Source organism: Molossus molossus, unplaced genomic scaffold (genome assembly GCF_014108415.1).
Source record: "Molossus molossus isolate mMolMol1 unplaced genomic scaffold, mMolMol1.p scaffold_m16_p_5, whole genome shotgun sequence".
NCBI classification, from domain to species: domain Eukaryota; kingdom Metazoa; phylum Chordata; class Mammalia; order Chiroptera; family Molossidae; genus Molossus; species Molossus molossus.
In genome coordinates, this window is record NW_023425388.1 from 3571605 (window position 1) to 3631318 (window position 59714).

A 59714-nucleotide genomic window follows, 5' to 3' on the forward strand; every position below is an offset into this window, starting at 1 on the left:
TATCTTTGGATTCTTTTTCCTGACTCCACTGGTTAGAAACTGACCTAAAATCCGTAGGAGTCACCACAAAAAGACAAATAACCCAACTCAAAAAGTAACCTAGGGATTTGAAGAGACATTTCTCCAAGAGGAGACACAAAGAGCTAATAAGGACATTAAAAGTCATCATGGTGCCTGGCCAGTTTGGCTCAGTGGTTAGAGCGTCAGCCTGCAGACCAAAAAGTCGTGGGTTCAGTTCCTGTCAAGGGCACGTACCTCAGTTGCGGTTCTGTCCCTGGCCCTGGTTGGGGTTGTGCGGGAGGCAGCCAGTCCATGTGTCTCTCTCTCGTCGATGTCTCTCTCTCTCTCCCCCTCCCCTGCTCCCTCCCAGTCTACCTGAAGATAAATGGAAAAGTATCCTCGAGTGAGGATAAAAAAAGTCATCGAGGACAGTGGGATAGAAAAGGGGTGGATGGCCCTGGCCAGTTTGGCTCAGCGGTTAGAGCGTCCACCTGCGGTCCGGAGAGACCCGGGTTCGGTTCCTGCTAAGGGCGCGTACCTCGGTTGCGGTTTGTCCCCGGCCCTGGTTGGGTTGTGCGGGTGGCAGCCACTTGATGTGTCTCTTTTACGTCAATGTTTCTCTCTCTCTCTTCCTCTTCCTCCCACTCTATCTGAACAAAAAATGGAAAGGTGTCCTCGGGTGAGGATAAAAAAATAATAATAATAATAAAAAAAAAAAAAGAAAAGAAAAGGGGTGGATGTTGGTGAGGGTGTGGTAGAATCAGCCTCCCTACGCCCCTGAAGGGAACACACAGTGGCGGGGTCCGTGTGGAAGACCCTTTGGTGATTTTCAATAAGTGGAACCTAGAATTACCACCTGACCCAACAATTCCTCTCCTGGGTATATACCCCTTCAAACAGAAGCACATGCCCAAATGTTCATGGTACTTTTTCCAAAATAGCCAAAAGGTCTGAGATGTCCATCGCAGGTGAGCGGAACAACCAGATGTGTCTATTGACACAATGGGATGTCACTTGGCCATGGAACACATGGAAATAACTGATAACGTCACAACGTGGATGACCATCGAAAACATCATGGCAAGTGAAGAAAGCCAGACCAAAAGACCACATAGTGTACGACCACATCCATGTATTTAAATACCCAGAATGGGCGAGCCCATAGACACAGAAGCAGGTCAGAGGTCGCCAGGGGCTGGCCGCAGGGAGAAATCAGGGTGCAGGGTTTCCGTCAGGGGTGGTGAAAAGCTCCGGGACCAGCCCTGGCCGTTTGGCTCCGTAGTTAGAGCATCGGCCCCAGGACTGAAGAGTCTTGGGTTTGATTCCCAGTCAAGGGCCTGCCGTGCCTGGGCTGCGGGTTCGATCCCCGTCCCCTGTCTGGCTCGTGCGGGAGGCAACCCATTGATGTGTCTCGCTCACATCGATGTCTCTCTCTCTCCCTCCCTTCCATTCTATCTAAAAATCAATGGAAAAAAAGAATAAAATGCTCTGGGACGAGACAGTGGTGGTGGCTTCACACTGTGGGGCAGGCTGCACACTTCAAAATAGTAAATTGTATGTTCTGTGTATTTTACGACAATTTAAAAAAATCAATAGGAGGGATGTCACAGCTGAACTGTATCCCCCATGTCAGTAACAGCCGTCCTCCACGGCACGTCCCCCACGGCACGTCCTCCACGGCACATCCCCCACGGCATGTCCTCCTCAGCACATCCTCCACGGCACGCCCTCCACAAGGCGTTCTGTGCAGACCCTCAGCGACCCTCGTGGGGGCGGCATCGCACACCTTTTGGGTGAGGAGGCAGACGGACAGAGCTCAAGTGACATCCGAATCCCAGGCAGCGCGACTCCAGAAACCAAGCAGCAGCAAGGCAAGAGGGAGGGAGGGGAGCTCCGGGGACAGCCCTCGACTTGAGGCAGCGGAAGCTCCTCCCCGGTGTCGCCGGTGTCCCGTCCTTGTGCTGAGCAGCAGGAGACACTGTTATAATTGCTTCAAGCTTGTACGGAAAAGCAGGGCTGGGAAGGGGAATCTGGGAGACACCGTCCCAAAGCCCACTGCAGCAGGCCCAAGGTCACGAGGACCAGCGTCCACGAGAAATGGTTGGAGTTACTTGGAGCCTGAATGAGGGGCCTTCTCCTCCGTGGAGAATGTGGGCCTGACCCCAGGAGAAGTCACTTCTCCAACATGTCCCTGTCCTAGAGGCGGGAGTCTCCCACAGGAGCATGTCTTGCAGGCCAGCTGAGAAAGGGTGATGGACAGACGGACATGGCAGGGGCCCAGTTGTCTCCAGAAAGGACCTCATGGTGGCGGCCAGCTCCTCCTGCTACTGCAGAGCGGTGGCAAAAACCACCGTCGAAGGACAAGCCTCACGTGCAGGTGCGATGAGCAGAAAGATATGCCCTTAGCACTGGTTGTGCCAGTCACGGGCCACCATGCACAGGTGTCCAGTGGAGTCACGTCCAGTGTTCCCCTCCCCCAGCATCCCCGCCAGGACCCGCTCTCCGGAGAGCAGTAATGAGGACTCTGATTGGTCAGGAACGGGCATCCAAGCCACAGTCCTCTTGTAAGACATCCCTTGAGCCCTGTCTTTGCGGACACTTTCTGATGAGATTGTAACTCTCGTCTCTTCTGAGTTCCGAAAATAGAAGTGGCAAGTCCTTTAGGGCTCCCCCCACCTCCTGATCTGGAGTGGCCTCCTGGGGTTCCGTGCTGAGAAGGGTCCGGAGGCCATGTGCTGAGCAGCAGTGGACGGTAACCCCTGCGTAGCCATGGCGGACACCCAAGTCCAGGGTGAGGGCTGACTCCTGCATCGTGGGCAGCAGACGCCGGTCGATGCCGGCTGAGCTGGGCGTTGGGATAAGTGTTCCCATTATCGGAGGTATTCATGTACCGTGCTACAAGGGCCTCCGGGCCCTGGAAAACCTCCGGGGGTGGGGCCACTACCTTCCTTCCCAGAAACCAAGAGCAAGGACCCACACTGCCCCGGAAGGACCTCCGTCTTCCCGTGCCTCGTCCCGAGGAGGTCTGCCCGTGCCCCTCTTTCCCCAAGGAGCGGAGACTGCTGGCCGGGGGGCCTCTCCCCAGCCCTTCGGGGCCCTTGTCCCCAGGGCAGCTGCAGCCACGCTGTTTGTTGCTTCTCATGGAAGGATGAAGCTTCTCGGAGCCCAAGCTAAACATTGGCTGCAGCGGAACATCCAGTTTTTTTATTTACGAGGCCCGGGAGAAATGAACCCCGAAGCCAGCGGCCCACCTGCCAATTATTACAGTTAATTCTGTGCAGCCTGCACTCAGGAGCCGAGACAGAGGGTTCTGTTTGCCGCGGGGGGTGCACGGGGCGGGCGGGTGGGACTGTGGCCACGGGCTGTGAATGCCCCTGTGTGTGCCCAGCTGCTCCTGGCCGCCGCGGTGCCCTCCCTCGCACCGTGAGTCCGGCGGCCAAGTGTGACTGCAGCGGGGCCTCCTGCCCGGGACGCTAGGTCGGCGTCGGGGACGCTGACTGTCAGGAACTTCTCTACCCCTGTGGCCACCATAGCCACCGCTTCCCCCGCTGGAGAGCCCGTGTTCATGTTCTCCAGAGGACATTCAGCTTAGCACTGGGGGCTTAGCCGTGGCCGTTTCTGCTCGGATCCACTGCTTTTCATGACCCTGCAGAGTCGGGTGGGGAAGGCACCCTCTGTTCCCCTGGAGCACCTTCGTGGGGGGCCGGCGTTCAGTTCCAGCCTGGTCGTGCCTCAAGGTGACCTGGATGCCGCCTGCTCCAGGCTCTGTCTCCAGGCCTCCTTTGCTTGGCTAATCAGTTCATCCACCTACGAGTTCATTCGCTCCTGTTGAGCCAGGCGACGGGGTGGGCATCGGGGGGAGCGTGAAGACGCATGTCCTGCTCCCCCACGCGAGTCGTGGTGACGAGGGCTCGGAGGGGATGCCGGGTGCCACACCCCCCGCCAGGGGATAAACGCGCTCTGCCCCTCCGTAGGTAAACGGTGCGGACGTGTGACGAGGGGACGTAAGCAGGACTGGGGGGATGCTGTCGAAGTTGTTCCTAACTTCCTGGCATTTAACCGAGCGTAACCTCGGCTCCTGCTCTTGGCCTGTGGCTCCTGGACGTTGTCTTCCCAGGTCACAGAAAGACAAGCCATTTCCAACCTGAATGCCCATGCTGACCATGCCATGGCCGGGGGTGGTATAAAGATGGTGAGACCCAGACCCTGGTTCCAGGGAGCTCGCCTGTGGGTGACGGATTGAGAGGTGAGCGCCCAGAGACCTCACCCGCGGAGAACTGGGGAATGTTGGCGAGGAAGCGGTGAAGGGTCTGGTGGGGAAAGGCCATTCCAGCCACGAGGCCCAGGGTCCAGAGCTGGGAGCGCAGCAAGTTCACGATCAGGTTCGGGGGATGTTTTATTGGCCTGTACGTCTCCTGGCTCTAGGACATTCGAACCTCGTTACAGACCCAGGCCGTGGGTGGCTGGCTGATTGGAACCACATGTTGGAATAAGTCTTCCCTGAAGGTTCAGGACGGGGACTGCACTCCAGAAACTGCTGGGCGAGGGGCTTCCTGGGCTGGCACAGTGTGGTGCTGGGCCCTCAGATGAGCAGCTCCGTCCTCTGTGACGAGGGAAACAGAGGACACCCGGGTGTGCCTTCTGCAGTTCTCCCGTGCATCTCCGATGTGCCTACCGTGGGACATTTCGGGGCCAGAAAACTAGTCTAAAACTTCATACCTGCCTGGGGTCCCAGGGGGATCCTGTACCCTGCCCTCCCCTCCAGCCTCAGCCGCAGCCAATGTCTCCTCACTGTGGCCCGGCTCCCAGTAGCCACCTTAATCACACGGTATAAGCATCTATTTTAGTTACATAAACAGAGTTGTCTACATTTGGATTCCGGGGCTGGCTGCAAGAATCCGTAAACAGCACGGTGGACGCGTTTCGCAGGCAGTTGCCAGGACGTGCTCCATCCTCCGCCTGCTGTCCAGTTCTCCCTTTTATAGAGAGCCTGGCCGGGACAGAGACAGAACTTATTTGGGAATAGAGCGAAATCTCCCGGGCAAATTCCTCTCCCCCGTTCCTGCAACCACGACCTTCTCTTTTGAGATTTTGAGGTCTGGTGCAAAATTGAGACTGCTGCTGAGTTATGAGTCCTAAATACCAGCTCCTCATACATATAAACCTCACAGAAAACAAATCTGTGGGCAGATTTGAACCCCAGGCGGGTGACAAGGAATTTTGAAGTTTGAGGTAGGTTTTGAAAACAGTTGGCCACTGCTGTCCCTATCCGAGCCAAGACCCAGGGGTGATATCATGAGCTCCCCTTTGCTACTCCGTCCTCAGAGCTTTCTTTAGCTTCAAGCGGGGGCTTGTGGGGTTCTAGACTGGAGAGGTACTCGGACCCACAGGGAAGTGGCGGGCTCGGGGGGGGCAGGGGTGTTCACTCTCTTCTTTCATTTAATCACCGTTAATGAAGCATCGAGTTGAATTGGAGGCTGGGTTCAGCACTGTGGGCCTGAGACAATGTTTAACACAGATTGTCGGCAGCAAAACCTGCCGTGCGTGGTGGGAACTCGAAGCGCCATTGAGATGGATTTGGGATCGCAGAGGGAGTGGAGTTTACTTCCTACGTCTGCTGAGCCAGTGACTGAATGAATGATGGGTCGGGGGCTGGGAAGGAAGTTGAGTCTTCGTCTTAAATGTATTGCAAGTTAACTTTCACTCCACTTAAATCCCAGGGAGTTCTGGGGGCACAGGATGGAAAAGCAATTCCCAGGCAAACGAGTACAAATGGCCACCCTACTTGGAGCCTCCAAGGAAGAACTTCAAAGAACTGGGAAAATAAAAGTTTCTATAAAGGAGATGTCCGGACTGGGCAAACGAGAGAGCGGGGGGCCATGCAGCAGCCCCCCCGCTCAGGCTCTAGCCTGGGAAAACAAAGGAGCAGACCCTCGACCCTCCGAGCAAGAAACAGGGAGATCAGTGGGGAATGAGAACTGGGCCTCCTCAAGCAAAACAACGGGGTGTGGGTTCCCAAACCATCCAGACCAGCTCAATAGTAAACAAAACTCCAGATGCATCTCCACAGAGGACCGCAAAGTGCCCTGGCTTGTGTCACTCAGGTCGCCGCAAGGGTGGGGAGCAGTTATCTGGGTTTCAGGGGCATCTATTTATAGAAACGTCGAGGTTAGAATGGCAGCCACTGCACACAACTGGTGTTTAGTAAAACGGGTCTATATTCCACCGAGCTGTCGTGTTTCTTTACGCTGAAAAGTGTAACCTTCTTAGCCCTAAGGGCAGCTGTTAAAATGCAGGGACTTGATTTTTAAGAAAGCCAAGATGTCTTCTATTTTAATAAAGAGCTTAACGTGCCGGAAACGCTACCGCCGAGTTGGACGCCTGCACCCTGACGAGAACCAGCCCAGCTTCTGGGAGCAGTCTGGCCGCGCTGCGGAAAAGCTCAGCGTTGGCGCCACCTGGTGTCAGCTACCCAGGTTTCAGGTATAAAACCCAGAAAGAGGTGCGTTGCTCACGTAAGCTCAGAAAACAGGAAGGTCACGTTAATCACCAAAGATGATAGTTTACGCATTTTGTACTGTGAGCGGTCGTGCCAAAGAGCAACCGAGAGCCGGGTCTTGTACTCTGACACGTGTGAGTCTGAGGTTATGACATTTAGAGCCACTGTGTCTCATCGGTCAGGTGGGGCTCATCGTGGCAAGCTTGCAGGCTGCAGGTTGGCATACACGCCAGAGGCCTCACACACGGCCAGGCACACAGTAGGTGCTCAGTGAACGGGAGTAGCTGAGCCCGCAGCAGCGCTGTTGACGTTACTGATGGGCAGGGCAAACCTGTAACTTCAGGTTGGACTTGAACTCTGGTGCTGTCAGTACGTTCCCGAGAGAAGACGACATGGGGGTGCAAGGAGAGCCCAGTGAGAATCTGAAAGCACAGCTGGAGCTGGTGGCTCCCAGGTCAGCAGAGCTCAAGGTCACATTTCCTGGGCAAGGTCATATTTCCCGGGTTGAACAAGGCTCTTAGGTGCTGCTCAGATTGACAAGTGTCCAGAGACGTCACAGGGAGGATGGGCTCTGCCTGAGAGAGCAGACGGGGAGGGTTGATGAAGGGGGAATGATGCTCAGGGCCTTCTTAGCACCTCGGGTCCTCCCTGTGCAGAATCGATGGGCTGGACCAGATGCTCTCCAAGGCCTCGTGCGGTTCCAAAGTCCTAGCGTCCTGGGGTTAAGAACCATGGGCACAGCACCAGGCTCTGCTGGCGACACCTGCGGAAACGCGACTTTCCACCTGCTGCTGGTCGGAATGTAAAGGGCCCAGCCATTCTGGAAACCTAACTTACCGATTTCTTATCCAGTGAAACTTACATCCGCCACAGGGCTCAGCAACTGCCCTCTTGAGTTTATCCCAGAAAACAAAAATGTATGTTTACGCCAACCCTGTATGTGAACATTCATAGCAGCTCCATCCACAAGGGCAGAAACCTACAAACAGCTCTAGTGGGGAGAGGCTGGGCCTCTGCAGAGTAAAGTCCCGAGTGGGAAAAGCCAGTCTCGAAGGCATATATCCTGTGGCGTCCCGTCTACAGAACATTCCCACGGGGACAGGTTTCTAGAGAGGGCGACGGGGCACAGGGGTCGGAGAAGGTGCCAGGTGAAGGGCTGCGAGGGGGTCCTTAGTGACGGGTGACTGTGCCGGCGGTTCCACTAATCTATGCGTCAGATGAAATTGCATCAAACTACACACACACACACACACACACACACACGTGCACGCGTGCAGGTCACAACAGGATCTGAATACGTTCCGTGACCTACTCAACATTTTCGTGAGAAAGCCCATGTCCTGGTTTTGATTGTTTTTACTGCAGTTCTGTATGATGTCACCAGCGGGGGACGCTGGGGGAAGGTACATGGGACTCAACATATCTGCAACTTCCTCTGAGTCTAAAATGATTTCAGAATAAAAATAAAAGAAATGTAGAGAACGGTTGTATCCATCCCTCCCTGAGATACATATTAAAAGGGAAATAAGCCCTGGCCGGTCTGGCTCAGCTGTTAGAGCGTCGGCCTGCGGTACAGAGAGACCCGGGTTCTGTTCCCGCTAAGGGCGCGTACCTCGGTTGCAGTTTGTCCCCGGCCCTGGTTGGTCGTGCGGGTGGCAGCCACTCGATGTGTCCCTTCACATCGATGTTTCTCTCTCGCTCTTCCTCTCTCTCCCTCCCACTCTACCTGAACAAAAAATGGAAAAATGTCCTCGGGTGAGGATAAAAAAATAAATAAATAGAAAGGAAATAAGCCCAAAGCCTTGCTCCGGGCTGGTGGCGGTGAGGGCTCGAACCCAGAGCCCGGAGGCCCCTGTCACCCTGGACCCAGAGTGGACCACTCTGCTCCGCGTGGCTTTGGAGCCAGGCGCCCTCGACAGCGCTGTGGGGACACAGGGCGGGCGTTTTGAACACCGCAGCCTGAGGTCTAGTTTCCCTTCTCCGGCCCTAGCAGAGAGGAGCCCCGTATAAACACCCTTCCCGGTCAGGCTTGAAGGATCCAAGGGGCCATCCAGGCTTCAGAGGGGACGGCAGGATCCCGGCCACCCGTCCTCTGGCCCCTCGGGCAGCTGTGCTCTCGCCTGAAGCCACTTCTTCCATCTGCACAGCTGCTGGCTCTGGGGCACGGCTGCAGACAGACCCCTCGGATGTCACCTTGCTGGTCGGAGTTGATGCCTGCGGGTCAGAACCTCCTCGTTTCCCGCCCCAGCACCCAGCTGTCGGTTCTCTCAACTTGGCCGTTAGGTGGCTCACGTAACCGGGTCGTGCAGTCTTCGTCCTTCTGTTACCGGCTTACTTCCCTCAGCATAGAGCCCCCCAGGTTCATCGGTGGTGTCGCATGTCACAGAATCTCCTTTTTAAAGGCTGGGTAGTATTCTATCGCACGTGTGCCCCCACGTCCTCCATCGCCCACCCTGCGGCGGCCACGCCGGGGTTTCCACCTGGGCCCCGGAGCGAGCGGCGTGAACACGGGCCCGACAGCTCTTCAGACCCAGCGCTCAGTCCGCTGTGAAGTGCCCGGGACGGGGTCCTGGCCGTGGGGCCGTCCTCGTTTTACCTTCTTTTGAGGAACCTCCATACTGTTTTCCATAGTGACCCCCATTTTGCATTTCCACCAACAGCGAGCAAGAATGCCAATTTCTCCACATCTTTGCCATCGCAGGACGTTTTATCTTTCCTTTTTTCTTCCCTTCCTTCTTTTTTCTGTTTTTTGTTTTGTTTTTGTGTTTTTTTTTTAATATAATAGCCGTCCTGGTAGGTGTGAAGCAAAACACCCTCTACAGCTGCTGCTAGTTTGGACCAGGAGTGGCCTGCGGGGGTTCTCCAGGACCAGGTGAGCGGCCAGTTTGCTCTAAATGTTCAAGGAGAAGAGAGTCTTACGAACAATGTTTTAGGGGAACAGGTGCTGGGGTTTGGCAGATGCCCCCAACTAAGGCGGACCAGGAGCGTCAGGAGGGCGGGGGACAGGAGGGCTGGGAGTCCGCGGTGACCGGCCGGGGAGCACTGGTTCCCAGGTGCGGGGGACGCTTCCTGCCCCGGACGCTCTCCATCCGGCCTCTGTCTTTGCGTCAGACACCAGAGCTGCAGAGCAAACCCGCCCAGGCGACCATCGGCCCAAACCGAGGGCTCGGGAGTAAGGAGAGCTTGTGCCCGGGGTGAAACCCGGGAAGTCGCACTGGGGCGCGGAACAGGCGGGCCTGATTCTGGGCAAAAGCGAGAAGCAGACCAAGTTTGCTTGTGGGACCCGCCCCTCCTCCCCTGTCTGGGCTGGTGGCTTTCCTACCAGACCCCACGGCTCCCACAGCGCGGGGGACGAGCCCCGTGGCTCTCCCGCCTGGCCCTCCCTCGGGCTCCGCCTCCCTCTGGCCTCCCCGCCCACGTCTGCCCCGCACACCTGTGGCCGCACCTGGGATTCCACTCTGCTGTGATCACTTCCTGGTGTGACGGGAGCGTGTTCTTCACTCCAGGATGAGACACCAGGAAGCAGCCTCCCGGACACCACGGAGGGCACAGGACACCCCTGAGCTCCGTGTCGCTGTCATCGTCCACTCACAGGGACGAGAGACAAAGCCCTGCCCTCAGGCCCATGACAACTGCCATCCGTACTTTGGGCCTCACCGAAGGAACACGGACCATGGTGCAGCCAAGGTGTCCCCGGTTTTACGCCGCAAAATAGGCCCCCCGCTTCTTGGTGACGAGGTTCTCAGCCCCCGAGGCATGAAGCCAGCAAAGCTGGGGAGCCCCCTGGGCGCAGGCTCCCCTGAAGAGGAGAAATTTCAGCAGAGCCTGGTTTGCGCCATCGCTAAAGTGGCGTCGCCAAGGCCTCTGACAAGCTCGCTGCTTTTGTTGCCAAACAGAAGAAGCTCCGTGTTTGGCGAGTCCGTGGAGAAGCCTTATTTAATGGAAATGGTTGAGCTCATTTGTGGCTCAGAGGAGACAATCCCAGGGGCTCCTCAGATGACGCCACCCACCCGGGACTGTTGTCAGCTCTCTGAGACGCTGGCAGCTGGAGGAACAGCCAGTGCGTGCTGTGTGCCCCGATCCCCGGCTGTTCACGTGTGTGCCCCGATCCCCGGCTGGTCATGTGTGTGCCCCGATCCCCGGCTGTTCACATGTGTGCCCCGATCCCCGGCTGGTCATGTGTGTGCCCCGATCTCCGGCTGGTCATGTGTGCGCCCCGATCCCTGGCTGTTCAGGACCGCGGGCTCTCGCTCAGACCATCCGAGACCACTTCCCAGTTTCCGAGCCCTGCTGGGAAAATTCAGATGCTGTTAAACTTGACATGGTGAAAAGTGTTTTTCCCAAGCATCTCTTTCCCAGGAAGAGTAACCTTGGGACTTTGTAAATACATGGGGTTATTTCATCAGCGCCAGAATCTAGAACCACCTCCTTTTCCATGAATTTGGGGAGCACTGTTCAACCAGACCCAGAGAGAGCAACGCAGGCAGCGTTTCTGCCGTCACGGAGCTCAAGTTCGAGTTAGGGACAGAGGGGGGAACCCATGAAACAAGACAACTTTAGCCCTGGAAGGTGCCTCAGGCAGGGGTGCAGCCTGCACTCGGACTTCATTCACCCTCTAGTCTAAGCGAGGGGCGGCCCTGCACAACCCGGACAGGGAGCCCGGGGTGGGCCTGCGTTGCAGGCTGGGTCACGGGAGAAAGGCCTGTCTGAGAAGATACTAGTTGGAGGGAAGAAGCAGCTGTGCTAGAGCTGCAGGAGCATCCCGGCAGAGGGAGCATCCCGGCGGAGGGAGCATCCCGGCGGAAGGAGCATCCCGGCAGAGGGAGCATCCCGGCAGAGGGAGCATCCCGGCGGAAGGAGCATCCCGGCAGAGGGAGCAGCCGCGGCGAAGACGCTGTGGCAGGCTGAGGAGCGGCCCCTCAAGGAAGGGCGGCTGTGATCAAATGAGGAATTCTGGGACGATCTGGGCAGGCCAAGTGCCGTCACAAAGGTCCTTACGAGGGGAAGGCGAGAGGGTCCGAGTGGCCGGCTGGGGAAAGCGGAGATCGGAGGGATGCAAGGAGGGACCACCAGCCAAGGGGTTCAGGTGTCTCCCGACGCTGGAAAAGCCAGGAAACAGATTGTCCTCGGAGCCTCCAGAGGGAATGAGCCCTGCTCACACCTTGAATTTAGCCCAGTGAGACCCACTGTGGACTTCTGACCTTCAAACCTCTGAGATAGTAAATGTGTATCGTTTCCAGGCACTGAGGTCCCAGTAATTTGTTACAGTAACAACGGGAAACAGTACAGATGCGGAGGCAGAAACAGAAGCGCAGAGCAGCAGGATGGAGCTGTGAGGAGGGGAGGGATCTAGGAGCGGCCCTGGGCTACGTCCTCTGTGGCTGGCGGGCTGCCCTGCGGAGGCTGGATTTTGTTCTGCAGGTGATGGGAGACCCGCGGGGAGCTTCCGGCAGGGGCTCGCGTGCTCGGACGCACGGCGCTGAGCGATCACGCTGCTTGCCCTCCGCGTGGAGGGACGGGGACAAAGGGTGGGAAGCTGGAGGGCAGGGAGCATGTCGACAGGGCTGTGTTCTGAGGTGTCAAGTTAACACAGACCAGCAGAGCGGTAAGAGCAAAGCCGACCTCAGTGTTCGCTGAGCAGAGGAGACTAGTTCACAGGGCCCGGGCAGAAGTGAGAGGGACCAGGCTTCGAGCCACGAGGAGAGAACAGAGCAGGGAAGGGTTCTGGGAGCAGGGGTCTGGTTGGCTCATTAGAGGGAGTGCGACTCTTCTCTGCCGTCGGCCAGGGTACGTTCGTGACACAGACGCCGAGATGCGGTTTTCAAAGAGGCTGGGCGGGTCACTGTGGTCCCGGTGGGTCCCACAGCAGCGGGAAAATCGTGCACCACCCTCAGGACTTGCAGAGGATCGTCCTTGATGAGAGGAGTCAACAGCATTTGATGATGGATTGGATGTGGACAGTGAGGAAAAGGGGGGAATTAAAGCTACTTCTTAGGTTCTGGCTTAAGAAACTGGAAGGGTGGTAGTGACTGACTACAGAGAAGGAGCATATTTCATGGAGAACTAAGAATCCTGTTGAGACCACGGAGGGCAAGATGCCCGTCAGACATCCAGGTGGAACTGTCAGGTGAGCATCTGCACACCTGAGTCTGAAGGTCAGAGAAGAGTAGTGGGCCGGAGATTTAAAGTGACACCTACAGAAATGAGGATTTTGAAGAAGTGAACTTTATTGTGGAACAGTTCACATGAAATGACACGCACCCATTTTCAGTGTACAGTTCGATGAGTTTTGAGAAATGTGTACACCCAGGTAACCACCACCATAATCAAAGTATAAGAAGATTCAGTTACTCAGAAAATTCTCTCTCAAACCCCCCTCTTGCCCCCAAGAAATGGCTGAGCTACTTTCCCTCATTATAGAGATTGATTACTTTTATCCTGTCTGGAATTTCTAGAAAAGGAATGATGCAGGTTAATTTCTTCTGCGTCTGACTTTTTTGGTCAGATGCTTTTGAGATTCATCTATGTCGTTGCATTTATTGTCAGTGTTTTCCTTTGTATGTCGAGGAATACTCCGTTGGATAGCGGCACCACAATTTGTTTACCTACTCATCTGTTGAATGCTATTTAAGTTATGTATAAGTCTGTGTGAACATACTTTTTTCAATTATCTTGGGTAAATACCTCGAAGTGCTATTGTTGGGGGCCTATTGTCTAAGAAACAGCCAAACTGTTTCTGTCATTTTTTTTTAATTGTTTTCTCTATTTTTTTGTTTATTATTATTTTTCTTTATTGATATTAGAGAGAGAGAGAGAGAGAGAGAGAGGAAGGAAGAAGGAGATATAGAAACATCAATGAGAGAACATCGATTGGCCACCTCCTGTGTGCCCCCCACTGGGAATCAGGCCCACAACCTGGGCATCAAACCGGGAATCAAACCGGCAACCTCTTGGTGCAGGGTCAATGCTCAACCACTGAGCCACACCAGCTGCCAAAGTGTTTCAAGTGCTGTACTATTTTGCATTCCCGCCAGCGGCGTAGGAGTGCTTCCTCCTCCTTGCCGACACTTGGTGGTGTCAGTCTTTACAATTTAGCGAATCTAGTAGGTGTAGTAGTATCTCGTCGTGGTTGCAAGTTCTATTTCCCTAATGAATGATGATGCTGAGCCATTGAGGGGGATGGGAAGAGGTTCAAAGCTAGCTAAGTAAATGGGGGGGGGACCTTATTATTCACTCCATGAAAAAGAAAAACTCGTATAGGAGAGAGGTAATTACAGCTCACCACATGGGTCATCAAAGAGCGACATTTCTTTCCTCATAACGGCGCCAACTCCGAAGCTGGATTTAACCCTGGACTGTGGTGCAATCATGCTGGAGTCTGCGGCAGAGCAAGGAGGGTACAGGGTTACCTGTGAGGACAGGAGGTCAACAGACAAAGACCATGAAGATGTCTCCTGGCAGACTCAGCCTGAGGCAGAGAGGCAGCAACCCTCTGGAGATCTCCAGCGACCACCCCTCCCCCTGCATTCCCGCACCTGCCCCTAGCAGGTGTGCTCCCCTGAAGGGTCCTGCTGGCTGGTTGCTTTGTATCCTCAGCAGGGCCCGAGGAACAACAGCTTGAAAGGCAGGCTCAATTCTGAACAGTCTTCTCCTTTGGAGGAATTTGGGGCTTTGTCAGGACCGGATAGCCAACTGAATCACATCCCAGTTCAGATCCAAAGCAGACTCCGCTTCCTGGGTTTTGAAAGGTGTCCAGGTGTAGGCAGACGAGCTCTGTGAGCCTGGGCTTCCCTTTGGTCTCCAAAGAGAACGTTGGCCACTGCATCCCCTGCGTTCCGGGCGGGTACCATCTCCCCCTCCCGTTGGGGACAGTGCACAGTGAACCTGTCGGGAGCCTTCTGCAGAGGCCAAGGGGCCTGTCGGGGGAACACGAAACAGCGCTGTCCCCTTCCGCTTGCCTGCCCAGCCCATAGCTGAGCCTTGGGTCACTCTGCTCCTGCACCCGTCTGATTCCAGCCGTGTGACTGTGTGCCAGGCATGGGGAAGAGCCATCTAAAGACAAGCCACCAAGTGTGAGTGGCAGCACCCAATGCAATATGCAGGTGGTGTGTCAGAATCGTACACGTGAAACCTACACAATCTTATTAACCAGTGTCACCCCCAATAAATGGAATTTTAAAAGAATTATGAAATGGGAAGAAATCAAAATAAGCCAGGCAGGAGTCCCCCTTGTCCAGGTGCGAGACCTCTCTTCTCCCTGGTGAGGTCTCGCCCAGACCCCTCTCCCTGCCGTGTGCTTGTGCGGATTCCTCTTCAAAGTAACAGCAGCAGCTGACCCGTAGAGGGCACTCACTCTTGCCATGTGCCAGGTTCTGTCCGCGGCGCATTATATCCGCTACCTCATTTAATTTTGAGGACGACCCACGAGGTAGGCACGCGTGTTCTCTCCATCTCACAGAGGAAGGACCCACATTTCAGGAACGCTGAGTCACCGGCCCGCGTGGTTGTCAGCCTCAAACCCACGCGCTCAGCCTCCAGGATCTAATACCTTCCAGTTCTGCCTCTACTTACCTACGTGTACACTTGTGCCCGCTTGGATTCTAGTCTTCTTCGCAGGAGGGGAAGAGCCAAGGCTGCTTTGGGAGTGAGGCGATGGGCCTCTGTTCCCTGTTTCCACCAGCAGGTGGCACAGTCTCCCCAGCAGATTTCCGGAGAGCCCTCTGAGTGACCGATTCAGCCCAATTGGACCATCAGACCGCTCCTTTCTGGTTGGGTTTGCGTGTTCTTGTTTGGGGAAGGGCGATCTGCCAGGCCAGATGGGGTCACGAGGAGTTGCTGCAGAGTGACAGAGACCCTTGTATGCGTTCTGATAATGCCCAATACGTTAACCCCCACAATTTGTAGACAATTCGAAATCCCATTCATCCTCCTCTTGCCCCCTCCCACCCGCCGTGGACTTCAAACCACGCTGTTCAAAGCACCGTTTAACGAGAAAGTCCAACTGTTAAGCCAAGTTCCCTTTGCATGGCTCCGTCCCAGAGCAGCGGCCCCTCTGACCTTCAGGTGGTTTTGCTGGCGTGGACTGTCTACAGCCGCGTTCTGGATTCTATTCCAACCCTGGCTCTTCCTCCACTCACCCTGACCTCTCGACCCCTGGCAACGATGACATGACACCGGCACAAGGGTTTGAGAAGAGCCTGGCACATGATCAGCCTCCTAAGTGTCGCCCTCATTAAGCCCCACCCTGCCCAGTGGCAAGGACCCCACTCTGCTAGAGAAGGCTCTTTAGGTAAATAGAGTTTTTCAGCTCTTTTGAGGTCTTTGGAAATTGTCCCAGACAGGACTGTTTCAACAGTCTTTGGCTTATGAGGAGGTGGTCGGAATAGGGGCGCTTGCCTCCGATCCTACGGGCCTCCTTGTTGAACCCCCACCCCCCAGAGAGGGCCACAGCCACCTCGGTCTCTGGGACACGCTCGCCCTGCCCGGGTTCCTCGGGGAACAGCGCTGTGTGCTGACTCCTCCTGGAGGGGGTGGTTCCCTGTGCCCAGGCATTGTCCTGGCTGGAGCTGGCGTCACAAGACCCGGAGAGGGAACTTGTGCAATTGTGCCCAGTGCCATGCTCCAGGCGGGCACACCCCATCGGGCACCGAGGTTATTTCCCAGCTGCCACTCAGTATTTAACTTTCCGCATAAGATTAGATTAAACATTGGGGTTCAAAAAAGCCTAGGGTTGTGGCCGCAGTTGGCAAGGGCTCAGGGAAGGTGCCCGGCGGCCGAGGTCTGCTGCAGTCCTCGAGCCCGCGTCCCAGCAGCACCGTCCAGAGCCCGGCTCTGCAGCAAGGGTCCCGCGCCCTTCACAGGTACGCTTCTGCCACAGACACTTGCTTTGCTTTGCTTTTTTTTTGGAGGAATTAAGTAACAAATCTATTTTCCTTTGCCGGAAAATAATAAAAGGAAATATTTTTTATAATTCCTGGCTCTCTCGCTCGCTCGCTTTCTTGCTCCTCTCCCTCCTCGTTTGGTAGTCTTTTCCTCGTTTCTTCAGTGATTGCTTTTGGATGAACATTTTGAAAGTTTTTTTACAGGAGTTTCATGGGAAATGTAGGTAATCTTATCTTTTTCTATTCTTTATATGCAAATAAAAGACTGTTACCTTCTGTGGGCCTGGATGATGCTAACAACATCCCATCTTTCAGGGGAAGAGCACTTCGGGTTTGGGGGTCAAGTGGGTGTCACTCATGGCGACAGATTGCTCTCGTACTGAAGGGCACACACCGTGACAGGCACGGCTGGAGACAGACCGAAGACAGGGAACAGGTAGCTCATCGGTGTACCTGAGCTCCAACCACGGCTTGGTCTCGTTTGTCCAGGTTAGCTGACCATCCCCAGCAGAGGAAAACAGGGAGTTATTAGAATGTGTGGCCTCTGCTGGGACAGGGCGGGTGCTGGGCACTTGCCTGGCTGATTTGCGTTTCTTGTCTTAGCACTGTGGCCAGCGCGCCAGCCCGGTGACCTTGGACAGGGGGTTTAAGCTCGGTGGGCTATAATTATTCCACCTGTTGTATATGATCGCAGTGATCTCTAAGGGCCCACCCTGGGTTAGTTTTAGAGCAAGAACTATTTATTGAAAATATCTGAAAAATAGCCCTGGCCGGTTTGGCTCAGCGGTTAGAGTGTCCGTCTGCGGTCCGGAGAGACCCGGGTTCGGTTCCCGCTAAGGGCACGTACCTCGGTTGCAGTTTGTCCCCGGCCCTGGCTGGTCGTGCGGGTGGCAGCCACGCGATGTGTCCCTTTCACATCGATGTTTCTCTCTCTCTCTCCCTCCCACTCTATCTGTACAAAAAATGGAAAAATGTCCTCGGGTGAGGATAAAAAAATAAAAAATAAAATAAAATACAGTGATACCTCGGTTCTCGAACATAATTCGTTCCAGGAGGACGGTCGAGAACCGAATTGTTCGAGAACCGAAGCAATGAAACCAATAGGAAAGCGGACTCCACAAAGCGTGACTCTCTCTCTGCACTCACACTGATGACGCGAGCAAGGCGCGCTGGGCCGAATGAACGCCATTCGGCTCATCTCGGAAGTTCGAGTTCCAAATATTTGTTCGGATTCCGAGACAAAAGTTTCTCGAATCTCCATTTGGTCGAAAACCAAAAATATAGGTCCACATATACCAGGTTGAACCATACCAAGTTGCCGATATTCGGCCTTTTTAACCTATATACAGGGCAATTTAACGTGGTTTAACAGAACATACAGAATATTTGCCTTCGCATTATTTTTTTTTATTCCTCCCCCGAGGATATTTTTCTATTTATCATCAGATAAAGTTGGAGGGAGGGAGAGAGAGACAGAGAGAAACATCAATGTGATAGATTGCCTCCCGCACGACCCGACCAGGGCCGGGGATGAAACGCAACTGAGGTACGTGCCCTGGACCAGAATCCAACCCGCGACTCACTGGCCCGAGGGCTGACGCTCTAACCACCGCGTCACACGGCCAGGGCTGCCTTCTTGGAAGAGGGTGAGTGCGTGTCCCCAGCACGGTCACCGTCTGGGTTCAAGAGTTATCCCAGTCCCAGCTGTGATCTACTCGCTCATCCGCGCGTGTCCACCAGTGCACTGCTTCCCACACCGGAGCCGGCTGTCCCCTGGCTCGCGGAGCAGACAGCCTCAGCCGCGTCCCAGTCCCTCACCCCGAACGCCACCTTTCAGCCTGGCCAGGGGCCCACCCGTAGACACTAAATCCCCAGGGGCCCTTTCCACTGTGCTTAAGTCTTATCAAAAGGCACCTGCTGGCCCTGGCCGGTTTGGCTCAGCGGTTGGAGCATCGGCCCATGTACCAGAGAGGCCCGGGTTCGGTTCCCGCGAAGGGCACGTACCTCGGTTTCAGTTTGTCCCTGACCTGGGTTGGGGTCGTGTGGGTGGCAGCCACTCCCTGTGTCTTTCTCATGTTGATGTTTCTCTCTCTCTCTCCCTCCCGCTCTATCTGAAGAAAATGCAGAAACAAAATCTCCTTAGCAAGGATAAAAAAAAAAAGACCAAAAAAACAACCCCTCCTGACCTGCTCGGTGGTGGGTAGGTGTCCCTGCTAGGAGAGCTGAACACACAGCCGGCAGTGCCAGCCAGCGGGGCGGTGCCCACGCCTTGGAACAACCCGACTGACCCGTGGTGTTCGGCGCTGAAGGACTGAGGCATTTTATTGCGGAGATTCGGGGATGGGCTTAGGGGGCCCCGGAGTCCCCTGGAACTAAATGGAGAGCTTCGTGTGTGCGTATGCACGCTTTTCAGAGGAAACATAAAATGAGATTGTTTTATTTCAGTTTTCAAGGGATCTGTGAACCCCCCCGCCCCCCGCAAACAAGTTAAAATCCCCGTTGCAGCGGTTTCCAGAGAGTCCCGCAGCGCACAGGGAGGCGCACTCGGTCCTTCACCCGTGTCTGCCGGGACCCAGGGCGATGAGGCCACCCTGCCCCGGGCGCGAGCTGTCCTGGGATCAGGTTCCAGTGACTGGCTCTCTAAACATCCGTTTCCTCTGCCCCACGGAGGAGGTAGCCCCCCTGTCACGGGTCTCCCGCGCCCTGAATGAGCACACCCTCCACCAGCGGGCCTGGCAGCCTGCAGAAGCAGCCCGGAAGGGACTTCCGAGCCAGCCTGGAGGTTGGGGAAAAGCTTGTGGGCGAGGTGTCCCCAGACCTGGGTTTCCAAGACGAGAGAATTCAGCCACTTGTGCGTGGAAGACACTCAGCTCCTCTGCCCTGCGGCAACCGCAGTCTTTCTTCTTCTGCGGGGCAGTGCAGGGACAGTCGTTTAGAAGGCTAATGACCTCAGTGGTCTCTCCTCTCTCCTGGGCCCCTCCCCCTCCCCCTTAGGACTTAAAGGGCCCCACTCCCATTCCCTGGAGGCTCCCTGTCCTGGATGACCTTGGGAAGCACACGGGCACCTGTCCTGTGTCCCAAGTTCTCTCCGAGCCCTGGAGGAACAGGGACTAACTGCACACTAGCCTGGATTTTCACAGGTGGTGAAAAGCGATGAGTTGCTCTGATGAAAATATCCACAGAACGGTGTTGACAGTGAGCACGGCCTGGTCCACTGCCCTTTCCTGCAGCACTGGGACCTATATACTGCCTCCTCTCGGAGGACGTCCTCTGAAGGAACCCACGCGGCCCGGGAAAGAGACACCCGGGCCCAGGAGCCATGACGATGACTCAGGAATCTGCAAAGCCAGCCCCTCTCTGGGGGAACCGGACACAAGGCAGGGCCTCAGGGGGCCCAGTGCACCCGGTCACCGCTTCAAAGGTGCACTGCGGCTCAGGACCCGCCCACACTTAGCACCCACCCGGGGGCTCTTCCGTACCCCACCCCCAAACCGGTACTTTGTAAACTGAGCTCTTGGGTCCCTTTTCAGTCATTTCTGTGGCTTCACAAAGAGAAGTGGGATTCTCTCGAGGGCACAGCAAGGGATCAGGCTGCCAAGGCTACTGGGGATGCTACTGGGAGAGGCGTGGGAAGGGCCGGAGGAGGCAGGGTGGGGAAGGGCCAAGGAGACGGGGAGGGGGGGGCCCTGGCAGGGGACGTGCCCCTGGGCAGCCCCTTGGCCGGACACACCTGACAGCACAGAGGTGGCGGGGTGTTTGCAATGACGAAGCCAGTGCCAACCCCCACATGAGCAGGTTTTGTCTCCTCGGGGGTTACGGAGCTGGTGGTGAAGTCTCGAGCCAAATCAAAACCAGCCTGGCTCCACCTTCTCCCAGCAAACTGCATTATTTAAGGGGAAAGTACGTCTGTAACATTGCTTAGGAAATGCACTTGGCACGTATTTTGGGGCAATCTTATCTATTTGTTAGGTTTGTTTTTGTTTTTCTTTAAATCCTCACCCAAGGATATTTTTCCATTTAGCTTCAGAAAGAGTGTGAAGGAGAGAGAGAGAGAGAGAGAGAGAGGGGAGGGGAGAGAGAGAGAGACATCGATGTGAGAGAGACACGCTGACTGGCTGCCTGTTGTACAACCCTGACCAGGGCCGGGGACAAACCGCAACCGAGGGACATGCCCTTGACCGGAATCGAACCCTCGACCCTTTGGTCTGCGGGCCGACACTCTAACCACGGAGCCACACCGGCCAGGGCTGTTAGAGTTCTTTTCAACGCACCAGGCTTTGAGTGGAGGGGGCGAGAAAGACCTGAGAGTCCTCTGAACAACAGAACCTAAACTATCAGACTGAGAAACACACCGCCTGGTTACAGTGACTCGCAGTGAGGGGAACGTGGGGAAAGTCCCGGGGTGTATTTGAGCCCCTTCCCCAGGGGGAAGATCTGCAACATGCCTTCCATCGGAAGAAGGGAAGGGTGCACCTTAAAGAGAGGAGACGCTGCTTTCAGAGGGCACCCGGCAAGCCCGTGTCTAGTCGTCCAGGCTTCTGTCCGTGGGAGGACCTGCAGGCCCCTGCCGCTCGAGGCTCCTCCCGCCTCCATCGCTCGGTCCCCGGTCCAGCTGCTTGCTCCACGGCCGGACCGCGGCCAGCGCCACTCTCCCAGCCCCGGTGCTGTCCACGCCTGCCACAGCTCTGCGGTGTCCCCTGCTTGCGGCTGTCACGCACAGAAGGGAGGGGAGGGGCAGGGAAGGAGAAGGGCCGAGGTCGTGAGGGCGGAGCGCGGGGGGGGGGTCGGGGCAGGTGAACCCGAAGGAACTAGGACTCGATTTTGAGAACACCGGGAAGGCATCGCCTCACTGTAAAAATCAAGGGAATGCTAGGATGTCATTCCCTCTTTCAAAGAGCACGCTGACTGCTGTGCAGGGCAGAGAGGGTCGATGGGACCTCGAGGAGATGGCGTGGAGGAGGGTTGTGTGGCATCACCCAGGTGAGAGATGCCGGTGGCTGGGCGGTGACCGTGAGGGTGGACAGGAGCTGGCTGAGAAACACAATTGCCATCTCAGGTTGTTTCTTTGTGTCACTCACCTAAAACACTGCTTTCAGATACGAATGTATGTAGTCACCCCACTGGTAGCCTTGGAAAATACCACCTAGACTTAGGATCGGACACAAACGCCAAAGGCCTTCAGTGCACCTTTGCAACCTCCCACCCTACAGTCTCCGAGAGCACGGAGCACGCGTGGGCTAAGGCGTGCTGAGAACACGGAGCACGCGTGGGCTAAGGCGGGCCGAGAGCACGGAGCACACGTGGGCTAAGGCGTGCTGGGAGCACAGAGCACGCGTGGGCTGAGGCGTGCTGAGAGCATGGAGCACACGTGGGCTGAGGCGTGCTGAGAACACGGAGCACACATGGGCTAAGGCGTGCTGGGAGCACGGAGCACGCGTGGGCTAAGGCGTGCTGAGGTCCTGCTCTAGACAAGGCCTTACGCTGACTGTGCGAGGGTACTCACCTGTCTCAAAACAGAGTCATGCAAGCGTATTGATGGAAATTTGACACATGAGAAAGTATAAAGAAAAAATTTTCTTTTCTTTTATCCTCATCTGAGGACAGTTTTCCATTTATCTTCAGATAGGGGGGGAGAGAGAGAAAGAAACGTCGACATGAGAGGGACACATGATCAGGTTGCCTTCTGCACGACCCCAACTAGGGCCAGGACGAACCACAACTGAGGTACACGCCCTTGACGGGAATCGAACCTGTGACTCATTGGTCCTCGGGCTGAAGCTTTAACTGAGCCAAACCGGCCAGGGTGAAAACATTTTCTTTAAGTATACACCTACTATTAACATTTTGAACTATTTATTTCCAGACCTTTTTTCCATTTTGACATGTATGTATACATTTATTTACATATATAAATTGGGATCATACTATGTATAGTTTTATGTCCCCCACTGAATTTTTATCAGATATCGTGCATGCAAAACAATGCCTGGGAAAGTTAGAGAGTAACAAAGTTGCAGAGTCGCTCTCCAGCCGGGGAAGGAGCAATCTCCCTCTCCCCTCTCGCCCCTCCTCCTGTCCCTCACCCAGCCAGATGCAGACAGGATCATGTTTCTAACCTTGTTCATCCGTGTACCGTTGACCTTGCTGCAGGAGGGAAAGATGCCCACTTTGTCCAACCTGACACAGACCCTGGAAGATGCCTTCAGAAGGATTTTCATCACTTACATGGACACTTGGCGCAGGAACATGACAGCGGAGCAAGACGCCCTGCAGGCCAAAGTGGACGCCGAGAACTTCTACTACGTCATCCTGTACCTCATGGTGATGATCGGCATGTTCTCCTTCATCGTCGTGGCCATCCTGGTGAGCACGGTGAAGTCCAAGAGACAGGAGCACTCCAACGACCCCTACCACCAGTACATCGTGGACGACTGGAAGCAGAAGTACAAGAACCAAATTCTGAATCTGGAAGAGTCCAGGGCCACCATCCACGAGAACCCGGGTGCAGCGGGGTTCAAAACGTCCCCTTGAGGAGTGACGTCCGGTGGGAAGCCACACCCGTGCTGAGAGCAAATCCCAACCTACTGCTCGGCACACTCCAAGCTCCTCGCTCTCTGTCAAGACTTCCCGCAGAGCTCCTGGGGCTGGGCCACTGAGTGACATTTCCACCTCAGGGACCAATGCTCGCTCACTGGGTCCCTGCTGAAGACCTCTCTACATCCTGTGCAACGGACATGTCACTGTAACCAGTGTCTGCAGAGGGAATACAGCCGGGTCTGAAGCAAAGCACTTGGGCAATGAGGCTACATTTACAACGCATGAATCTTCTCTCACGAAGCGTTATTCTGTATGTGACAAGTTCAGTTTACCAACAGGATGTATCACCCAGACGCTGAGGTTCAAGATCAGTCCCTTGCCCTGGCCGGTTTAGCTTAGCCATCAGCCGGAGGACCAGAGAATCCCAGGTTTGATTCCCAGTCAAAGGCACATACCTGGGCTGCAAGTCTGATTCCCAGGCCTGGTCGGGGTTGTGCGGGAGGCAACCAGTTGATGTGTCTCTCCCAAGACACATCGATGTTTCTTTGTCCCTTTCTCTCCCTTCCACTCTCTCTAAAAATCAATGGAAAAATATCCTCGGGTGAGGATTAACAACAACAACAACATAAAATGAAACCAAGATCGACCCCTGCTCCCTGGGCTGACAGAGAGCACTCACTGGTTGATTCGTAAACGTGGAGTCTGAAGTGAAGGTGAACGGGCGGTGGGGTGACACATGCGCATTGCTTTCCCAGCCCTGGCCCTGCCAGAGTCCGAGGACGGAGCCTTCCCAGGGGCAGCCAGGCCCCACCAGACAAGCAGAATCTGCATGGCTGACGTCGGCTGAAAACCTAGACAGCAACTGCTTAATATTTCCGACCCCAGGTTCGAGGACTCACAGATTGAGGTCTGGAAGGTGCCTTGGAGACCCTGATTCATGTCAGGCTGTTTCACGTACAGAGGAGCAGTCTGCACTCCACACATCAGGGGGCTTCATTCATTTAACAAGCAACACTTAACCTCTGTCCTCTTGGGTCACTGGCCTGGAGATCAGCAGTCAGAGGTGACGGAGACGCCCTGAGCTGGGGGAAGCCACTCAACAGAGAGGAAGTCAGACACGTAAACACCGTGGTCATAATGTGACAGGGTTACAACACAGACCCACACACAGTGGGCAGAGCTGGAGCAGGGCCAGGAGGGCAGGTCTGACTCAGGTCAGACCTCAGAGGAGCTCGGAGCAGGAGCTCAGGGGTGTGGGGCTACAGCTTCACGAAGCCTCCTGCTCCTCGCTCGCCTTCTCCTCCCCGTCTCCCCATCTCCCCAGCAAGGCAGGACAACAGTGAGCAGGGCCTCAAGTCTCAGGCATTGAGACCAATTCCAAACAAGCAGCCCTTCTTCCAGGCATGCTTGCTTGTAGGACGTGTTACCCCGACTACAGGCTTCTTCTTCAGAGTGAGATTAGCATCAAGCATCTGATTCCTGGTAACGGGCTGTATGTGACCGAGGCAGGAACGTTAGCACAGGGAAGAGGCCCTGGGCTCCACCCCCTCCCTCCCCTTCTAAGTGAAAACACTGCGGATGTGACTTGTGGCTAGACACCTGTCCCCTCGAGGCTCCCCTCCCGGGGTAAGAAATAAAAACCGGTCTCAGCCAGAGTTGGCAGCCATGGTGACCTACGACGAAGTTTTGAAGGCGCTCCGTCCTCTACATCACCAGGCCACCTTCCGGAAAGGACGGACTGAGATGAACTGTGATGATGACCACCTCTCCCCCAGCCTCAGAGACCACGAACCACCTGCCTTCCCTCCCCTTGCCCACAGCTGATGACAACTGCCACCCAGACCCCACTCCCTCCGAGTTTGCCCACTCTCTCCTCCTTGAGTGTGTACTATCACTTTAATAAACCTGCTATGCTTTGCTAAATCTCTCTCCCTCTTGAATACTGTCTTGCGCAGCGACAAGAACCTGGACACTGTCACAGGGTGGAGACCTCCCCGGGCCTCCCCATGAGCCCCCTGGCATCACTACCAGAAGCATTAAATACGGTATGAGAGAAAGTCATTCACAATCCAAGAGCAGATGTGGTGAGTGTGGCTTCTTCCTTCCTCGGATCAGAAACCCAGAGATGCTGCTGCACAGGACATTCGTCCCTCTGTGCCCAGAACGGCAGCTTGGCTGCGCAATCTGGGCCTTGGCTCTGCATCCTGACAGGGACACAAGGTTTCCAGTAGGTGACAAAGATGCTCTCCTTTGACCAAACCCTGGTCAAAACTCTTGTCACACTGAGAGACCTGAACAAACACTAGCAGAGTTTCCAGACGCTCAAGGCAGTGGCCCTAAGATGACCCGGCCCCCTTTATTTAATTAAAAGAATTTTTTTTTTCTTTACTGATTTTTGGAGAGAGAACAAGGGAGAGAGAGATAGGAACATCGATGAGAGAGAACATCGATTAGCATCAATTAGCTAGCTGTCTCCTGCATGCCTGCAACTGGGGATCGGGCCCACAACCTGGGCATGTGCCCTGATCAGGAATCGAACTGGCAACCTCTTGGTGCATGGGTCAACGCTCAACCACTGAGCCACACCAGCCAGGCGACCCAGCCCCCTTTAAAGTGCCTGCCTGACAAAGTTCAACCTGCCAGGTCCTTCCAGCCACAACCTGGTGATAGGCAAACCAGCCTCCTGAGCTCCCTTTTAAAGCAGTTTACTTTAGAAAGCTCACAATGATAAATCTTTTCTCTCTACCTTTGAGGTGTAAAATCTTTTACCACCCAGAACGGTCTGGTCTCTTTGAAATGTCAACACTCAAGGAGGTAAACTCTCCCAGCTTGGGGAGTTAATCTTGCTCGAACTTGCAACACTGCCTCCTTCATAAAGAGAGAAGTTGGTTCTCCTCCAGATAACTGCCTCTTAACAAACCCAAATCAGACTGACCAGTCCCCTGCTCTGTAAATTTCCACTTCCTTAATTGTGCTCAAATGTCCCAGTTCCTTATTCTCCCTTCAAAATACCGGTTACCTCTGTCCCAACCAAAGCTGAGTTTAGTTCACCTGGACGTTCCTCCCTATGGCTAGAGTTACGGAAGCAAGTTTATCCTTCCCACCTTAGCTAGTGCCCAGCTTTATTCTCATTTGAGGCATGAAACAAGTGGGGGGGGGTCTAGGTTCTCCTAATTAAGTACATTTTATCATCACTGAGCATATATGGTACCGACAGAGACAGCTCTCATCCAACTTCACTTTGCGGGAATGGGAGAAATGCAGAATGTTTACAGAACGTGGGGTACACAGTTGTGGAAACCGTCTGCCCCCGTTTGCCACGCCGGCCTCAATCCCCACCCAACTCGGGCTTGCCACTTTCAACCGGAAACTAAAAACGCGGGTTCAAACCACGTTTCCCCGACCCCGTTCGCTTTTCGAGGTCCCCCTGCTCGGTCTCCTGGCGCTGGAAGACCTGCGTCCACCTACTCCTGAGGGTCTGAAGCGACATGAGGAGGAGGCCTGGATACCGGTCAGGCCCCAGCCCGGGCGCCTGCTGGCCGCAGACCTGCACAGGTGAGCCCCGCGGCCTGTGTCTGCACTGCACCTGGGGCGCTGTGAGTGTACCCCGCCCCTGGCAGGCTTGTGATGACGCTTCCACCGCACAAGAGCCTGCAAGTGCCAGGATCCCGGGCCCCCCTCATTCAGGCCGTCACCCGTGTCGGAGGACGTGGGGGCGGCCCGCCCGGCCCCCACCCCACCCCGCCACGGCGCCGCCACGTGTCCTCGCGCCGCGCAGGTTCTGCCCGGGCGTCAGTTTCAACCCAGCGGAGGGGGGCGGGGCCGGGACCTTCCCTCCGTCACCCCAGGTCCGGGCCGGGAGCGCGCGGGCGTGGTCGGGCTCCCGGTGCTCCAGCTGCGCCCGCGGGGATCTGGGAACCCAGCCCCGGGGCACCCACCGCCGTCCCAAAGGAAAACGTGCATTCTGTCACAGATGAATGTTAAACTGGGAAACTGCTGGGGAACCCCGGGGTTCTCCGTCGCAGACCGCAGCGAGGAGCGTCCAGGGCATGCGGCTCCGCTCGGGGCGGAGGGGTCCGCGACGCCCTGCCCCGATCTTCGGCTCAGGTAGGTTCCTAAGGCCGCCCGGGTCCACTGCGCCGGCGCGCGGAGCGGTGCGCCCTCGAAGGCCGCCCGGACCCACTGCGCCGGCGCGCGGAGCGGTGCGCTCACGAAGGCCGCCCGGACCCACTGCGCCGGCGCGCGGAGCGGTGAGCCCACGAAGGCCGCCCGGACCCACTGCGCCGGCGCGCGGAGCGGTGCGCTCACGAAGGCCGCCCGGACCCACTGCGCCCGCGCGGAGCGGTGCGCTCACAAGGCCGCTCGGGTCCACTGCGCCGGCGCGCGGAGCGGTGCGCTCACGGAGGCCGCTCGGGTCCACTGCGCCGGCGCGCGGAGCGGTGCGCTCACGAAGGCCGCTCGGGTCCACTGCGCCGGCGCGCGGAGCGGTGCATTTCGGGACGTGTGGTTTCCCCGCGGCATTGTGGGAGTCCTGGCGTGCATGCCCGCCGGGCGCCGCAGCCCCCGTGGCTTGGAGCTGTAAGTGGGTGACGTCTGAGTCATCGGGATCCTGACCCGAGTCCCGAGGGCTCTTTGGGGGCGCAGCAGTGTCCGGCGGCCGGCCCCGCGTTCGCGCTTTCTCCAGGATGCCCGCCAGTCGGCTTTCGGCTGCACAGCGCCGGCTCCCCGGGTGGGGACTGGAGGGTGACCGTCGCCACGGCCCCCACTCGCGCGCCTACCTGGCTAGGTCGTCCCGGCGCCGCGAAATCCCTAAACCAGGCGCTGGGATGGCGTGTTCAGGCTGGCACGTGGCCCGGGAAGGGCCCGGAGTTGGTACTGGCCGGACAGTGTTGGTCTCCAAGGGCTTTGGGGGACGAGCGATGCTCCTGACGCCCTGTTCTATGCAAGGGTGGGGGCAGCAGTGGCCGCCCCTGGCCCTCATCGTCGGGTATGAGCGGGTCAGGTGTTGTTCCCTAAGTGTCGGGCCGGGGAGGACCCTGGCCGGGTTACAGAGGAGCTGAGACCCAGGCTGTCTGGCCCAGGGAACCCCGCCTGACCCGGGAGTAGGGCCCAGAGGTCGACCACGTGATGCCCAAAGTTCACCTGGGACCCCCTCCTCCCCTCACCTGCTTCAAATGACCGGGTGAAGGGTTGGGGTGAAAAGGGTGGAGACTGGGAAAGAGAACAGCTTCGGAAAGCTGATACTAAGGACACAGCCTGATTAGTGGCCGGCATAAGTTTACAAAAGAGGGAGAGACCAGCCACCCTGAGACTGCTAGGTGAGCCAAGAAAAAAAGTAGAGTGGATGGTACACTGTCCATATCGCTCTAACTGGTCTAACCAAAATCAGCGGGTAGCTTTTCTGTTTCTCGAGAAATCTGGCAAAGGAAAAGAAGAAAAGGATATTTTTGCAGTAAAAGAAATAGAACCGTTTCTATCTAAGCCATTATGTTTGAGTTTCAAGCTAAGACTGAATAGTTCCAGAGGAAGATTAAAATTTCCTGCACTTACTGAGTTTATGCCTCAAAATTGTCCCCATCTTGTTGGCGGTGGCAGTTCACCTCTCAGATGCCAGCTACCTCCTGTGTCTAATTTTGCATCAGGTGTATATATGGCATCAGAGCAGACAGCCTGCTGGTATTTGTAGCATTCTGTTTTCCTTTGCTGAAGTCTTGCAGTGCTACAAACTGGCTGAGTTGGAGCCTGTAATTAAGGGAGATGGGGAAACGTAATTTGGAGGCCGTGGGTGAGAATGAGCCAACTGATCTGCCCTCTGGTCTCCCACCCTCAGCGCACTCCTACCCCTATTTGCAGGTTGACTTTAAATGTTTCTTCCCTAAAGAGCTTGAATTTTATTACTGTAGGTGTGAAGTTAAGGCAGTTGCCCGTATATTTTTACAGCCCGATTCCGTGACATCAGAGAGAATGGTGACTTCCGAATTCCAGAGTTGCAGAATTGTTCTTTGGATTCTGATTTTTAAAATGAGGACACTTTAGTTCAAAGTTGTGAATGACTTGCCCCAGGTCACATGCCCTGCCATTGGTGCCACCAGGAATAGAGTCCAGATGCAGTTCTCCTGATCTTCTGGTTCTTTATACCGGCCTGCTGTCTTGCAGTGACTGCAATTTGCCCTGGATGCCACTTGTTTAAGTTCTTCAGCTTGGCATGCCCATTAGTGGAAGGAGAGGGGTTTGTCATCACCATATGTATGGTGCTTAGTACTTTCATGTGCTGAGCGTGGTGCTTAGTGTTTATAATCTAGTCTGGAAGGAGAATTTACACATGAGGGAGCTGAGGTTTAAGAGGCTAACTGACTTGTCCAAGGTCACACCACTAGTAAACATAGCACAACAGATCCTCCAATAATGTCGTTTTGTGCAATGTTTCATTATAACATTGATGAGATGTAGGAACTTCACTCTTGCTTATGTTAATTAGCTTCTTGTAAAATTGGTTTCGTTTTATGTCGTTTCGCTTTAAGTCCCACACCCAGCTGACAGTGTTATGTGAGGACTTGCTGTCCCTGTTTGCCAGAGGGCCAGCCCACAGGGTGTTCTTTTCAATTTATTTCCTCCTGTAAGTGTTTTGGACCTATTTGTTGTCCTTGACCTTGGGAGTCAAATCTTCCATCAGTTCATTAGGTATGTAGTGGGGAACAGCCATGCTCACCTACTGTTTATACATAACTCAGTCAAAGGAGTTGTAAAAATAAAGTGTACACAGCCTTAAACATTTATTTTCATTTACAGTGTGGCTAATCCCTGAGATTATTAGAGATTATGCCAAGTGGAAATTCTAGCAACAGGTTGTAACATGCTAGGAACGTACTTAAGTACAGCTTAGAACCTGCTGCTCCTTAAAGACAAGCAGAGCGTTGGTACAGGAAGGTAATGTGCACCTCCAATCCGTCAGCACATTTAAACAGCTTATGGTGTGAATTCCTACTGTTTATTGGACTTTGGAAAAGTCATGGGGGAAACTTGGCACTCTTGTGCCAACACCCAGCTTGTTTTTAAGATATTGTGACCTTGAATAGATGAAGTGTTTTTATTTTTATTGATTTTTAGAGATTAAAGGAGAGAGAGAGAGAGAAACATCAATGTGAGAGCAAAACATTGATCAGCTGCCTCCTACACGCCCCCCACTAGGAGTTGAGCCCACACCCAGGCATGTGCCCTGACCAGGAATCGAACTGGCAGCCCTTCAGTGCATAGGACAATGCCCAACCGAGTCTCACCAGCCAGGGCTGAACTTTCTATATTTTGATACTTTTGTAAGTGAAAGTTTTTATAAAACATTTTCCCCGGAGTTCTGAAGTCCTGTGAAACTTTCTGCTGTTTTCTTCATTTTATTTGTAAGTATGTTTAAAGTAAAGCATCCCTGTGACTTTTGAGTGTAGAGCTCTCTGCTTATATCAGGATAAGACTGGAGCCAGACTGGAGGGGTCGAATCCCAGTTCTCTGCTGTGTGACCCTGGGCCTGTTACCTAAACGCTCTGTTTCCTGGTCTCTGAAGTGGAGACAGAACCATTCCTCACTGTGGAAAGACTAAACCAGTGAATGCATCTGATGCCCTTCAGCCTAGCTGGACGCCACCGAGTGAAGCCATGGTTATTATGCCGTCAGCCTCCAAATTTCAGAAACAGTGGGGGCCCTGAGCCCATCGAGTTGATGCCCCTTTTCTTCATTTATAGACAGGCCCAAGGCCCCAAGAGGGAAGTCACCAGAGTGTGTTGTTTCTTCATCCAGAACTCAGGTCTTCTGACTCTTAGGGTATGTGTCACAGTCTCAAAATAGTGACAGACGGGACCTCAGAGCAAATCCTGTGCTCCAGCTGTGTCCCTGCCTCGTCAGTCCTGCCTCACCTTCCCCGGTCTCCCTCACATTGAGACGAGTTCTAGATAGGAACTGCTTTCTTGGGACAACTTTCCCCCTATCATTTAGTCCCTTCCAGATGTTTTTTGAAAACCTGGATTTGCTTAATTAACACTCGGGACCTGAGCAGCAGTCTCATCTGCGGAGCAGCTCTGGTGCAGCCACGAGGTGGGGGAGGGACTGACGAGGACCTGGGCCCGGATGTCCCCAGGTGACTGGAATGGGAGCACGTATCCCCTTCAGGGCAGCTCTGCCCCCTCTGCTTGGGGCTGTGTTCCCGTCCCTGGCAGAGGGCAGCCGAGCTCTTTCTGCTCAACAAGAGCCGAGCCGTCTCAGCTTTGACCGCGGCCACCTGCTCTGGGTCACCTTGTTGGGAACACTTGAGCCTCCTCTGCGGAGCTTGGCCTTGGCTCATGTGCCCTCTCTCTTCATCAGAGAAGTCTCCCTAAGGCGTCTGCTCTGGAAACTCCAGCTGACCGGTGTCCTCTCTTCCCCTGCAGACCAGCGAGGCCTGACTCCCATCTCCTCATGAGCTTGTCGGGATCTGCGCTGCCCGGGAGCGACTTCGCAGTTGGTCCAGCATGAACTGGGAGGTGACTGGTTGTAAATACTGGGGGCTCGGGTTTTTTCTTTCTCCTGATTGTAAAAATTCAGAATAAGAAAAAGTAGATTCAAACAGGCATCATCATAATAGTTAATTTTTATTTTAAGTTAAAACATACAAGTGCGCTCACGCTCACCAGATGTGTGGGAGAGGCCGGGCTTCTCCGAGGTGCCCGCTGACCAGGTCTGCTCACCTCATCGTCTGCGAAGCCCACGCCTTCGAAGTCACTTAGGTTCACATCTTGGTTTCTTTCCAGTGGACTGAGCTCTCACGAAGCTGTCTGCACACAGAATCTTTCCAGATGTTTATGCTCTTCTTCCCTAATGTTTGTTTGTGTTGCCAACAAGTGTGGGTTCTTTCCCAACCCTTGGTTTTCATGGACATGGTCTTACAGAGCCATATTTCATCAGTGTGTTCAAGTAAATTATCCACCATGACGTCAAGGACAGCAAGCCTGGCCGGGAGTGGACAGGACCGGGCCCTGTAAGACAGATTGGGCTGCCGGGAGGACGTTCAAGGGTAGCGCGGAGGAGCCTGCTGGCCAGGTGTCTGCAGGAAAGGAGTGGCCCTGTCCCGTGAGAGCCCGGAGCAGTGGGGTTAGCCGGAGGTTGGTAGCAGCACAGCCACTAAAAACAATGTTATTGTAGATACTTTGAAAAGTAGAAATCGTGCGTCGTCATACCATCCAGAGAGGTACTATGCACAATTTTGGTAGATTTTCACCAAATATGTAAACGTATGTATTTTTTCCAATTATTATTAGCATTTTCTTGTTTGAAACATCCCCTAGGTTTCTATTGCAAGAAGGTCTGGGAGGGTCTGGAAGCAGGATCGGGGAGCTGGGAGAGTACAGACCCCCTGCTTCCCAGCTGCTTGGAGCATGGGGCCGGGGGCTGCAGAAGGGCCGTTGGGACTGTCCTCCAGGAAGAGCCTGGGCACAGTTGAGGAGACAGAGTGGATTCCGTGACGAGGTGGACATGTGGGAATGTTTGTTTCGCGGGACCGGGTCCAGAGCTCACGGGGAGGCTGGGAGGGAGATGAGGCAGCACGAGGATGGAGGGAAGCAGCAGAGAGCAGGTGGGCTGCGGCCCAGGGACACCAGCAGCGCTGTGGCCTCCTCCTGGGAGCTCTCCTGGCCTGGGGGTTGGGCTTGGTTGAAACCATCTGTGTGGCGCTGGCCCGTCCCAGCGATGGTGTGGAAGGTGTGGCCGTTTGCCTCCTTTAAGGCTTGACGCCTGGAGGGTTCACGTGAGGGCTTTGTTAGAGATCAGAGGCGCTCCACCGGATGAAGGCCAGTGCCTGAGGCAGGAACGGAGCCCTGCGACCTTCGCTTTGGCCCTGGTGGTCCCCTTGGCCCTGCTGCCGCCCCTGGGGGTCCCCTGGACCTCGCTGACGCCCCTGGTGGTCCCCTGGACCCCGCTGACGCCCCTGGTGGTCCCCTGAACCCCGCTGACGCCCCTGGTGGTCCCCTCGGCCCTGCTGCCGCCCCTGGGGGTCCCCTGGACCTCGCTGACGCCCCTGGTGGTCCCCTGGACCCCGCTGACGCCCCTGGTGGTCCCCTGGACCCCGCTGACGCCCCTGGTGGTCCCCTCGGCCCTGCTGCCGCCCCTGGGGGTCCCCTTGGCCCCGCTGCCGCCCCTGGGGGTCCCCTCCACCCCGCTGCTGCCCCTCTGCCCTCAGTCCCGACACTTGCCTCCTGCCACGCCTCTCTGGAACCTTCCAGAAGAGAGTGAACACGGAAGCCCTTACCTGTTCTGCTTGTGGTGGTTCCTTCAGGGTCCCAGCCCCGGGTCTGGAGCGTACTGTTCTCAGCCGAGGTTTTACCAAGTAGTTGCAGGTCAACTTGAGTTAAAATTTTAGAGGGAGAAATAAATGTATTCCCCGTAGTAGGATCTCATTATTGCATTTAAATATAATAAGTGATGTTTGGTGGTTTAACCCAATGATTTAATTGGAATGATTCCTACCTAGTCCGCTAGAACATTCATTACTCCACAAAAGTGTCTCTTCATTTTATTTGGGAAGGAATTTTTAATCACACTAAATGCTTACGTCATTCAGATCATACTAATTTTGTTTGCAAAACTAGTATAGGAGCCTGGCCGGTGTGGCTCAGTGGTTGAGCATCGACCCATGCACTAGGAGGTTGCTGGTTTGATTCCCGGTCAGGGCACATGCCCAGGTTGTGGGCCCGATCCCCAATGGGGGCATGCAGGAGGCGGCCAGTCGATGTTCCCTCTCATCGATGTTTCTGTCTCTCTCTTCCTCTCCCTTCCTCTCTCTCTCAAATCAATAAAGAAAAAAATAAAATAAAAAACTAGTATAGGATTTGCTTTGAGATACTGTTAGTCTGTATAGAATCTTATAATCAAAGAGTGATTCAAACCCATAGTTATTCCCAGATTCCATGCTAGCCAATGCACTAAGACTCCCCCCCAGCAGGAAATTACAGGGACAGGAAATAAGTGCCTAATACAATTTTGAGTCGTGTCGTATTACAGTGTTTTTGTATTTACTTTGTCTGCAAGTGCAGTGCTAATGCGTGGGGGCCCAAGAGGAGATCTTGGTGTGCTACAGCTGGAGCATCAGAAGGTCTGGCCCGGCCTCCCTTCGAAGGCGAAGAGGCAGAAGCTCAGAACAGTCAGGGGACCCCAGGCAGAGGCGGTCAGTGGCCGAGCAGAGCTGTCCCCTGGCTCTGGCTCCTTGCACTGGACCACGCCACTGCCTCCGAAGCAGGGCGCCTGGGCAGTCAGGTGGGAAAGACCAGGGTTACAGCTCCGCAGCCACTGGCGGGCCTGCCCCTGAAGCCAGAAGCAAGGGGCATCGGACGGGCAGAGCTCACGCAAGCTTGCCTCGACATGGGACAGGACCTTGTCTGTCCTGGCCTCGTGGCTGTCATGTAGTAGTTGCAGGGGAAACATTTGATGAAGGAACGGACGGTTCTTATCGACGTCAAACGCTGGAACGGCTGCTTTCTTCTCGCAGGTTCTTGACCGCGTGCCCCTGCTGCTGTACATCTTGGCGGCGAAAACATTGATTCTCTGCCTGGCGTTTGCCGGAGCCAAAATATACCAAAGGAAAAGATTGGAAGCAAGACGGCAACAACTGGAAGCTGAAAAGAAGAAGCAGTCGGAGAAGAAAGATAACTGAAGGGAAGCCAAAGGTGCTGGGACTCTGTAAGTTGACATAGAGGGTCAGGGCGGCCGGCTCTGGGGAGTGGGGTGCAGGGCCTGACCCTCGCACCCCGTGCTGCTGAGCTGGGAGCACATGATTAGCTCACACTACCTGCATGGTTCTTCATTGGGAGCAGTGGTGCTTGATGGCTAGGGGGTTACAGGGCACAGAATTTGGAGGAGCACACTTACTAGAAACACCTACTGTTGCACATAAAATTGCAGATGTGGGTGGTGAGGAGGTGGGTCACAGGCCATTTGAAACCCCCACCTGTACCTCAGATTAAGAGACCCTGCTGTCTATCTTCAGGGTAAAGTCTGACTTCTAGGTGGGGCATAGGAATCCCTTTCAGTGTGTCCTTAACCCAGGACACATTTGCCCCTCTGCTGCCACTCCCCGGATCCCTACCAGCCGTTCTTGACCACATGCCCCTCCCTCGGCCTTTGCTTGTTAGTCTCCTGGCCAGAGGGCCCTTCCAGAGGACCTCCTACCAGGCACGAAGTCTTAGGCATCGTCATAGCCCGGCGCCTGTCACACTGCACACATGCCCAGCGCCTGTATGGTGCACACAGGAGGTGCCCGGCGCCCGTCATTGCACACGGGGTGCCCGGCCCCCGTCACTGCACACAGGAGGTGCCCAGAGCACGTGTGCTGAGTTGAGTGATCAGAAAGTTGTTCTTCAACCCCATTACAGGCTGAACGTGTGACGAGGAGCAGCTCCCCTCATTCTGGCTGCTGGTCCAGTTTCTTCATCGATCAAGCCGAGCTCTGTGCTTCTGTAAGAATTAGAGGGCTCAGCTGTGGTGGCAGGGGATTCCAGGACAGTGGTGGCCGGTGACCAGAGCTGCCCGACCGGGGGCTTGTTACAACGCAGATTCCTGGGCTCCAGCCAGCAAGCTATGTCATTAGTCTGCGGTGGTCTGGGCGTTGGTTCTGAGAGCCGTGACCCTCCCGGCGCGGGGGACTGCAGAGCCCAGGGCCCTGGCCCCCGAGGCCCCGCGCTTCTGCCGACATGCGTTCTCTGACGGCATTCTCGGACTGTTGAGGGTGAGCGCACGCTTGTTAACAACAGTTGCGACACTGCGTGGTTACCGCGTGCTAGCGCTTTGCTGAGCATCTCACACCCGGCGGTGCTGTTCCTGCTCCTGACAGACCCCCGAGATCCATTCAGACAACAGATGGCTCCGCTGCGCGTGGTGAAGGTGCAACCTGTGAGGGCTTTGGGCCTCGCCCGGCACGGGCACGGGGCGCTGGCATGGCCCAGGTGGAGAGCTCCGGCCCATCTCAGCCGGCACTCACTGCCCTCGGAGCTGCAGGCCTGTGCCAGGCACGGCAGGGCTGTCATGGAAACTCACCTTTGTAGAGAGATGTTTCATCGGCTGAAACAGGACTAGCAGTGGGTGGGGAAGAGGGAGCACACCCACATTCAAGGAGGGAGGCTGTTTACCCAGGAACGTTGAGTGAGTTGTGGAAACTTGTGATCACACACACTCCTCCCTCCCGGGAAGACCAGAGGCTGCTCCGCGGGGGGTGGGGTGGGGGGGTGCTGACAGCTCAGAGCTGGGGTGGGTCCCCTCCCAGCCTGGTTTTAACAGAAGGGATTTTTCGACGGAAGGGTAATTGTGCTGAAGGTACAGGGACATGGTCCCTTTTCTGAGAAGGAAGGTGCCTTCGTTAACATGAGCTTCAGTGGAGTCGGGTCCGAGGGCTGGATGCTCGCCTCTCAGACGGCTCCTGCTCACCTGCGTCGTCTTCCCGAGACTTCACGTGCACGTCTGCTCCAGCGGACTCCAGCCGAGCAGGAAGAGGAGACTCCTGCTTGCTGAGTGGTGTCAGGACAAATCCCAGCTGTAGCTTTAGCTTTATGTGATCTGTTACGTGCTTTTAAAACAACCAGTCTTTTCTTTAATAAAATACCTTTGAAAGGACGTCTCTGGTCTCTGGAATATGCCAGTGGAGTGTGTGTGTGTGTGTGTGTGTCTCACGCACACACCCTGTACTGTGACAGCACGGGGTTCTGCAAACCCACACCCCATGGCAGGTGCCACCACCGCCCCCAGAGGGCTGAGCTGGGCTGTGGCAGAGGCTTGGGGAGGGAGCCCCGGCTGCTCACCCTCACCCCCCCCTCCACCCGCTGACCCACCCTCCCTACACTCTTCCTCTTCCTCCTCCCACGGCCTTTCCCTGTCTCTACCCAGGTGGGAGGCTGTGCTCTGGGAGGGGGGGTGTGCAGGGGCTGATTCCAAAGCCAGTTTGGACAAAGAAGTGACTGAGGAGGGAACAGTGGGACAGGAGTAGACATGGGTCCCTGGGCTCGTGATGACCATGGACTGTCATTAGCCCTGAACTGCCACTTCGTGGAGGTGGGGGGTCCTTCTGTTCAGAGCTCTGGGGTTAGGTCTCTGCCCCTCACATTCTGACCTAGCACCACCTGCTTGCATCGGTTGTGTGCAAGGGCTCGTCTGACGGAGGTCCAGTGTGCACACTGGTATTCGTAAAGCAGCGAGGTGGAAGGAGAGTGCTCGCCTGGTGGGCAGCAGCCCCGGCTGGACCTTCCTCGGTGGGCAAGGCAGGGCGGCAGCCTCCAGCCCCATGGGCCCACTCCCCTCGGGGCTCTCCAGGGCAGTGCCTGCCGTCATCTCGGGGTCACGAAGGCCCACAGAAGGGAGTGGGGATGTAGCCATTGACGGCGAGGGCCACGGAGGGTGGGTCTCCCATCAGCCAACCGTGGAAGGAGAACAGCGCCACTGACCACATGGATCTGTTCGGGCACCTGTCCACACATGCAGGGTTGCTGTCATCGCCCGCCGTTCATTCCACAGCCCACGACACTCGGCGGCTCCTGTGGAGATTCGCGCAGTACTCACGAGTCCACCCACCGGAGTATTTCCTTCCTAACTCCTTGCGGATGGTCTTAAAGGCCCAGAACTGTGTCCTTGGCTTCAGCTGTGTCTGTTCTGGGGCCTGGTGATAAAAGAGGGGTTTCCCTCAAAGAGCAAGAAGGAAATGGCGTCAGCGGTGTGAGGCCTAAATGTGGACACGCGGCAGGAGCGCCACGATCCCGGGGCGCAGGTCAGCGCCCTCAACCCTCACTGGTGGTTCGTTCGCTGGGCCTCGGGGACGGAAGCAAAGTAACGTGACCAGAGCTAAGCAGCTGGAAAGGAGATTCCAGCTGTCATCGGACCCCAGGGCGAGGGCACCTCCCACTCCTCTGCTGGGACTGTCCAAGCGCCATTCTCCTCCAGTGTGAGCGCCTGACGCAGCTACGGCACACCGACGTGTCCCTCCCGCAGCTACGGCGCACCAACGTGCCCCTCCCGCAGCTACCCTTTGGATCGTCTGCTGCAGGGACGTTCTCTTCCCCTACCCTTGTCACGGTTAAACACGGCCACGGAAGAACTGAACCCTAAACACGTGGTAGTAGACGGTTTGCTGTTCAAACAACAGCTCTGTGGGTTTATCCGATCACCCACAAACCTCCTTTCTTGCTCACTGCACAGGCGCGTCTGCAGGAGGCCTGCCTCCCGCTCTGCCGGTGCGGAGTCGTTTCTGTGCTGCTGTCCCGGTGGCCGTGGCAGTTTGGCCAGAGTCGGTCTGGTTCGATGTCAGGCGGGCCTCACCCACGTGAAGAGAAAGGGCTTCGAGAGCCGAGCCGCACACGGTGGGGAGGCCTCTGGGAGTTTGTTCCTCGTCTGAAATGGGGCGGTGGTGGGCCCTCCCCGACGGCTGTTAGGGTTGGACAAGCCGCTCAGAGTAGACGCAGCGTGGACGATGGCTCTGGGCGTGGGTCCGCGTCTCTGCCTCGGTTTACCCCGTCTGAGAAGTGCAGATGGAAGCAGTTCCTGCATCACAGATGGTGAGGATCAAACGGGAGCATGTGTAGCTGCGCGTACAGCCCCTGATGGACTTGTTTCCAGGGTGACAGCCGGTAGGGGGTACACTGTGGTCGGCTGAATACCGGCTCCAAACATGCTAACCCCTGGGACCCGTGAACGTACCTTCCAGGGAAAAGGGCTCTTTGCAGATGTGATTAAGGATTTTGAGGTGAGGGGGTGATTTTGGATTGTCTAGGGGAGGTGTCTGAACACAATGGCAAAGGTGCCCCTGTGAGGGAGGAAGAGGGAGATTTACACAGAGGAGGAGGAGGCCACGTGGCCAAGGAGACATTGCTCCGAGGCTGCCACAAGCCACGGAACGTGGCGGCCACTGGGAGCTGGAAGAGGCGGGACGGATTATCCAAGAGCCTCGGGAGGGAGCGTGGCCCCGCAGGCACTGATTTTGACTCAGTGAAACTGATCTCAGACATCAGGCCTCTAGAACTGGGCGAGAATCTTTCTGTTGTTTAGGCCACGGGGTGTGTGGCCCCAGGACACCACAGTGCTGGTTGGTGGCCGTCAAGTGGGATGGGCAACTACTAAACTGCCCGGGCCCCTGGTTCCGCGTGGTTGGCTTTGCAGGCGTGTGTCACCCCCAGATAACGCGTGATGACGGAAGGCCACACAGGGTCACCACGGAGTGTCAGATAGCATGGGACCTGTTTTGACCCGACACAGTGCTGCCTAATGACCCAGGGCTTCGGGAGGGACGCAGGGCAGGAAGACACGCGGGGTCCCTGGCGTCTGTGCCTGGCTGCCAGGAACCCGGCCCCAGGCCCGCACGTCGTGGGTCTTCAGGGCCTGGGTAGGCGTGCTCACAGGTTGCTTTGGACACACGCAGTATGACTACCTCTGCTGTGTAAGTACTGTCTGAACACGTATAAACAAGAGTGAACTTGCCCTGGCTGGGTGGCTCAGTTGTCCCACACAACGAAAGGTCACCAGTTAGATTCCTAGTCAGAGCACGTCCCCAGGTTGCAGGTTCAATCCCCCACTGGGGTGCATACGGGAGGTAGCCGATTGATGTCTGTCTCTCTCTCTCCTCCGCCCCCGCCTTCCTCCCTTTCTAAAACCGGTAAGAAAGTATATATATAAATCTATATTTAAAGGAATGAACTTTGTAGTTACTAAAAGGCAGGGCTTTTTCTAGACAAGTGGAAAGCACCACCCTAAATCCTTACAGCCTACGTGAGCAGCAGCCCCGACGTGGACAGGGAGCTGCTGTGGCAGCCTCAGGGGGACCCGGTGACCTGCCGGGGGGTCCTTGGAGTCAGGGTGGGACATGGACTGCCTGAGTGGGCTCTGCAGACCCCGGTCACGCCCCCTTGGACCCTCCAAGTCCCACCCGAAGCACTCATTCATAGCTTTCGGGCCCCTGACTGGGGCCGCCAGCTTGCCCTGCGGTGCCTGGACGGGGTTCCCCTCCTTGGCTGCTGCTCCCCCTGGCCACCGTGCTTTCAGAAGCGGGGGGCAAGGAGCCTGTTGGGCCCCCGTCTGGACACCCCTTCAGCTGGCGTGCTGGCTCCCTGTGGATTGTTTGGGGGTCTGAAACTGGTTGGCACGCTACTTAATTTCAACTTTGGGGGGCCCTGCACATTTGGGGGGTCTCTTTTTCTGGAGACCTAAATTTCAACCACACTATCTTCAGCTTCGCTCACCTTGCTCCCCACCGGCTCCTTTTAGCGGAGTGGCCCCAACCCACCGCTGACCTAGCCCTCGAGTCACCTTAACCAGGCGGAGTCAGGACCCCTCATTTCCAAGAAGCTTTAATGAGCTTGAAGCGCTTTGCCCGCACCCGTAGGAGTCTCGGTCCTCACGGCGCTGTCGGGGTGCTGTCGGGGTGCCGTCGGGGTGCCTGTGGCCACAGCAGTCCGGGTCGAGCCCCCACGAGCCGGGCGGTAGCGACCATGTTTGCAGCACAGTCTCACTGCACGTCGGAGGACTCGCCCTTAAGAAAACTTACCCAGATAGTAGTTTTCCCATCTCCGCACTTTGTTAATGAGCATTCTCCACTTGCTTGGGTTTATCCTTCCCACCCCTCTGCTAATTAAGTCGCTGAACAGCACGAACTGGTAAGAGGAGATGCTGTCGATGGACTGCAGAGAGAACTCCTTCCGGTTGTTGATGATGAACCACTTCAGAGAAGACCAGGCTAAGTCTAGAGGGTTCAGGTAGCTGTACAGGGAAGGCAGGGGCAGCAGCTCATGGCCGCGGGACTTGGCCACCTCCGGGCAACAGGCGATGCTCGTTAAGTTAACGGCCGAGGGGACGTGGGCCCCGGCCTCCGGCTCCTTGTCCTCTGGCTTCATGTTCTCCGGCGGCCTTCTGTCCTTGACCACGATGGCACACTTCCCGTAGGCCTTCTTCACCACGTCGCAGAACTCAAGGAAGAGGCTGCCCTCTGGTCTGATGCTTAGCTCGTCCCTCAGGAATATCCGGTATCGCCACGGCACCCATCCGTGACTGCCACCGGCGTGCACGACACACCAGGTGGGGCCTGGCGGGAGATGCCCACCACCGAACTCTTCCCCAGTTACCAGATTCTCAGGGATGTCCGTTTCCCCAAGATACACGGTCTTGAAGCCGTCGTACTGCAGCGTCCTCAGAGCTGTCAGATACTGGAGGCACCGCTGCCTCCTGGTGCCATCAGACGGGCCTCTGAGGATGATGTTCCTCAGGAGAGGGGGTGCCAGGTGAGGCATGCTGACTCCTCTGTTGAAGGGCTGCCACGTCTCCACGGGCGGAGCTCTGGCCAGGGTGGTGACCTCACAGAGGGCCTTGTTACTGCCGGGCCGTCCCCGGACGTGCGAACATCACGGAACACGTGCGCAGAACCGCTCCTTCGCGCTTGTATGACCTGGGAGAGACGTCATCCCTGTGAAATGCACCTGGGACAGTGCGTCGCCATAGGTGTGGGACAGGGACGGGCAACTGGATTAGTTTGCTAGGGCTGCCGTAACAGTGGCACAGGCTGCCCGACTGAAAAGACAGACACTCGCTTTCTCACAGTTCGGGGGGTGGAGTCCAGGGTCGAGGTGTCGGCCCGCCTGGTTTCTCCTCCCTCGGCTTGCAGGGCGAGCCTTCTCTCTGTCCGCACGTGGTCCTTCGTGTGGGTCCATGTTCCTGTCCTGATGTCTCCTCTTTAGAAGGGCACAGGCCTGGGAGGGGCCGGGTGGAATCCCGGAGCCTAAGGGGAACCAGCAGGGGGGACCCAGTGCCCAGCCAGCAGCCACCCCTGCAGAGGACATCCCGGGAGAGGCCTGGCCAACCTGGGCAGGACCGGGAAGCAGCCTGCTCTGGCACAGGGGCCTGGACTGGAGCCAACCCCTGCACCCGGACGGCCAGAACCTCAGAGCCCCTTCCCTTCCCGCCCTCCCTCGGTGCCGCCCGGTGTTCCCCCTCGGATGCGGGTTCCAGGGGGCTCCTGCGGGCCTGAGAGAGAACAGGCTCCTCCAGTCACCTCCCACCCAGAGATTTGAGAGGGTGATGGAGGGGCCGCCAGGGGGCGGTGTGGATATGTCTCCATGTGACAGGGCCAAACCTCAACTGGTGCTCAGGTCGGGAGACAGAGCCCTGCCAGCCCGGAAGGCACCCTCCCACCTTCCCGGCGACAGCCTTCTCTCTCAGATGGGCTGTCCATCTGTCTGTCTGTCTGTCTAGAGACACTGCAGTACTTCTTTCCCCACTGCCCGGGTAGCTGACAGTCCACGGCACAACACGGTGGCACGTCTCATTCATTCGAAGGTGGAAGGGCAGGAATCTCAACTCAGGAAGCACCGCTGCGGGGCTGTTGGACGTCTTCTGCCAGCAGAAACCATGCTCGCCAGAGAAAAGAGGGGCTCTGCGGACTGGTCGCACCCCACCCCAAATAAAACTACAGCAGTTGCCACACGTGTAAATAGGTGTATACGTGTGCTCGTTGGGGTTTTATTCCCCAAGTGCAGTCATGTGGGAAACATCAGCGTTGTTTATTTAAGTCCCTCACCCCGGACTCGGGCATGTTGGGCTCCTCCTCCCACGCCCCGGCCAGGGCCCCGAGCCACCTTCACCCTGGCATTGTGGGTGCCCAGGTCCAGTCCTGTGGCCCGATCACCTGGGCACTGGACTTGCTGGAGCTGAGAAAGTCTGGGCCAGGATCAGCCCACCTAGGTCTGCCCCTAAGTCTGCCACGGGGCCCGGTCTCCGGACGCCTGCAGGGAGTGGCCGTGTGGCCCTAGACCTGGGGACAGCTCTGCCCCATCTCTCCCCTCGGTGGCCCTGCCCTCCCACCCCTGCCGGACAAGTAGCACAGTCTCCCCTCACACAGGGAGGGCCCATCACGCGGGGTCCCAGAGCCCCTGCTCTGTCAGCAAGGGGGGGTGACCATGTGTCTGAGGACCCGTGCTGGGCAGGCGCGGGCCCCTGCGCACCAGCATCCTGCCTGACCCTCACCTCGCCTGGAGCCGGATGGGTCAGTGCCACCTCGGCACAGGCGGCGCAGGAAGAGGACCGGCGTGTCCTCTCCTTGCCCAAGAGGAGTCCCCGTCCCCTCTCCCTTTCTACAGAAAGGACCCTTGAAAAAAAGTCTAATGAACTTTCTAGAGCTAAGGAGAACTGACTGGGACCGAGGGGGCTTCCTCACATTGCTGGACACCCCCACCTTCCCAAGCTCCTTCCCCCTCCCTGCGTGTGAATGAGAGCTTGGACCAGGGAAGGGGGAGGTTTATCCGCCCCAAACTGGATCTTGTTCCTTCATGTGTGTGAATGTGGCTGTAAGAGAGAGAGGGGGGCGGGGGGCAGGGACCTCAGGGTTAGTTAGGAAAGGAACTGAACAATTTTTTTCCCTCATGTAAATATATAGACTTCTTTTTTTAATCCTCACCCAAGGATACTTTTTCCCATTTATCTTCAGAGAGAGAGAGAGTGAGAGAGAATCATTGATGTGGAACAGACACACTGACTGGTTGCCTCCCGCACGACCCCGACTAGAGCCGGGGACAGAACCACAACCGAGAACGTGCCCTTGACGGGAATCGAACCTGAGACTCACTGGTCTGTGGGCCGACGCTGTCCCACTGGCCAAACCGGCCAGGGCTGTATAGACTTCTGAATGTAGAAACATTTGAGTTTTCTATGAGTGAAAAAGAGAGAAATGGGGAACAGGGCTGGCTCCTCCTTGCTCCCTGTGCGGGCCTGAGGGTCCTCAGGAACATGGTGGCTTAGCCCCTTGCGGCTGCTGGAATGAGTGTCTGTATTCCGAGGTGGGCGTGTGGCGTAAAGAGCATCCATTGCCCACGCTCGGGAGGCCGGACGTCCAGGCCCAGGTGCCAGCGGACCCGCTGCGGGGAGGGCTCGCTTCCTGTTTGCAGACAGACAGCCGCCTTCTCCGTGTCCTCACGTGGTGGTGAGTCGGGGGAGGAGGAGACAAGATCTCGTGTCTTATGAGGGCACCCCGCCCAATCCCAGTACCCCGCCAGGCCCACCTCCTAAGTCCCTCGCGGGGGAGGTTGGGGTTTCAGCACATGAGTCTGGCGGACGGGTGGGAATAGACACTCGGGCCTTAGCTTGGCTGGAGGACCAGTCCAGCTCTGTGCACGCGTTTCCGTACCACCGTGCAGACCGTGGTAGGTGAGGGAGGAGCTGGGGGCTCATTCCAGCAGTGAGTGGCAGGTGGCGGCCTTTCACGGTCCAGGTGAGGCCCTCCCGAGCTCGTCCCGCAGCACGGAGACGGCAATGTTTCGGGAAACCGCTGCCCCAGGACCCTGGTCTCAGCGGGAGGTGGCTGGGGCCCCAGCCGACCTGCACTCAGAGCCATACTGTCCGCCCCGCGTGAACATACAGGCATGCTCTGGACCGCGGCTGGAAACGTCACACGGACCCTGGAATCTGACAGGCTGCCTTTGGACTCTTGCCAGCCCTGACCTCTGTCTGACTGGACAGACTCCTCAGCTTCTCGGGGCCGCAGTCCCCGCAGTCCCCGCCTCCTGGGGCAAAGGAGGGCCCAGCTCCGCTCGTGTAGCCAAGCGCCCAGCGCTCCGTAGTGTCCACACATGTTCGCTTCCTCCCTTCCTCCTGGCCGCCTCCCGGACACCTGGCCGCCTCCCGGCTTCCATGTCCCCACCCTTCCCGGCAGTACCATGGGTTTGGTTCAGGTGTTCACCTGTCTGCCATGAAACTCAGGTTCTTCGGGGGGAAGTGCCACCTCCTGCCTGGGACATAAGCACCCCACCGTAATCTCGGGGCTCTTGCTTGGACTTCCAGGTCCTCAGCCTCCGAGAGGGGACTGAGCTTCCTCCCCGCATCTCTGTCCCTGGAGCAGGGCTGTCCTCTGTCCTCAGTCCTCTGCCCTCTGTCCCTGGAGCAGGCTGTCCTCTGTCCTCAGTCCTCTGCCCCCTGCCCTCTGTCCCTGGAGCAGGGCTGTCCTCTGTCCTCTGTCCCCTGACCTCTGTCTTCTGTCCTCTGTCCCTGGAGCAGGGCTGTCCTCTGTCCTCTGTCCCCTGACCTCTGTCTTCTGCCCTCTGTCCCTGGAGCAGGGCTGTCCTCTGTCCCCTGAACTCTGTCCCTGGAGCAGGGTTGTCCTCTGTCCCCTGCCCTCTGTCCCTGGAGCAGGGCTGTCCTCTGTCCTCTGTCCCCTGACCTCTGTCTTCTGTCCTCTGTTCCTGGAGCGGTGCTGTCCTCTGTCCCCCGAACTCTGTCTTCTGCCCTCTGTCCCTGGAGCAGGGCTGTCCTCTGTCCTCTGTCCCCTGTCCCCTGAACTCTGTCTTCTGTCCTCTGTCCCTGGAGCAGGGCTGTCCTCTGTCATCTGTCCCCTGACCTCTGTCTTCTGCCCTCTGTCCCTGGAGCAGGGCTGTCCTCTGTCCTCTGTCCCCTGTCCCCTGAACTCTGTCTTCTGTCCTCTGTCCCTGGAGCAGGGCTGTCCTCTGTCCCCTGCCCTCTGTCCCTGGAGCAGGGCTGTCCTCTGTCCCCTGAACTCTGTCTTCTGTCCTCTGTCCCCTGCCCTCTGTCCCTGGAGCAGGGCTGTCCTCTGTCCCCTAACCTCTGTCCCCTGCCCTCTGTCCCTGGAGCAGGGCTGTCCTCTGTCCCCTGCCCTCTGTCCCTGGAGCAGGGCTGTCCTCTGTCCTCTGTCCCCTGACCTCTGTCTTCTGTCCTCTGTTCCTGGAGCGGTGCTGTCCTCTGTCCCCTGAACTCTGTCTTCTGTCCTCTGTCCCTGGAGCAGGGCTGTCCTCTGTCCTCTGTCCCCTGACCTCTGTCTTCTGTCCTCTGTTCCTGGAGCGGTGCTGTCCTCTGTCCCCTGAACTCTGTCTTCTGCCCTCTGTCCCTGGAGCAGGGCTGTCCTCTGTCCCCTGTCCCCTGTGCTCTGTCCTGGAGCACAGTCTCATCAACGCTCGTTCAGACACATCCAACCCCCGCAGGGAGCGCAGCCTGGGCTCCAGCCGAGACCCCCACTAACGTGCGCTCTGCTAATTAAACTTCCTAATAGAATGCTGTGGCTGCAAGGCAGGGGCTGTGGGATCCAGGCCGCTCCTGGCCCAGAGCAGTGGCAGCTCCCCTCTGCGTTTCGCGCTGATAAAGGCTTGTCTGGGCCTTGGTGGCAGCTTGGGGCAGGACACACGAGATGATCAGGGTCTCAAACGACCCAGGAAGAACATGACTGGGGGCAGACAGCTCAGCGTCTCCTTGGCAAATAGCAAGTACAGTAACACTCCCGGAGAACTTGAGTATTTGTGCACACAGGACAGCAACAGAAATCCACGTCGTCGGAGTGATGCAGCTTAATTTGGTATTTACGGCTTTCGTTGGAGACCCGTCAACAAAATCCTGCTGGTCGGTTTCACTGCGTTAAATCCCCCCTCGTGTCAGATGGCACTGCCCATGCCGAGGGTGGATGGCGCGAGGCTCCTCTCTGCCCTGCCCTGCTGTTTGTGGATCAGTGTTTCAGTTCTGTCGTAACATGCTGCCCGACTTAGCGATCGTCGGGCGTGCTTACCTCTCGGAGTTCACGGCCTGGAGGCTGTCCCCCCGCGGGGCCTGGGAGGGAGTCTCACGGGTGGGGCGATGTTCATATTCCCCACGGGACTCCTTTGGAAAGTGGTCCACCCTCACCCTCTCCCTGTGCGGGAGGTGTTCACTACATGCCTGCTCCCCGATGGGTGACGTCTCCTGGATCCCCAACATCACCCCTCTATTTCTGGGCAGGGCCCCCTACCTCCCTCCCTGCTCCCACAAGGCCCCAGCTCACCTCCAGCTTTGCTCTTCCAGCCTGCCCAGTTAGTGGTCCCTGACACTCTCTTCCCCAGGAGACTGTGCTTCTCTGGACCCTTGGCCCTGTACGGTGCCCGGGCCTTTGCACGTCTGGGATGTAATACAAAGCATGTATGTGCTCTTCGTTCCTGGTTCCTAGCGCAGAGCGTCTAGAGCCCCTGGACTTTCCTGAGCGATGGGCGTCCCTTTTACTATTCATGAATAACAGTACCTGAGTTTATGCCAATCAGGTGACTCTTGGCTTGCCCCTAGGTGGCTGTAGGATGGCGTGGTGGCTGGCAGGGGAACCCACCTGTGATTCGGTTTCAGCCCAGTCCCCCAACCTCCGGAGAGGGGAGAAAGGCTGGCGATGGGTTACTCGCCAGTGGCTGATGATTTAACCAGCCATGCTCACACAGACGCCTCCCTAACGCGGTGAGCATGTCTTCCTTCTGGCTGTTCCCGAGTTGTGTCCTTCATCATAGACCAGGAATCTAGGAGGTCAAGTGTTTTCCTGAGTTTCGTGAGCGTTCAGGCAAATTATCGAAACCGAGGAGGGCTTGTGGGAACCTGATTTCTAGTGAGTCGGTCAGGAACACAGGTGACGGGGGCGGTTGGTGGGACCGAGCCTGCAGCCCGTGAGGTCTGCACGAACTCCGGGCTGCCAGGGTGGGACAGGACTGAACCGGGACTCAGCTGGGGCTGAAGAGGTGGAGAAGTCCTTGTTGGTGTGGAAACCCCAGCACGAGTGGATGGAGCCCCGCCCCAACTGCTCACACAAAGCAGCACTGCTGGTGGAGAACCTGTGAGCGGACACGTGGAAAAGGTGAACAAAAGAAGGGCTACTTGGACGTTTATCTCACCCTTTGAAACAAGCACTTGGGGTTTCATTCTGACCTGTACAGAATCATGGGGCTGGTGTTGGCCACGTGTGCAGACGGGAGTATTTCATTGGCAGTCCAGGGGACGTCACCAAACGCCAGAGTGGACGGACCGCACAGAAGGTGGCACAAGATATCATTCTACAATAACACCATCTGCCATCATCACTACCACCACCACCAACATCAATCTCCCCAACAACACCAACACCACTACCACCATCAACCTCCTGAACACCACCACCACCACCAATACCACCATCAGCATCAGCCATCATCACCACCACCACCATCCACATCAACCTCCCAAACACCAACAACAACACCAGTATCCACCATCATCACCACCAACACCACAAGGATTATATTTATGTATTTATTTTATTTTTCATAATTTATTCATATGCGTGATGTCATTAGCTCGTATCTACTTTGTAAGTTCCCCAGAACTGGCGTTATTATCCTCATTGAATCTGTAATGAAACTAAGATCAGACCAAACTGGTAGATGATGAAACCCAGACCAGAGCTTGGTTCTTCCGAGACGAACACGTTGTTCAGTGGACTCCGCTCTTCCAGTGAAAATGCACAACATCTGGCTCACTTCTGACTTTGCCTCCGTATCCCGTCAGAGTCCTTAGAATGACTGGCCCTTTGGGACACTGTAGCCCAACCCGCATGCCCCAGGCAAGCCACTGGCCACCCCGAGTTCACGTAACCCCTGAAGTTGACGTTTAATCCAAGGGCTGGACTGCAGCCTTCTTTCCCGAACAAGAGGCCAGCTCACAGGTCCCCGGGGGTGTCGGAGTCCTGAGGACAGTGGTGTCCCTCGCCTTCCTGGGGTGCAAGCATGTCCAGGGAAGGGACACTGTGGAAGCTGCTGCCCCTGCTCTCTCATCCCAAAGCACCAGGCAGCCTGAGGAGGACACAGGGTGCGGCTTTGTCAACTTCACCCACCAGAAGTGCCCAGGGCTCAGGGATGGTCTTTCAGCCCCACTCAAGGCTTGACTCCGGTCTCACTGGCCCAGGTAAACCCAGAGCACATGCTCGCTCTCTCTCTCTCTCTCTCTCACACACACCCACACACACCCCGCCCCGGGGAGGCTGAGCCTCTTCCGTGGAGACGTGCTGGCCTGGCCTGTCAAGGGATGGCCTGGGCCCCGGGCTGGGGCCCACCGTGTCCGTGCCTGGGCCCCGGGCTGGCCTGACTCCGGTCTCACTGGCCCAGGTAAACCCAGAGCGCATGCTCGCTCTCTCTCTCTCTCTCTCACACACACACACCCACACCCACACCCCCCCGCCCCGGGGAGGCTGAGCCTCTTCCGTGGAGACGTGCTGGCCTGGCCTGTCAAGGGATGGCCTGGGTTCCGGGCTGGGGCCCACTGTGTCCGTGCCTGGGCCCCGGGCTGGCCTGGCTGGGCTGCAGCCCAGCTCCGTTGCCAAGGGTCAGCGTGGAGCACTGGGCTGCCTTGCCCCGGAGCCCCTTCTGGTTGAGTCCGGAGGTCAGGTTTGAGTAATAAATATCTTCCAAGGACTTGTCATTCTTCCTGAGGATGTTGCTGGCCAACCGGAAGAGGAAAACCACTGCGTAGATGCCGATGATGGTGAGGATGTACCAGGCGGCGCTGGTCCCGTCTGGGAGCCTCAGGGCCCGGGTGGAGTTGGCGCCGTTCCTCCCCTCCACGGCGTCCCTCAGCAGGTGCCCCAGGGCAGGGCCGGCCCGCGTCTGGTTGGGGGCGCCCTGAGCAGTCCACTTGACCACTGAAAGACAGACAGACAGACCCCGGTGACACCCAGCGCCCCGGCCAAGCCAGCGGCAGTGGGGTTGTGCCGACCTCAGGGCCTCTGCAAGAGCCTTCCCTGTGGAGGGTCAACATGGTCTGAAAATCAGGGCGTTCAGGGCACCAAGTTGTTGAACAGGAGATGGAGCATGAAGACGGCAGTTGTCCCTAAAGTGATCAACCGACACCATCGCGACAAAGTGTCAGCAGACGGACAAGCGGACTGAAAAGCAGACCTTCACGGCGAATTGGAAAGAAAGAGTGATGGATGGAAAGTAGCCAGAAATGTGAAACTAACCAGTCAGGAGAATCATTTCCCTTTTCCGGAACGAAGGAGTATTTCCTCACCCCCAGCCCAGCGGTGGCTCTCTGGGCTTGACAGAGGGTGTGGGGGCTCTGAAGAACCAGCACCCCCCCCCCGGGGAAAGTCTCCCCTTAGAAATGCCAACACAGTGGGGTGCTGACCGTAGGCGGGCCGCTGGAACAGAGCGAAGCCACCAGAAGTCGGCCACGGGACCTGGGTGGCAATGAGGGACGCTCTGCGCGGGCAGGGAAGGGCCACCCAGGGGCACTGGCCCACAGCTCTCGCGGTGTGTCCGACACCAGTGCAGAGAAATCAGATCATAACATGAAAAAGAAACCGTCTAAACTACTAGAAAGAAATCACGTAGGATCTTTTTACTTTATCATCTCTGAGTGGGCTATCCCCTTCCGATAGATTCAGAGGGGGGGAAGAGAAAAAAATAAAAGTTAAACTCAGCGAATAGAAACGTGTGAAGTTCCTGCGTACTATGAAACCACGAACAAGTGGCCGACGAGAAAAAGGACCATTTCTACCACTGAATTTATCTTCATCGCTCTCAATTCTAGAAGAAAAAATCCAAAACTCCAGCAGAAAATATGTGCTAAGGATACAGACAATTATAGAGGAAGGAATGAACCTTGAACACGAGAAAAGCTTCTCAATATTACTCATAATAAGAAAAATGCAAACTAAAACCACAGCGAGATGCTGGTTCCTGTCGGGTCTGCAGATTCCTGGCGTTTCAGAATGCACTGTGCGGACAGGCTTGAGCAGTCGCCAGTGAGGGCGTGGCTTCACACCCACCTGGAGGGCGTGTTGGCTTCACAGTGCACTTGCCCTCGACTCGCATGTCTGCCTGTGGACTCTCCTGAACACCCCCAGGAACAGGCCTGGGATAGGGCCTGCTGAGGCCAGTCACCGTGGGACCATGACTGCGCCTGAGAACAGTCTGGACAGCATCAACTTCGGGGATGGTTTAACCCACTCTGGAACCTCCATGCCGGGAGTACTATGCAGCCATGACAATGGATAGAGTAGCCCTGGCCAGTATGGCTCAGCAGTAAGAGCGTCACCCGCAGACCAAAGAGTCCCGGGTTCGATTTCGGCCAAGGACACGTACCTTGATTGCCATTCATCCCCGGCCCCCGTTGGGGTTGTGCAGGAGGCAACCAATTGATGTGTCTCTCTCACATCAATGTTTCTCTCTCTCTCTTCCTCCCTTTCTCCTTCCATCTCTATCTGAAAACGAATGTAAAAATGTCCTTGGGTGAGGATCAAAAAAAAAAAAAAGAAAGAAAAGCAATAGAGTGTTTTTGGTACTAAATATCAGTGCATAAAAAAGCAACCCAACTGTGATATAATGTGCAATCATCCATGTCAGGAAGGGGGGATGTTATCCGCTCGAGGCTTTTACAGAGATATATGAAATACCTCTGGGAGAATACACAGAACTGGTGCCCGTGGTTGCCCATGGGCAAGAGAGTGGGGGAAGGAGATGTACTTTTCGCGGGTGCCCTTTGGCAGTGTGCACCATGGGTGTTTGTTTTCACCAAGAAATGAATTTAAAGTGGAAGGTATGAGCAGGCACTTCCCTGGTCTCCTTGGTGCGGTGCCCTTGGGTAAAGGCTCCGGTGCCCTTCCAAGGCCAGAAGATTAAGATCTTAATTGCTGTTTAATTCAAAACTGTTTTCTGTCCCCGAGGAGCCGGTGGGAATGCAGTGACAAAAGCCAGAGACGCAGTGGGTGAAACAGAGACGCTGTCCCTGGAGCTGGACTGGTTCAATCCCCGTTTCTCGCTCTGTGCGAACATTCAGACACGTCAGAGGATGACCCCACACACAGCCTGCTGCTGGGGAGACCAAAAGTGCCCCCTAAATACGTTCTATCTGATATTCGTGTGTTGCTAATTCAGTTTGCTAATGCAAGATTCAGAGAGACTGGTCTTTTTCATGGTAGTTAATAGACTTCGTGAAGGACCTTACTGCTTTAGATGAAGGGAGAAACCAGTTAAAAATAACTACAAAGCAGTTAAAAATAACTACAAACCAGTCTGACAAAGCCCAAATTAACAGATTTAATTACATACACTTGGTCGCACATAGAAAACACCACGGTTGGTGGAATGAATGCGAACTTTGTGTAAAGAAGGGGGAATTCCTGTCGTTATTAAAACTTGAATCAACCCACCAAGTACACCGTGAACATCACGGGGGCCGGAGGACTCGTTTAGACTCGGAACACATGTATGATCTCAGAGAACGCTCTGGGAATCGTTACAGAATGAGATGTTCAAACATGAGAACAACCCAACTAAAACCTGCAGAACTTTCCATGACTGTAAGACCAGTCCATTGTCCACAGGACAGACGCTCACTCTATTAATGAGTGAGGTATATTGTTCTCTACCTTCCTATTTTGAAAGAGATACAGGTAAGTTAGGCACCTTGGTGGACCAGCAAACAGCCTGTAGAACGCACAGGCGCTGCGGCATTGCGCACTGGACGGCTGGGACACAGACCAGAACATCCGGGGCTGCCCATCCTCCACCCCAGCAGAATACTCACGCTCCATTGGGGGTCTCTCCTCCTCTCGGGAAGGGGTGACGGGGGACCTCCTCTCTGAAGCAGGTGTGCTGAGGTCCTGAGCCGGGAGGGACGGGACCCCAGGGCTGGTAGGGCAGCACCGAATGGATACTTAGCAGAGAGGACCCGGGCGAATTGTGTCTCATCAATCAGTCAGAGAATTGAAGTCCGTCTGTCTCCTGCGGGCTCCGGATGCAGAGCGTCCTGGCTGGGCCCTGTCTGAGCAGGTCCACAGCAGCAGGACTGGTGAGAGCCATGCGGGCGCCAAGGGCTCTCCAACCCTGCCCAGGCCCGTCCAGCCTGCGTGGCGGGGGCCTCTCCCCGAGGCTGAGCGCCGGCTTGCAGCCCGGATGGCTCCTGAATGCCCCTGTCTGGCACCTGCTGCAGGCGGGGCAGAGGGGCAGGTGTGGCCGAGGCCCATTATCATAGAGCCAGGAAGCTCCATGGGCAGGAGTCACCAGCTTCCTCTTGGACCGTCTCCTGGACTCGGAAACCCAGCCCGGAGGAGGCGGAGGCGCAGCGCGGGGCCGCGGGCCGCCCGCAGGGGTCAGGGAGCGGTGGGCCCGGCCAGGCGTGAGGAGCGCTCTGACTCACCGACCACGGTCCGTCGGAGTAGCTTTCGTCCAATGGGTTTATTCCAGCGCTGGAAACGACCGTTTCCCTGGCCCATCTCCTGATGCCTCGCTGACGTGACCACCATCTGCCTCACTCGCAAGGGTTCTTGGCTTTTAAAATGTAGTTTGAGCCCGGCCGGTGTGGCTCAGGGGTTGAGCATTGGCCCATGCACTAAGGTCACCAGTTCGATTCCCAGTCAGGGCACATGCCCAGGTTGTGGGCCCGATCCCCAGTGGGGGGCACGCAGGAGGTGGCCAGTCCATGTTCTCTCTCATTGATGTTTCCATCTCCCTCTCCCTTCCTCTCTCTCTCTAATATCAATAAAGAAAAAAACATTTAAATGTAGTTTGATAAAGTTTACATCAGTGGGGGACCAGATAAGTAAGTTATAAAAATAGGTCACATGATCGAAAACTTCCACTCCAAGGTGCAGACCCAGGAGAAATGCAGACACGTGCAGACACCTGTGCGGGAAAGTCCACGGTGGCTGCAAAGTGGAGACAGCCCCGTGTTGGTCAGCTGGTGAATGCGGAAAGCATGGAGCTTATCCGGGCAGTGCAGTGTCATTTGTCGATAAAAAGAAACGATACGTGTTACAAACTAGATAAACCTTGTAAACACTGTGCTAAGTGAAAGAAGTCAGCTGCAGAGGTCAGCACATTGTGTGCTTCCATTTATATGAAACGTCAACAATAGGCAAATCTATAAAGACAGTAGTTCTGCTGTCCCTGAGGGCTGAGTTGGGGGTTGAGGGTGATGACATTGGTTCTGGTGCTGGTTGCACAACTCTGTGAATGTACTGAAAGCCACTGAACTGTGCACTGAGCGACTTTCATGGTGTGTGCATCTAATACAGGTACCCAGTGGAATACTATGCAGCTGTGAAAAAGTGAGGGAGGGAGGTGTGTGCTGATGTATAAATTGTCACTATACAGTCTTCATGCTTTAAAGAATGTTAACTCTGTGTGGTGTTTTCTACTCAATGAAAACCACATCCATTGATTAGATGTAAGTCTTTGTCAAAGTTCTGTTTTGGCTCTCAGTGTCCCCAGCCATGGGAGGGTGGGGCCATGGCCCTTGGGCTCCGCCACAGAGACAGGGATTCCATTCCCTACGTGAACCTGTGTGGTGAGGGGGCGGATTGGAGGCCTGGATGATGAAGGGCGAGTGACTACAAGTCAGGGCTCCAGTCCCAGCTGTGCCCTCGCCATGTGACCCGAGCCAGTCTGGCTCCTTCCCTGTGAGCCGCAGGTCCCTCACCTGTGAGGTGGGGGAGGCACAGGTCTGATGGCCTCTGGTCCCAGGAAGCAGGAAGGAAGCCCGGGGCCGGGGAGGGGCCTGAACAGGGGGGGGCTGCCACACAGGTGCCTCTGGACAGGGAGGGACGCTGGACCGCAGGTGCCCAGGAGGTGGAGGCTTCAGAGAGCGAGTCATTGGTGAGGTCACAGGCTCTGGCACGCAGCCGGGCTCCGGGAAACAGGGGAGGCACAGGGACAGGTGGCCTTTCATCTCATGGGCTGCAAAGGGTGACGAGGTTAGAGACAGCCCTGAGGGGCTTCCGCGTGGTCTCTGCCTCTGAACCCCTCAGGGCAGCAGCGTCGCTCCCGCTGAAAGGCAGGGACACTCTCGGGCTCAGAGAAGTGACCTGCCCGGTGTCACACGGCCCCCAGGTGCAGAGCTGGGCTGTCTGACACCAAAGGTGTCCTCTCTCCACAGTCTGGATGTCACCTTCCAGCTGGACGCAGGGCCCCGTGAACTCTCCTGACCTCTTGCCCTACAGGTTGAATTGTAGATTGTTACAGCTCAGGCCTATCCGTGACCTTGAACCCTCCTTGTTGGCTACACTCATGCTGTGATGTTCAAAGTCAGGATAATGGATGTCCTTCAGCGGAGGGTAAGTGACTGGAGGGGGCAGGAGGGGACTCTGGGGTTCTGTTTCATGGTCTGTCAGTGTGGGGCACTCGGAGAACTGAACCTTATCTGTGGTCACTTCCTGCGTGCGTCGCATCCTCCACGCAAACCGCCCCCTCCCCCCACCCTTTCCATCCACCCCCACCCCCGTCTCTTCAACGCCAGAGCCCTGGTGGGCGGAGGGACAAGTGTACGATTTATACAGAACAATACAAATGCTCTTCTTAAAAAGGGTTTGCTGCCCTTGGCTCAGTAGTTAGAGCGTCGGCCAGTGGACCAAAGAGTTGTGGGTTCAATTTCTGGTCAAAGTCATGTACCTGGGTTGCAGGTTTGATCCCCGGCCCTGGTCAGGGTCGTGAGGGAGACAACCAGTTGATGTGTCTCTCTCATATCGATGTTTCTCTCTCTCTCTCTCTCTCTCTCTCTCTCTCCCCCTCCCATTCTAACTAAAAATCAATGGAAAAATATCCTCAGGTGAGGATTGAAAAAAAAAAAAAGGATTTTCTATTCTGTCGTGGCTGTGGCCACATACAGTGATACCTCGGTTCTCGAACGCCTCGGTTTTCGACCAAATCGGTATTCGACCAGGAGATTCGAGAAATTTTGTCTCGGAATCCGAACAAATATTTGGAACTCGAACTTCCGAGATGAGCCGAGTTGAGCCGAATGGCGTTCATTCGGCCCAGCGCGCCTTGCTGCGTCCTCAGTGTGAGTGCAGAGAGAGAGTCACGCCTTGTGGAGTCACGCTTTCCTATTGGTTTCATTGCTTCGGTTCTCGAACAATTCGGTTCTCGACCGTCCTCCTGGAACGAATTATGTTCGAGAACCGAGGTATCACTGTAGTACCATCTAATGAAAAGTGCGCTGTCCCCGGGAGGGGTGGCCAAGCCTGTGGTCGCAGGGTCGGGCACCGTGGATGGTGTCCTCGCCCTTCCCGAATGCTTACACACAGGGGAATGGGGCGGCCGGGGCCACCAGGGGCCCGGATTCCTCCCCCGTGCGCCTCCTGGCCTCTGGGTCAGCCCGGACCAACACCGAGCTCCCGTCGTCACGCAGAGCCAGTCCCCAGTAAACACTCGTCTGAGCCGCCGTCCCGGGAAGGGGCTGGGTCCCCCGCTCCTCTGACGGCGCAGGCTGGACTGGCCAGAGGGCCAGGGCCTCTGTTCCTTTCCTTCTGCATTTGGGGTCCACTGGAGAGCCAGTGAGCCACAAGGATGTCACCTCAGGAGCACAGGTGCAACGGCATGGATGTGACTTCCCCAAAAAGGGGGACAAGTGCTTTTGATTTCCCGCTGCGGAGCCGGCATTGAAGGAAAGGTCACGAGGTAAACGCTCGCATCGCAGCTGGTATTCTCTCCAAGGAGTATTGTCTACGGCGGCGCAAACCTCCACCAATTCTGACCCCTGCGATGCAAGAGGACATTAAAAACGATGGCTCCGGACCCCTGTGGGGGCAGCCCAGCCCCTTCCCGCCCCAGACAGAGGGGCCCGTGGTCCACCCTGGGCAAGAGCACCAGATTCGCCCGGCTCTGCCTCCGCAGGGTGGCCTCCCAGAGGACACTCCAGAGATGTTTTGCCTAGTTTAAAACTCTTTCACTGAAACGTCATTCTTGCCTTTCCTCGTGACCTGACGTGCAGGGACGCAGTGTCACTGCCCGTCTGCGGAGGTGGCAAGCTCTGGAACCGGAGGCCAGAAGGCAGAAGAGTTCTGCAGGGAGAGGAAGGCGCAGAACCCGATTAATCCGTGTCGCCGGTTGGATGACGTCTGCTCTGCACTGGACGGTGTCCCTCTCAGACTCTGCATGTTGGAGCCCTAGCCCGTGACAGTGCTTGGAGGCGGGCCTGGGGCAGCTGTGGGTTCAGGTGAGGTCACGGGGATGGCCCTCCTGGTGGGTGTCTCGAAATCACGTGGGAGCTGTGGACATCCAGGAACGAGTGGACGTGGATCTCTGGTTTCACGCTCAAAGCAGAAATAAGTCCAGCTGGCGCTGTCACAATTTTAAAAATAAAGCGATAAAAGAGCTGGACCAACACGGGAGACATGTTTGTACTTCCAGACGTGCCTGTCTGTCCAACCACGCACAGAAGCCAGGAACCACGAGACCAGGCTGAAGTATTAAAAGTCTTAGTGCTCTCTCTCAAACAAAAAAATCAATAGAAGAAGAAGAAGAAGAAGAAGAAGAAGAAGAGGAAGCCCTGGCTGGTGTGGCTGAGTTGGTGGAGCACTGTCCTGTGCGCCAAGGGTCGCGGGTTTGACTCCCAGTCAGGGCACATGCCCAGGCTGCAAGGTCAGCCCCCCACAGGGCGCATGTGGGAGGCAGCCGATCATATTGATGTTTCTCTCTCTCTAAAAAATAAACAAACAAGCACTGGCAGCAAAACAAAAGGCAATTAACAGACTCGAGAAATAAATACGTGATAACTGGGGGAAATCATTTTTTGTTTGGCAAGGAACATTATTAACGAACTCTTTGCAGGGAAAAAGCCATTCCTGTGCTCACATGTTTGAAATTCTTGCTTTCACACGTTTTGAATCCAGTCCCCTAGGCTCCAGGAATTCGGGGTAGGCTGTCCTGATGCTAACCCCAGCCCACCGGTCTCCGGCGCGCTCAGGGAGCCACCTGCAGGCGACTCCGGGACGCGGGTTCTCCGGCTGCGCCGGGCTCCTTGGCACCCGCGGGTGCTCTGCCCCCTTGTGGCGAGAAGTTGCTATAACAACCAGGCCAGGGCCGCGGAGCTGCCAGGGAAGGATTCCCGGTGTCCAGCCCAAGGCCTTTCCATAGAGGGCGCTGTGAGAGCCGTGTGTGTGTGTGTGTGTGTGTGTGTGTGTGTGTGTGCGCGCGCGCGCGCGCGTTTTCCCGCGTGACAATGGTTAGTATGTGGATTTTACACATACACATACAAAAGCAATAAAAAAACTTGTAAGGTGCATAATTATGGGCTTAATGAAAGTTACTGATTTTTTAAAATCCAAGATGTGATATTCTATATGTAACCAACAGAACTCCTGCCTAGAACTAGGGTGTGTTTATCAGCTGCCTCCCGGTGAATCCAGAGGGTGCCCTGGTGCCTCGCACCCGTGGCTCGTACTCACACGCTCCAGAATGCCCGTCCACAGGGCCATGGGGGCCGACGTGACCAAGCTGGCCACATAACCAACATTCAGGATGGCTCTAGAACAGGGGTCAGCACACTTCTTTTTTCTGTAGAGGGCCACATGGTCACTATTTTGAATTTGTGACACATACGACTTCTGTCACAAGGACTCAACTCTGCCTTTGTCATATGAATGCAGCCCCAGACAGTATGAATGTGATTGTGTTCCAATAAAACTTTATTTATCAAAACAGAAGGAGGGCCGGATTTGGCTTGGGGGCCACAGCTGGCCAAACTCCGGTCTAGAATGTTCCTCCCTCTCTGAAACCCAGCGATGCTGCACCTGGTGGGCAGTGTGCCGGGCTGTGGTCTGCTGTCCCGAGTTCGGTGCCGTTCAGCAGTGGGACGGGCACAGTCCCTGGCTGCTGTTTGCTCAGTCAGTCTGTCCTCTGTGGGTCTGTTCCAAGTTCAGTGTGTGCAGACACCTTGTGCCCCAAGTCAACGTGTAACCTTGGCGCTGGGGGTGACATGGGTTCTCAGTGCTGTGTGAGGCCCCAAAGTCTTTGACCCAAGAAATCAGCTCAAGAAAAGGCAGCCTTAAATGTTCCCATCCTTGCCTGGCTGAACCAAAACGCACAAATTCCCAGACCTGCTCACCTTCTCCCAGAGACCCTGTGAACCAGAGCCCAGAGAGAAACACCGCCTGCCTCGTTCCTGCCGTGGCCCATGCGGGCCTCCCTCCTTCCCTTGGACCGGAGGCATCATGGCGCCCTCCTCCTCCTCCTTTCCTTCTCTCTTTCCACGCAGGGTCGGCCCTTCAGTGCGTGCCCTCCACAGCTCCCTGAACCCCCAAATTCCCAACTGGGAGAGGTTCAGGCCTACCACTTTCGGGGACATGTTTAAAATAGCTGGCACTTTGGGGTTATTTGCCACAGGTATCAAAAGGCCCAGCTTAGAGTAAGGCAGGCAGGAGGCTGTCCAGTGTGCCCAGCACTCAGCCCTGGAAGGCAGCCCCTGACCGGTGGGGGAGAGCAGTCTCGCTTCCAGTGTCCTGCGTCGGGCGGCCTGTGTGAGGATTTATTCTTATTTTATGTTATTTTATTTTTTATTTAGGTATCGTTGGTATACAATATTATATTAGTTATATTATTTTCAGGTGTACAATGTAGCGACTAGACATTTTTATACCTTACTTTTATACCTTGACATTTTTATAACCCACTGATTCTAGTAATCAATCATCTATCACTGTGCAAACTAATCGCAATATTACTGACTACATTCCCCTTCGCCTTTTTCACTCATCCCCTCAGCCCCTCCCCTCTGGCAACCATCCCTTCGATCTCTGTTTCCGTGAATCTGTTTTGTTTGTTCATTTTTTTTTAAGATTCCATACCTAAGTGAAACCATGTATGGTATTTGTCTTTTCCTGTCTGACTTATTTCACTGTGCGTAATACCCTCTAGGTCCATCCATGTTGTCACGAATGGCAAGATGTCTTTCTTTTTTATGGCTGAGTAGTATTCCATTGTGTAAATGTACCACAGCTTCTTTATCCATTCATCCACGATGGACACTTAGGCTGCTTCCACAGCTTGGCTGTTGTACATGATGCTGCAGTGAACACGGGCATGCATATATCTTTTGAATTTGTGTTTTCATTTTCTTTGGATAAATACCCAGAAGTGGAGTTTGCTGGGTCATGTGGTTACAGGGCAATCGGCTCCATGGAGGTGACAAGTCCCCCTTTCTTTCTGTTTTGTCCACTGGCGGTTCCCTGCAGTTAGTGTCTCTGTGTTTCTCAGCCTCTTTGGTCCCTTAACACCTGTTCGCCAGTTTGT

At 55.9% G+C, this 59714-nt stretch overlaps 4 protein-coding genes across 5 annotated transcripts; 2 read left to right on the forward strand and 2 right to left on the reverse strand.

The window, feature by feature from the left end:
* Positions 1-16272: 16272 nt before the first annotated feature.
* KCNE2 (potassium voltage-gated channel subfamily E regulatory subunit 2) lies at positions 16273-22911 on the forward strand. The gene is made up of 2 exons (XM_036243624.1): positions 16273-16359; positions 22531-22911. The coding sequence occupies exon 2, from the start codon at positions 22540-22542 to the stop codon at positions 22909-22911; it is 372 nt and encodes a 123-aa protein (XP_036099517.1). The 5' UTR covers positions 16273-16359; positions 22531-22539.
* Positions 22912-27419: 4508 nt separating this feature from the next.
* Positions 27420-36527, forward strand: SMIM11A (small integral membrane protein 11A). Of its 2 annotated transcripts, XM_036243788.1 has the most exons (5): positions 27443-27495; positions 30651-30729; positions 31332-31424; positions 34421-34611; positions 35304-36527. In XM_036243788.1, the coding sequence occupies exons 3-4, from the start codon at positions 31413-31415 to the stop codon at positions 34583-34585; spliced, it is 177 nt and encodes a 58-aa protein (XP_036099681.1). In that variant the 5' UTR covers positions 27443-27495; positions 30651-30729; positions 31332-31412; the 3' UTR covers positions 34586-34611; positions 35304-36527. The 2 variants fall into 2 exon arrangements, with proteins under 2 accessions (XP_036099680.1, XP_036099681.1); XM_036243787.1 differs by lacking the exon at positions 30651-30729 and having other exon boundaries at positions 27420-27495.
* Positions 36528-40433: 3906 nt separating this feature from the next.
* FAM243A (family with sequence similarity 243 member A) lies at positions 40434-41186 on the reverse strand. The gene has a single exon (XM_036242277.1). It carries the CDS (start codon positions 41184-41186, stop codon positions 40434-40436), a length of 753 nt encoding a protein of 250 aa, XP_036098170.1.
* Positions 41187-48932: 7746 nt separating this feature from the next.
* Positions 48933-49461, reverse strand: SMIM34A (small integral membrane protein 34A). The gene is given in 2 exon segments (XM_036243596.1): positions 48933-49340; positions 49342-49461. Coding segments are annotated over 2 exon segments (528 nt in total).
* Positions 49462-59714: the final 10253 nt, after the last annotated feature.

Bases quoted from the DNA above. Each gene is read 5' to 3' on its own strand.
- KCNE2 (XM_036243624.1), top strand. From the start codon at position 22,540: ATGCCCACTTTGTCCAACCTGACACAGACCCTGGAAGATGCCTTCAGA.
- FAM243A (XM_036242277.1), bottom strand. From the start codon at position 41,186: ATGCCTCACCTGGCACCCCCTCTCCTGAGGAACATCATCCTCAGAGGC.